This window comes from Schistocerca gregaria, chromosome 4, assembly GCF_023897955.1.
Source record: "Schistocerca gregaria isolate iqSchGreg1 chromosome 4, iqSchGreg1.2, whole genome shotgun sequence".
Lineage (NCBI taxonomy): Eukaryota > Metazoa > Arthropoda > Insecta > Orthoptera > Acrididae > Schistocerca > Schistocerca gregaria.
In genome coordinates, this window is record NC_064923.1 from 518,083,209 (window position 1) to 518,155,297 (window position 72,089).

Here is a 72,089-nt window from a genome sequence, read left to right on the forward strand (position 1 = left end):
ATGCGACCAAACGGAGGAACTACACCATATTGTTTGATTTCAAGATCGACGAATCATGTCCGTCCTCGAACGTGACGTAGGTAAATGATTTAAAAAAAAATCACCGTGCCAACAGCAACCTCCGTTATGAAGTTTGTTATAATGGTCCAGGTATAATTTGAAAATACACGGGCGTCACATTAATGTTATCACTGTCTATGTTAGCCATCAACATACAATAACCACTGACACACGTCAGTTGGTTGTACTAGCAGAGGAGGACACATGCACATCGGGGAGACGCGAGAAACGTGCAGTAGTCGTCGTAATGCGGAAATGGACTGATTTTGCTGATGATCAAAAGAATATGATTATTGGCTGTCGGGCCAGGGATGGAATCATTTCAGAAAGAGCTAACTTCGTAAACTATTCGCGACACAGTGGTTAAAGTACTCAGTGCATGGCAACGTGGCGTTATCCAAATCCAGCGCTGAGACAACTCTGGTGCACCAAGTGCCATAGATGTCAGGGTTGAACGACAGCTGCGAAGATCCGTACTGGAGAACAGACGTGCAACTTCTGAGTAATTGACCTCCCAGATGAACCAATGAGCTACCAGCCCTGTCTCTTTCAACGACCGTTCAGCAACAGGTGCCTGGTTCATGCACACGCGCTGACTGCTGTCAATCGGCGACAAGGGCTGGAATTTGCATGTCAGTATCGCAGCTGGACGTCCATTCAGTAGCGACAGGTGGTCTTTTGAGATGAATTACGTTTCATGCTCCGCCGGACGGATGGCCATCAGCGTGTACGACGTGAAAGTTTGAAATCAAACGCCCAGCAACCACGAGGGAGCGTTACCGTCTTGGAAATGTTTTCGTGGCATACCGTAGGTGATATTGACATTCTGGGAACTGTTTTCGTGGCATTCCATGAGTAATCTCGACTTTCTGGAAGGCAAAGTGGATTAACTTAAGTATACGTCTATCCCTGGGGACATTGTCCGCATCTGTATGCAGTTTTTTTATTCCTCTGCTCGATAGCATGTACCAGTAGCACAATACAAGGTGTTAGACAGATCACACAATAAAAGTGCGGGTTTCGAAGAGCCACAGGATGAGTTTACCATAATCCTCCGGCTACCAGACTCCCCACGTTTAAATCCAATTCCACTGGATCGGGCCGTTCAGCCAGGAATCTAGCGCATCTGACCACGGCACTGCACTCTGCATGGCTCCACATCCCTGTCTGTACGTTTCGAAACCTTACTTTCTTCCTCCACGTCTCGCAGAAGTCACCGCTACAAAAGGGGCTATTCACGCTTTTGACAGGTGGTCACATTAAAGTGACTGAATAGTGTAACAATAGCATTCATAAGTACGACACTTGGCACATAACAGCCTCCCCTATCCACGATGTTACCTTACACTGCCTTAGAAACGAGCAAAGTGCACACCATAAAATATTACAACACCTCGCTTGGAAACTAAGGAAGAAAAACGATTAGGGCTTTAAGTCCCGTCGACAACTAATTAAAAATTAAACAGTTAAATCGCGGCACACACTCGGAATATTTAAAGGCTAGGGAAGGAAATTGGCCATCCCGGCGTTCGCCTGGAGCGATGTAGTATTATAAAACCTAAACCCGGACGTGTGGAACCATCGTTTCCAGTAAGCTAACCAATGCGTCATCTCGCTCGTTTGCAACTAAAGGCGTTACCAGGTGTAGAAAGTTTAGAAAGAAACTATATACACTTTTATTTGTCAATTTTTTCTACTGCATACATGAATAGGTAGTATGTGTTCGGTTGGGCTACAAATTTCATAGCAGATAACAATTTTTAAAGAAATTCAGATATGTTGGGTATTTTCACAATGAAAATGTATCTTACTTTACCTTACTCATAATAGCATGTTACTGCAAACATGATTCATGGAACATTAAAACACCAAACTACGTAAGTTGCTGGAATCAGTAAAAAGCGTCAATGAGTTTCACTCCGAAGTGCCTTTAAAACTGAACAATCGCATATATCTATCCTAGATCGGAGACATCATCTAAGATTTATCAGGATAATCCTAAGGGAGCTACGTTTCTCTACAAATAAGAATGATTGCAAATCCTTCAATCGACAAACTGTTATTGTTCGTCAGTATGGACCTTTTTCAAACTGAACTGAACAAAGATACAAAAGAAGATTCTAAACATTCGCTCTTAGTCGCGGGTTTAAACATTGCAAAAATTGTAATTTGTCTTCTATATTTCGTAACTGAGCTACTAGTAAAGTAGAACCGTTAAATCATGAATCAGGGTAACTGTTCCTTGTATAATCAAGCTCAGGACCCGACTAATCAGTTTGACAATGCTGACTGTATAATTGGAAAAGATAGCCGCATAGCGTAATGAACGACCCCCATAGTATGAATGTTTGAACGTCAATGAAAAATCTGCCAAATCGTCGAGTGTAATAGTGACTACTGTGCTATGGGAGCGAGGCCCCTCTCTGTACTTGAGATAGATATGAAAAGTGAATTACTGCCGGCAGTTCATCTCAGAATCAACTGAATAACGTGTGGTTCAAAAGATCTTGAAAATACGTGACCTATTGAGTAATAATAGGCTCATCGACGGAACATTCTCTGTCATTTTGCTTGTGGAACGTGAACATATACATTTTAAAGTAACAGCCACAGCTTTCTTTCTTTCAGCGACCACCCTTAAGATCTACCTTCAACGCTGGCCTGACATGCTAAAAACGGATTAATTTTGGGTATAAATAGGGGAAACCATATGAGAACTGAAATGCTTCCTGAGCTCTGGCAAACGCCATAATTAGGTAGACAAAAGTGACAACTTTCCACCAGTGAACGGGAATTGGTAGCAGACCAAGTATATCTATAGATGTACGTCAATATCCAATTAATTATCTGGGAAAATAGAAGTGAAAAACAGAATATGCATTTAAATCATATATTTATTACCAGAATCAAGTTTCCAACACTTGCACATGAACTGAAAGTACTACCAATTACAAAGAGTCTAACTATAATCACCACTCTTAAAAAAACATGAACTATGGTAAATTGATGGATCGAATGGCTGAGATGACCGCTTAATGTCTCGGACTGAATGGTAACTGTATGATTTTGTAACGAGCTTCATGATTAACGAATTCACAAAAGCTCGTACATTTTCTAACTCTGCGCTCATAGATACTCGATTGCCTTCGCAACTCACAGCAACTTTAGCACATGAAATTAGTGAAATTTTAACCGTCAAAGGAATCAATTAATAGAAAAATCTTGCCCTTCAGCAGCCACTTTGAAAACGTAAATGAAACGTAAATACTGCAAACAGGCTGCACTGCATCTAATTTCCAGCCATAGCGGGTGTCCTCGACCAAGAAAGTATGCTTCAGAGCAAGCATGTACAACAGATTACCAGTGTTTTGATTAGCTCAATGTGCGAGGAAACCGTCAGAGGTGAACAATTTTTCACCACAACTTCTCAGACAGACAAACCCTGTGAATCTATGCAGTATGTATCGATACTGGTTAAAGAGACATCGGAAAAGATAAGTATGAGAGTTACTGAGAGAATATTATTGATACACTGTAAGTGGCCATTTCCAAGCATCACTTAAATAAGCAGCTAACTTAGGTAGGAAACGCATTAACTTTAAACTTCTGAGACCCTATGCGTCACGAAAATTGTAGCTTCTTGGAACTTATATCTCAAATCATGGTCATATTAGTTTAGAGAATTCCGGTGGTCCAACAATCTTTATCCCGCGCATCACCCTCGAATCGAAGTGCTATAGGGGCAAATAATTCTGGTACACAACTAGTCCCCCACTACGAAATAGTGACTTAAAGAGCACAGATGCACATATGGATACTGTCTGGGAGTCAGTGGTAAAAAGGATGGATGAGCAACGTGTTGAGGGAGTGGAAGAAATTGTTTTAATCGTACGGGTCAGTGGTCGAAAATGTAATATTCGAACGGACATAGGTACGTGGGCCAAGTTTAGGCCCTTGTGCTCTTTAGACTTTTTTATATGAATTTCAGTAAAAATAGTGTACAGGTTTCTGCTTTTCCAGCTTTGGGCTTGTCCCACTGTTTTCAATGGTGACAAATTTCTGTTACCCGCTTCTAAAAACATCATATCACTCATCTGATATCCACTGCTGGATTATATTTTCATGCATTACAGACTGTAGTATAAACAGCACATACACCCATTCTATTAAGTACTCGCTCCAGTTTCTTTCTATGTATTTCAATTCAACACAGAAATTCCTTTATTCTTTTAACACATTCAGCGCACTACGTTTCCCACCCAATTCTATTTCATTTCCGTTCTTTTATCGTTACAACACACCATCCTCTTCAGCCTGTTCCCTGACATTCTTGATTATTTTCCTGTCTCTCCTACTAATTTCCAACAGAGATCTTCCACCGCTGAAGAACCCTCGTTTGTTGACTGCTTTTCGCATTGAAAGTTGGTCATACGGCAAAAGAGATATTATACACGTCTCTCTTTCGGAGTCGTAGGAAATTTAGTCTTGATAATTAGATTTGGTTTGCTAAAAGCACTCTAGGCCATTTCTATAAAGTCCTTACATTATGTATTCGATCTGTGCTTGAACCACTGTTAGAAACAAGAACTAAATAGCCGATTTTATAATTTTAACGATAATTTGCAATTTTAATCTGTACATGTTGGTTGTACGCTACCTTGATTCTAGCTCGAATTTGAATCTTATTTTCCTCATTTTATTGTAGAGTACAAACTGTACTTGGCAGAGACTATAATCTCACCAGCAAAAATATTGTTTTAGGATTAACACATTATTAATTTTCCCTTTCCCCAGAGAAGTAACTCCAAACTTCTTCTACGGACGTGGAGAACAACTTCCCTTACCCAGCGTCTCTTCCAGTTGGCAGTTTCTCACTATCTTGACAACTCTCAATGAAAATTCAGTCACTGGTGTATATACCCTTCTTTGGTATACTAAGATACCCATAGTATTAAAAAGCACAGATGGTAGTCACTATTGATGGTTATCACTAGTAATCTCCATCTCTCTACTAAATTATTTTATTTATTGCAGTAACTATAACACTCTTGACAAGTTTTATGGATTTCTGTTACTCCATTATATTACGCACTTATTGTCATAAGTTCGCTGCAACTTCTTAGTTCAACAAAGGTAGCTAAGTACAAGCAAGGCATATTTCTGATCCGCTCCAAGTACACTTTAACAGCTACTAATAGATATAGTGTTATCGATTTACTATACGTACGCAAGGACCATGTTCGTGAGACTCAAGAGAGTCGCAGACTAAAAATAAGACTTTATATCAATATCAAAAAAGATTCGTAAAGAAGCGTTTTTTCACAGAACAGTCAGTTAGCACTGCCAGTCATATTAGGTGTTTTCATTGGAACGGATACTGGCCGTTCTGCTTTTCACTCTGAACTAATTTCCAGTTACATTGTGTGCCTCAGAGGAGGGATGATGTTACACAATCTTAATTAGCCGTTTCTACTCCTAATTTGGTATTTAGTGTTCGTATTCCTTCTCTTGACTGTCATTTGTAATAATGCAAACGGCAGCAGCCTAAGTATGTTGTAAGTAGGCTGTTTAGGTTCTTATATTGGTAACGCCACCGCCACGTAGCGCTCTGTATGAAACGTCCCCTTAGAAAAATTATAAATGACTATGCTTAAACTGACACCCAATATTATTAGCGCAAACAGCGCGTAGCGTTGCGCAGTTGGAGGTGAGCCGCCAGCAATGGTGGAGGTGGGGAAGTGACATGGCGGATTTTTGAGAGCGGATGATCTGGACGTGTGTCCATCAGAAACAGTACATTTGTAAGAAAGGATGTCATGAACTGTTATATATATATTATAACTTTTGAACTCTACTAAGGTAAATACATTGTTTGTTCTCTATCAAAATCTTTCATTTGCTAACTATGCCTATCAGTAGTTAGCGCCTTCAGTACTTTGAATCTTTTATTTAGCTGGCAGTAGTGGCGCTCGCAGTATTGCAGTGGTTCGAGTAACGAAGATTTTTGTGAGGTAAGTGATTCATGAAAGGTATAGGCTAATGTTACTCAGGGCCATTCTTTTGTAGGGATTTTTGAAAGTCAGATTGCGTTGCGCTAAAAATATTGGGTGTCAGTTTAAGCACAGTCATTTAGAATTTTTCTAAGGGGACGTTTCAATGTTACCCCATCATATTTCTACTAATTTCTTTTTTTTTATTGAAGTGAATTTAGCGTACTTGGGGGAACGGTAGAAATAAGACGTTTCGTAAAAACACAACGTATGAACATAATTGTTATGGTCGGTGACATTTCTGTTCTAGTAATTAGTAGACGTTTTCAATACAGTATATTAAAAAATAAAGTGCAGTAATAAGTAGGTAAATATCTCTCTTTTTTGTCAAACGTCATATATGTCGATGGTATCTGATATGTTGTAAATAACAGTATGCAGGATGAACCAGTATCCTATTCGCAAGAGTTCAGAAATTATTTAGGGACTTTTAAAAAAAGCATTTCTTGTACGAGGGACCCTATTATCCGGTGGGTCGTTACATCGTATTTATATCGCTTTTGCTGCCTTACTCATTTACTTTTAAGTAAATTTACGGCTCTAAAAATATTTATACAACGCGGTGTATGTCAGTGGCATAGGGGTATGTCCTGTTTGTTCTTCTCTCAGGATAATTTTGATGAACACTTCACTCTTCGCCCTCGAGCCTGTATTCAGGCCTGCTTGGTTTTATTGTTCCAGTACTGTTAGTCGTACAGTGATACACAGTAGTACGGATGGGTTAACAGAAGAATATTTGACCAATATGTATCTCATGTATGGGTTCAATGCGTGCAACGTAAGAGCGATGTCTTCGTATAAACTGGCTCCCCACCTGCGACGAATTGTTTAAATGATTTAATGCTGGCTCTCACTATCTTCCTTTATTCATCGTGTGATAATACATTTTCGGCATCGCCTCATTATCAGGCATCAAAAATGGCTCTGAGCACTATGGGACTTAACATCTTAGGTCATCAGTCCCCTAGAACGTACAACTACTTAAACCTAACTAACCTAAGGACATCACACAACACCCAACCATCACGAGGTAGAGAAAATCCCTGACCCCGCCGGGAATCCAACCCGGGAACCCAGGCATTCTCAGGCATCCTGTTAAATGGAAGCAACATACGTTCAGAGTATTACCAATTAATTAAAAATTAAAGATAGTAAGAAAACATATCTTAAAATGCGCTAGGATTAATAAAAAACTTTCTGCACAAAATTCATCGCTGGTACATTATGCCACACAAATCTGCAAATGTGTACATTGGAATGGCGTTCACTGGGATTGTCCTCGTGAATGCAGGGGTTGTAGTTGTAAAATCGATATACCAACACCATCAGCATGTGAACACGTCACATTTTTGCATTTACTTGCATTTCACGTACCATCATGCTCAACATACACGTTACCACCTTATAGTATTTAATTTGGGCAGGGGACTAAGGAAATACTATTACAGCAACCTTATGCTGAGGTACAGACATACGGAGACGAAATACTCAACTTACGTAGATGATGGACATGGGTGTCATGAATATTCGGCACCCTACATGTGAACTCAAGGTTGATAAGATAGCTTAAGTTAAAACGCCAAAGTATGTAGTTTATCAGCAGAGTAAACTGAAATGCAATAAATAGTACTCTTACAGCTCCATAATTAAATAAAACCACCACAATTTGTCTCCGTATTGTGGCCATATACGTTTGTCACCATAGCGACGACTGCGCATCCCTTGAAATTGATAAGCCTCGCTGAAGAATTGTCTAGAATTTTTTTCCATTTCGCAAATTTTTTTGTTCATTTATAACTATCACACTGGTCCCTTGGACGTAAATTTCCGTCTGCGTCATAGTCCAATAGTTTGCCTTACAGCAACATTTCACGAGCGGTACGATGTTCAAGAGAGCACGTGAGTTACGCTGGCAACGTACATGCAGGTTGATGTAATCCCGAACGTTCTTCGGTTTTTCAGTTTTCTCAGACGACTTCAGAGCATGAGACACCAAAACCGTTACGTGTATAACAGTGAGCAGACTTGATTGAAATAACAAGAAGTAGTGCAATAATTTTTCTCCATTTTTTTCAAGTGATGTGCAAAAGTGTTAAGGAAAAAGACACATGGGTATAATTCTGTACAATATTTGTAACACGTTTCTTTTTCAATACATTAGTTTTGGCTGCCACTGGTTTGTCATTGTGTGTCAGTTTATAGTCACCGGTTGCATTTTTTCAATTTGCTATGATTTTTTGCAATATATCCATGTGGAAGCATCATGTTGACTTTAAGTGGAAGAGCAGTAAGCATTATTGGCATTCATTCATTTCCCACGGTGACAACTGAAAATAAAGAGAATCAGGTAAATTTGAAAGATAGACTATTTTTTGCCATTCTTAAAAATATATTGCATAGCTGCCCACAAGTCAGAGGGTTAAACATCAGTTACTGAGGGAACCAGTTAATTATAAACAATAAACAAATGTTTTCTTAATTTGGTTTGTGTTGAGAAGAGCCAATAAATATAGGTAACGTATGCCATCTGACAATGAGTCTAATTTTTGCATTTCGGTTAGGTTACATGCACAAGGTGATAGAAAAGAAATGAAGGCAGAATGGATGCATCAGAATTTTAGCTAGTGTACCATAGTACTTTCGCCTATTTCAGAATCTTTACCTACTTCCTACGTAATCCATATAAAGAAAGTAACACTTAATATTTTTGTTTACAGTGTCTATTTATGGTGTAAGTACTTAGAGTGAAATGTTGTAGATATTGTTATTGAATATTGATAATAAACTATGTGAAGAATTTGGGAACGGCATTTTACTATTCAGAATATTTACAAATTATGTAGCTGGCTGTTACACTATTCTAGCAGCATTTTTAACACTTTTACACCAGTACCAAAATACTATATAAAAAATGAAGCTTTTTCTGTGGGGAAATGCAAAATACGTAGCTTCGTCTGCACAGCTGTCATACAGTACAGAGGAACATATTCATTTGTATTAGCCACGTAGATGGTGGAAATTGGGGTTCTATAATAGGGTCTGTTCTGTTCAAACTGCGTTGTGTGAACTTTCGCTGACCGTTGCCTTGGCATCGGACACTCCTGTTTGTGATGTTAGAATCACACTCCGTAGCGTACTCCTCGTGAATTTTCACAGAAAAATTCCTTTGCTCTTAAATAGTTCAGCGACACGCAATGTGGAACTAAGAGACAAAAGGTAGTAATAAAAACGACAAATGTAACTGTATCGCAGTGCCTCAGTTGTTAAACCATTACCCCTAAAAGTTAAAGTGATAGATACTACAAATTATCTTGTTGTGCCACCCCCTGACCATGGCCTAATTTTGGAATGATAAGGGGGTGTTAAAACCTCCTAGTAACTACAGGATCAGAATATTTCGAATGAGTCGGCGTCGAGGAGGAAATTAGAAACGAAGGCTACAGGTGCCGAGGAATTTTAAAATCAGAAGTAAAATAGTTTTGATCCGAAAGAGTGACAGAATACAAATTACAGAGCATTTAAACATTCAGCAGTAAATTTTAAGTTTTCAATCCGAGGATGTGGAGCAGAACTGGACGAATCTCAAAAAGCATTGTGCAAATATTCCTTAGAGAAATAAGTGCCTGGTAGGTTTGTGTAGGAGAGAGAGACCCACCGCAGTTCACTATCCCTTTTAGAAAGCGTTATGACTTCCCTTGTACACCGTGTGTTTCTTTAAAGGATGCACCAGCGACAGACAGATGCGGTTCCTGAACAGAGAATTCAGCTACTAATTTGTTCTACATCGAATGTCAAATAGTAACAATGCTAATGGGTTCAGTGCATGAATGTTGGAACTCGAGTACACACGCCATTGGGGCTCCGCCGGTAGATGCTTTCGTCTCATTATCAGCGGCGTTTTCGTGGCCAAGCCCTTTCGAGGCGATAGCGGCTGTAGGAAACTCGGCGGCGCGCATATTTGAAAATGGTCGACCGGATGGCGGCCGATACCGCACCCCTTCCCCTTCTCCACCCCCCCCCCTTCCACCCACTCCGCTCGCTGGCAAAATTCGAAGATTCGGTTGTAGGCCTGGTTGCTTGCTGCCCGGAAAACCAGGCGCAGGACGCATCAGAAGGTACGGGTTGGAGCAGGAGGGTGCTTCAGAGGGTGCGGCGACTAGCCGACGATGACAGCGTAGATTTCCATGTGAGAGCCGAGCTGCAGCACTGGTGGCAACGGCGTCATAGGTGGCCAGGCGTAGACTCCCATCGATGAGATGGCCGCGGGTGGAGGCACCCGCTCGATAAGCTGCGTAGGAGGCTGCGTTGCGGCCGACAGATGTGGCTGCGTCACGGCGATCGTGCAGTGAAGAAATCTGAAACAGTTTGATCTGCGCCAGGATCATTGAATTCACGGGGCTTTAGCTGACGGTCACGCTGGTGCGTACATGGGGTGCCGCGAATGGTATGCTGCGCTCTGCCAAATGACCTGAAAGCAATGCCGGGTTCCTGCAAATGTGACTTTTGGTACACTCGATATTGAAATCTGACGTTCGGGTGAAACTTCGTGGTGAAGTCTGAAGCTGCAGCAGAGAGGTGAGGACGAAGCGATTGCACTAAGGCCCTGTGGTATCTCTCATTCAGACGTTCTGCCTACGAAATGTCAGGAGCAAAGTACCGCTTAGCGTACATAAGTCCGGGAACACTTAAAATTATTTATTGCACAAGAATCAAATATTGTACAGATATCACACATGTTTCATTTTGAAGAGAAACCACAGCGTAGTTTGGTAATTTGCCGATAGTCTGCGCTAGTCGCAAGGGAGTTCAGGTGCGGAGCGAGCTTTCTGTGTGTTGGAGTCCGACAAAAACTGGTGTGCTACAGCTGTTCAAAGGAAGCTTAGAACCAAGTACGGTAAGAAGCCTCTAACAAGGCCATTTGCCACTAGCATAACAAACTAGTTACGAAGAGGTTGCTTGTGCCCGGCAAAGAGACGTGGACGTCCTAGTGTGAGTGAAGTGAATGTGGAGCACGTACGAAAGACATTCATAAGGAGTCCAAAGTGATCGGTGCGTCGTGCATCCCGTGAACTCGAAATGGCCCTAATGACGTTTGGAGAGTCCTGTGACAAAAGCTGTTTATGAATCCATTCAAACTGGAGCTAGTGCAGAAGCTCAATGACGACGATGAAGACCATTTTGAGTTTTGTTTGCAGTTGCAACAATTGAATTAGGATGGGGATGGCATTGTTGAGCGCTTAATTTTTAGTTACAAAGCCACTTTTCACACTAATCGGAAAGTGAACAACATAACTGTAGAATCTGGGGTGCAAAGCATCCACACGAATGCACTGAATTTGAGCGTGATTCCCAAAATGTAAATTTTTTTGTGCCTTGTCAAGTCACAAACTGTAAGGGCCATTATCTTCGGCGAGAGCACTGTCACTGGATATTCCTACTTGGACATGTTGCAGCAATGGCTGATGCCTCAAATGCAATAACTCTCTCCACTCATCTTTCATCAGGATGGGGCTCCACCCCAATTCCCAGCGTGAAGTTCGTGGGTACCTGAACACGGAACTGCCGCATCGATAGATCGGCCGTGCTACAGAAGGTGACACCTGTTAGATGAAATGGCCTCCCTGATCACCAGATCTCACTCCGTATGACTTTTTTCTGTGGGAACACACCAAATATCCGGTGTATGGACAGTGGTGTATCAACCGCCTCTACCACGTGATGTAGCAGAGCTCCGGGAGAGAATACAGGAAGCGACTGCCATAGTCGACAATGCCATGCTGGGACGGGTACGGCAAGAATTCGATTATCGTATTGACGTCTGCCGGGTCACTCATGGTTCGCACATCGAATGTTTGTTAAAAAAAAAAAAAAAAAAAAAAAAAAAAAAAAAAAAAAAAACTTTCAGAGTTTCTCTTCTAAATGCAACATGTATGACACCTGTACAGTATTTAGTTTTTATGCAATAAATAATTGAAAGCGTTCCCAGATTTTATGTTACCTTGTATATGAACTCAGAAACATCGATAAGGCATCTTTTCGTGAATGTGAAGCACGATGTTTTGACTTTTGCGTCTCGGATGTTGGAACGAAACGTTCGGCCTTTTTAGCAATCGTTGTGAACGGTAATGCTGCATCGTTTGTGCGATCCGCCATGAATCAGAAGCAAAAGAATTCAGTGCTTGCGAATCAGAATAATCAATATGTAAACAAGAAGTTCCTGATACGTCGAATGCTGCATCTGTACCTACAGGTGAACGACAAAATGTGTCGGCGTTTGTGTGTTGCGACGTCGGGCGATGCAGATATCGTACTGGTATTATGGGAATACTAGCGACCAACGTCGAAGCTTCTCCGTCGTGTTGTCGGGAACTTCTTTCTGTGGAGGAGACACTGCAGTCAAAGGCTTATGGTCCGTGATCAAGAAAACTTTTCTGCCACCGATATGATGATGAAATTTAGTGACATAATATATTATTGTCAGGTCTTCCTTCTCCAGCTGACTATAATTAATCTGAGCATTGTTGAAAGCTTTGCAAGCAAATGCGATAAGGCGTTTCGGTTTTGTCAGTTTTGTGGGATAAAATCGCCCCCATGACATGGGATGACGCACCGACTGCAAGCACAAGTGCTTTGAACGGATCGTAGTACATTGCGCATTAAGAATGAACTTTATGTGCTAAGTCAATTTTCCATGAAGAGCTTGTACCTTAAGTAAATTTTCCGGAGATTGCTCACAAATATTGTATCTACGGACGAGTACCATTGACTTCAGTGATATGTCCTAAGTATTCAATCGTTATGTTGGAAGAAGAACATTTCTGCAAGTTACAACTGACGCCTGCCTCAGTTAAAACCTGAAAAAGATGGTACATAATTTTAAGGTGTTGTTCCGATGTTTATTCGGAGACGATTACTTCGGCAAGATAATTAAAATAGGAAGGTACCTTGGACATCGTTTGTTCGAGAAATTTTTGGAACGACGCAGACGTGCAAGCCCTTCCAAATCAAAAATTTTCTTTGTCACTTCGTCCAATGATAATTGAAGGCAGGCTTCTGTGACACCAGTTTTTGAGAACTGGCCTTCCGCTAGGCGATACAAAATTTCCTCTATGGGTGAGTGTGGGTAGGAATCAATGCCTGTCTGAAATCCACACAAAGAACGAATCTTTCCATTTAGCTTAAGAATGGCGACTAATGGTGATGCCCAACGACTTGTTTAAACAGGTTTTAAGACATCACTAGATTCCAGTCTCTGAACTTCTGTAGCCATGTTGTCACATAATGCATGCGGCACAGGGCGTGAACGGCAAAATTTTGGTTGCACGTTAGCTTTCTACATGTAAGAGCGTAAAAAGGGTTTCCACATTCTAGAGTACCGACAAACAAATGTTGAAATTTTTCACGAGTTGCTGAATTGTGGATTGGGAAACTTTTGTGTCAATGGCATGTACATTTTCCTGTATGCGTAATCCGAAGGAAGCAACCTCACCCATGCCAAAAATATTTGGACTTTGGCTTGAGCTAACTACAGTGAAATGTACTTTCTTAGTGGTGCTTTTGTATTATGCAGGAAAACGGTATATTCCAAGTAAAGAAATGCTGTCTCCACTGTAGGCAGTGAGATGCAGACTTTACGAATGCAAAGATGGTTGGCCAATTTTGTCACATACATCTAGGTCAAGCAACTTGACAGAAGCTCCGGTATGTAATAGAAGAGGTATTGACTGCTTACAAATCTGCAATGTAACCCACAGTTTGCGGTGTGTCCTCTGAATTCAATCGTCCAGTCTATGTTGTGGAATGTGATCTCTCTTTCCATCAGCGCACTAGACCACCTTTTTTGAATTTCGAGATTGGGGGAGCCTTTTTGAAGTGTGTAGTACTCGCATGAAACTCGTGTGCGTTCGTTTTCTGCGTCTTTGCTCGACTGATTTTTGAGCAGGATGAAGGAAGTGCAGAATGAGAACTTGAAATAACGTTGATTTCCATTCGTTCCTGCTTTTCATTATTCCACCGTGAAACATAGGAGGGCTTTCTAGTCTTTTGCAGCCAGACAGGTTTTTTATGTATAGTGCGATGACAAAAATTTCATTCAGCTAGTCTGAAGAAGCACTTCTTCAAATCATCGGTGACATAGCATTTCATATATGACTTCACTTTGCGAGGAGCTCAGGCAGCGCTATTAACTTTGCGCCGTCGGGGCAAACGTTGTATGTAGGGTTTGAGTTACTGTTTACGCTTTGATGACTTGTTAGGGCTGCGGTCGGGCCTGTCTCAAGTGAAGCGATAACTGGCAGACAGAAGTTTTGATCGTCTAACTCTTGAACTTCGCGTGAACCGATAACTTTAGGCAGTTCACTAAGGCTGGGCTATCGGTGCTTTAGACTTTCTGCCCTCAATCCCTATTCTGACAGATTCTGAATAATAGCATCGTGAAGTAATTCATCGTGATAAGCTACGCCACAGACAGGATTGAATTTACAGTCTCTAGCCATGCCCTGCAATTCCGCAATCCATTCCTTGTAGAATGGATCACTACGATGTTGCGTGCAGAAAATTGTATACTGTGAAGCAGCAATGTGTATCTGACTCAGCAAAAATTCACCTAATCTTGCAGTTATGACCTCGTAGGGCTGGGTGTGAGGCTCACTGATGGGAAACAATTTCACTAGGAGGCGGTAGTGTACAGTCCTACACTCGAAAATCAAAATGCACCACGTGATTCCCCTGTAATTTTGTAGGTGTCGAAATGTTGATGCAGCTATGTTATGTATTCTTTCCATATTTCCTTCGTCTCATCGAACTGTTGGAAGAGCGGAGACGGCAGATGGATTCTGTCTGTAGTTTCCAGCGTCTTTTGCCACTGGGCGGCTTGCTCTTGTACAAGGCAAGAAACTGCTGACATAAGTTATCTTATTTGTTGATATGAAGATCAACAGATGTTAGATTTTGCTCAGCACTTAGATGTTACTATCCCTGACTTACCATGATTTCTTAAATACCTCAAATTAAGTATTTCAACTTGTGTATTTCATCTTAATAAACGCACACAAAAAATTTAATAGAAAAATACAAATAGTCCTGATCTGGTGTCCGGAGCACCTTGTTCAACTTTCCTTTTGCTCGTCGCCAGTCTGTTTTGACTTTCTTTGCACGATGTGTGGTTCTTTAGTGAATACAGGAACGACAAACAGATGCAATTCATGAACCGAGAATTCAGCTATTAATTTATTCTACATCGAATATCAAATAGAAAAGATAATACATACACTATGTGATCAAAAGTATGCGGACACCCGTAAACCATAGTTTCTTATATTATGTGCATTGTGCTGCCGCCGGCCGCGGTGGTCTAGCGGTTCTAGGCGCTCAGTCCGGAACCGCGCGACTGCTACGGTCGCAGATTCGAATCCTGCCTCGGGCATGGCCGTGTGTGATGTCCTTAGGTTAGTTAGGTTTAAGTAGTTCTAATTTTTAGGGGACTGATGATCACAGCAGTTGAGTCCCATAGTGGTTAGAGCCATTTGAACGATTGTGCTGCCACCTACTGCCAGGTACTCCACATCAGCGACCTAGGTAGTCACTAGACATCGTGAGAGAGCAGAATGGGGCCCTCCGCGGAACTCACGGACACCCATAAACCATAGTTTCTTATATTGTGTGCATTGTGCTGCCACCTACTGCCAGGTACTCCACATCAGCGACCTCAGTAGTCACTAGACATCGTAAGAGAGCGGAACTCACGGACTTAGAACGTGGTGAGGTGATTCGGTGTCACTTGTGTCATACGTCTGTACGCGAGATTTCCACACTCCTAAACATCCCTAGGTCCACCGTTTTCGATGTGATAGTGGAGTGGAAACGTGAAGGGACACGTACAGCACAAAGCGTACAGGCCGACTTCGTCTGTTGACGGACAGAGACTGCCGACAGTAGAAGAGGTTAGTAATGTGCAGACATCTATCCAGACCGTCAAACAGGAATTCCAAACTGCATCAGGATCCATTGCAAGTACTATGAAAATTAGGCGGGAGTAATAAAACTTGGATTTCATGGTCGAGCTGCTGCTCATAAGCCACACATCACGCCGGTAAATGCCAAACGACACCTCAATTGGTGTATGGAGCGTAAACATTGGACGATTAAACAGCTGGAAAACGTTGTGTGCACTAACAAATCGCGGTACACAATGTGGCGATGCAATGGCAGTGAGTGGGTATGGAGAATGCCCGGAGAAACGTCATCTGCCAGTGTGTGTAGTGCCAACAGTAAAATTCGGAGGCGGTGGTGTTGTGGTGTGGTCGTGTTTCTCATGGAGGGGACTTGGACTCATTGTTTTGCTTATCACTATCACAGCACAGGCCCACATTCATTTTTAAGCACTTTCTTGCTTCCCACTATTGAAGAGCAATTCGGGGATTGCGATTGTATCTTTCAAAACGATCGAGCACCTGTTCGTAATGGACGGCCTGTGCCCGAGTGGTTACACGACAGTAACATCCCTGTAATGGACTGACCTGCACAGAGTGCTGACCTAAATCCTATAGAACACCCCAAAAATCAATTCGACTATTTTGACAACATTTCAGTCATTTTTAAGATACACATTTCCACAACGGTAATTGATCAGAATTCAATACATGTGGTACCCATCTTCCATGTAGCATTCTCTTCGTTACTCCTTCAAGCAAGATGTACTGTACTCACTTTTTTCAACTTCACTATTTTGCCCCAGTCGACGACACGTCAATCCCTAATTTTTATTTCTTTGTGATGTTTCTATGGCATTGGCTATTTCACACACCACTAATGAAACGACTGGCATAATTTTTCGATGCTGCAGCCCGAGGTTGCAGATCTGAAACAGCCTTCTTGGTAATCACGTTCAAGTGAGGTACAGCCACGTTTGAATTCTGTCGTCCATTCCATAACTTTTGAAACGGGCAGATGGGACTCCGTACAAACCGGCGGCGCTTTTCGGCGAATGTTAGTCGTCACAGTATTCCAATTCATATGCAGTGTTTTGTGACGGTGGAATTGTGTCGTCCACGAGGCGCTTTGAACGCCCACCCAACAGCCGCAGCGCGTCCTGCACGAGTTGCTGGAGTAGGGTTGACGTCGGCCGCAAATGGCAAGAGGGCGCTCCGCAGCCCACTTCCGTGGTGCGGCTTTCCGGTACGACTAAACGAATAAGCAAACATGTGATCGACATCTTGCTGAGACCCTTCAAAGGATTTTCCAGCCTGTATATGATCTCGATCGGCGGTCTGTTCTTGTGGCCTTGGATTTTCGGCTGGCCTTTGCGTACCAAACAGGACAAATTTGTGGTCGCTGAATTAACTTGTTTTCCGCAAACTTTATAAGGTCTGATACAAACGCTAACTATCCATTGCCAATTCACAGTCAAATATCTGTGTTAATCTGTGTGGCCCATTGAGTATTCGTTGCTGTGGGCAATTTTGAGAAGAACTGTAATTATTGCTTACGTTTTTCTTACCTCTTGTCTGTTGCATATTTGTGGGGCTCTGTTATCAAAGGTTTCTCTCACGAACTGAAGTTGACTTGTGCATGTATCAGTCTGAATCCCAAATTGCATCTCAGAGTTGTGGATATTGATTTAAAAATTTATATATTTTACAAACCTACGAAAACAATGCTATTGTGGAATGTGGTTGTTGAAAATTAATTTTGATATCCAGTTTCAGAAATACTTCAGCACATTTATAAATTCATGGTTAAGTAGTATCATAGATCGTACAAGTGCATAGTGGCACTTGCTACCACTCAGCTGTAACGGTTCGCAATGGATGCCACAAAATAGTTGTGACAAAAGGCCGGATAAAACTCTTGTTTCAAAGCAAATTAAAGATATCATTTACATACAAAGACACTCAAAAGTTTTCTTAATACTTTCAATTGATTTTATAACATTGAATAGGTTATCCAAGTCGTGGTTTTTATATTGTAATTAGGAGAAAAGGAAAAGAAACTTTATCAAAATCTGATTTTGGCTGCAACAGGATCACAATTACAATCGTTATCTATGCTTGGTTTATTGTGAATTTAAATTTTGTAACGGAAGTGGTGTGTTGTATTTTTTTATTACCGTCTATTGAAGCTGTTCTGAATTGTGGTAATATCATTATAAGGCTAACTGGGGCTGTTTCTTTGATTGCCGTTTGTTTAAAATGCGTACTTTTGTGCTGATAAATAAATTTTTTTAACGAAATATTACATTGTTATCAACACCATTTCCGTTGCAGCCACGCATTTTTCATTTTTTTTTATATGTCGCTACTTACGAGTATTATGATAATATAAACAAAGTCTTCCTGCAATGCAAAGTACTATAAAGGATTTGTGCTCGGAAAAGAGCCAAGCCATCCAGCAAAATCCCTGCATAAGCCTTTATTTGTTCGTCATTGCCGTTTTTCCCATCTACTGCTCCTCCCACATCAAGTAAGCTGTTCCTACATACCACGTATACCTCTCCTGCTCGCATCGTTCTCGACTACTGAAATTACACAATGTTTTACTGAAATTGGAATTTACTAAAGAAGAACGTGTTTGTGGCAGTATATCTAAGATGATTCAAGAGCATCTTTATGGATCGGCGTTAACGACAACTGTTGTTTGCAGTCGTCCCATTGCGTGGATTTCTTTGATGTTGCAACACAACTTTTCAGACGTGATACATCTGATTTCGCCGGCCGCAGTGGCCGAGCGGCTCTAGGCGCTACGGTACGGAACCGAGCAAGCGCTACGGTCGCAGATTCGAATCCTGGCTCGGGCATGGATGTGTGTGATGTCCTTTGGTTGGTTATGTTTAAGTAGTTCTAAGTTCTAGGGGACTGATGACCTCAGAAGTTAAGTCCTATAGTGCTCAGAGTCATTTGAACCATTTGAATACATCTGATTTCAATAACACATCCATGTATTTACAACTTAACGGTTAAGTGGCATTAGAAATTGTATCACCGTATATTAGCACTTGTTTCGACTCTCCTTGCTCAGCTACAACGTTTCGCTTTGGTTGGCACAATACATGACGCATCCCCCGCCCAAACTTGATACAGAGAAAATCGGAGATATTACTTACGTACAAAGATAATCAAATACAAAATGTATCGTAATATTGGACTGTCATAATAATTTGAATTGATTTTATAAAATGAATTATTTACTTAAGTCATACTAATTTTATATTTCAATTAGGAAAAGACTTTACCAACAGCTGATTTTGGATTCAGTAGCATCACATGTATAATCGTCAGCTATGAAGTCTTCAACCCAAGCGCAAATCTATAACAAACTGTTTAAATTTTCATACGAAATTTATAAACTGAACCTATCGAGTTGGTGTCGCAGCATAAAAAGAAAGGACTGATACCCAATGAAACGAACTATGATAGCTTCAATGGATATTACGCCTCGCAGTTATTCCACTGACCTGTCTCTTCGTTTGATTAGGATCTTCTTCACACTTACCTTCAGCTTTTCTGTTTAGTAATGATTTCGTATTTCATCTGTATATTTAATATTAAACTTACTTGAAAGCATCATATTTGTAATGATTCCAATTTCTTCTTCTTCGATTTGAAATCTTCCAGGTTTCACTCAATCCTGTACTCTAGACATAGGCTTTCAAATACTCCTTTCGCATTTTTATTTCAATATCTTATACTAGTAGGAATGAAGAATATTGTTGATATTGTTCAGGTTATAATGTATGATATTTTTAAAATAATTACAATTGGAAGAATTAGTGCAATTTCTATATCGAAGATTATAAATATTTCAGCGATTAGAAAGAGCTACTCTATTGCAGGAAGTTTTGATCGTCTCTATTTTCTTGCTTCAGCCGATCAGTACAATCTTACTTCCGACAGCGTAAGTGCTATCAGTGGGAGACAACTTTTGTCTCCTCCCTTTCCTCGTAATCTAGTGCCGGCAACTACATTGCCCGTGCGTCTTTAGATGCACCATTATGCACATGAGAAGTTTGGGTGGATTTATGTTCTGTGGTAAAATGAGACACAGACTTCAAGCAGCAGATGGCACTGTCTCAATTCAATTGAATTACAGCAATGTAACAAGGATGTGCGTTTATAAAAGCGACAGTATTCCTCTAAAGAGATTTTCTACACCAGAACCGGTATAGCATCCAGGCATCGAACATAGTTTTGGAAAACCCGAAGTATATGCTTCACAAGATCTCACCCTACCATAGAATTGAAAAGTGAATATCCAGCCGCGCGACAAAGGGGAAGGGTTCTACAGCAAATAATATCTGACCGTAGTGCGTGAGAAGGAGTCTTAAGTTTCTCCGCAGAATGAACGGAGAGAGGAACGTATGGAAGACGCTGACAAGGAAAAGGATGACAGAAAATGTGTTAAAGCATCAAGAGTAGCTTCATTAGTACTTAAGGGAAGTGTAGCCGAAGGCAGAGACTGGAATACAAACTAAATATAATTAAAGACTATGGGTTCAATTACTACACTGCGATGAACGAATCCATGGTGGGCTGCATCAAAGAATTCACAAGACTCACAATCTGGGAAAGAAAAAAAAATTAAAAAATAAAGTCACGGCCATACAGATCAGTATCCTACTATGAACGTAAGTGTCGAGCAGTAAAGTCAGTCAACGACTTTTAGTTATCCGACACCTGGAGGTCAAAGAACTGAAATAGTCTTCTTCGTCACAGCTAAAGATACGAATCGATTAAGCCACATACACGTATCACAAAATATGGTAAACAAAATATATAGGGCAATCTTCCTGCCTTTCCTAACATTCCTTGTCAGACACGTTGTCACAGATGTTAGCGCAGCCTAATGATGACTGATAACTTCTCCTAAGCTAACTGATTCGATAAGTTCAGGTCTGTTGGTTGCCAGGAGATCTAAGACGTTAACCTCGTCAGTTGGTCTATGTGCTTTTCGGACAAGACATTCAGAACACTGTAACAAGAATCCTTGTCTCTTGAACCAGTTTTTACAGAATGGCAATCCTAACCTATGCCTGCCAAATTGAAGTCACCCTCTATTACAACGGCAAGATCAGGAAAACGACTCACTATGTTATACAAGTTGGGTCTGAAGTGGTCTATCAATAGAGCTCCTGACCCACGTGATCTATGAAAGCGTCTCTTTACTTTTATGACCAATTCTGATGTCTAACTAACTTCACCCAGAATAATTCACAATCGGAATCAGTGATAACATCGCTACATTTGATCGAATTCTTTACTGAAATAAACACGATGCCACCATTAGCGATTAACCCATCCTTACTATAAATATTCCAATCTGAACTTGGAATTTCGTTGTCATTAAGATCTAGATTCCACGAACTTTTTGTTGCTAACGCCATGTGCGTTGTAATATTATAGCCTTGAGTAAGCAGTACTATAACGGAAATTTTTTTTGGATGCTCCTCCAATTTACTAAAATCATATTAACCATTCCCTCTCTAACCTGCGACGAAGAACGTCTGTGAGGACATTGTGGTTAATTTATCAGGCAAATCGTCTTCGATCCCAAGGGAGGTTTTTTTCTGGTGATCAGTCTCCTGACTCGTTTGATGCGACCCGCCACAAATTCCTCTCCTGTGCTAACCTCTTCATCTCAGAGTAGCACTTGCAACCTACGTCGTCAGCTATTTGCTGGATGTATTTCAATATCTGTCTTTCTTTAGAGGTTTTGCCCTCTGCAGCTCCCTCTAGCACCATGTAAGTCATTTTCTCATATCTTAACAGATGTCCTATCATCCACTCCCTTCTACTTATGAGTGTTTTCCATATCTTCCTATCCTCTCCGATTCTGCGCAAAACCTCCTCATTCCTTATCTTATCAGCACACCTAATTTTCAACATTCGTCTGTAGCGCTATATCTCAAATACTTCGATTCTCTTCCGTTCCGATTTTCCCACAGTCCTTTTTTCACTACCATACAATGCTGTACTCCAGACGTACACTCTCAGAAATTTCTTCCTCAAGTCAAGGCCGATATTTGATATTAGGCCAGGAGTGCCGTTTTTGCCACTGATAGTCTGCTTTTGATGTACTCCTAGCTCCGTCCGTCATTGGTTATTTTGCTGCCTAGGTAGCAGAATTCCCTAGCTTAATCTACTTCGCGACCATGAACCGAGATGTTAAGTTTCTCGCTGTTCTCATTTCTACTACTTCTCATTACCTTCGTCTTTCTTGAATTTACTCTCAATCCGTACTCTTCTTAATTCCGTTCAGCAGATCATGTAACTCTTCTTCCCTTTCGCTCAGGATTGCAATGTCATCAGCTAATCGCACCATTGATACTCTTTCACGTTGAATTGTAATTCCACTCCTGAACCTTTCTTTTATTTCCATCATTGCTTCCTCGATGTACAGATGTAACAGTAGGGGCGAAAGGCTACATCCTTGTCTTACACCCTTTTTAATACGAGCACTTCGTTCTTGGTCGTTCACTCTTATTATTCCCTCTTGGCTCTTGTACATATTGTATACGACCCGTCTCTCCCTATAGCTTACCACTTTTTTCAGAATTTCGAAAATCTTGCAGCATTTTACATTCTTTAACGCTTTTTCGACGTCGACAAATCCTATGAACGTGTCTTGATTTTTCTTTAAACTTGCTTCTATTATTAACCGCAATGTCAGAATTGCTTCTCTCGTGCCTTTACTTTTCCTAAAGCCAAACTGTTCGTCATTAGCCCACCCTCAATTTTGTTGTCCATTCTTCTGCATACTTTTCTTGTAAGCAACTTGGATGCCTGAGCTGTTAAGCTGCTTTTTCCTTAATTCTCGCACTTGTCATCTCTTACAGTCTTCGGAGTTGTGTAGATGATATTTTTCCGAAAGTCAAATGGTATGTCGCCAGATTCATACATTCTACACACCAATGTGAATAGTCGTTTTGTTGCCACTTCCCTCAATGATTTTAGAAATTCTGATTGAATGTTATTCATCCCTTCTGCCTTATTTGATCTTAAGTCCTCCCAAGCTCTTTTATATTCTGATTCTAATACTGGATCCCCTATCTCTTCTAAATCGAATCCTGTTTCTTCTTCTGTCACATCAAATAAATCTTCCCCCTCATAGAGGCTTGCAATGTATTGTTTACACCTATCCGCTCTCTCCTTTGCATTTAACAGTGGAATTCCCGTTCCACTCTTAATGTCATCACTCTTGCTTTTAATGTCACCGAAGGTTGTTTTGACTTTCCTGTATGCTGAGTACGTCCTTCCGACAGTCATTTCCTTTTCGATGTCTTCACATATTTCCTGCAGCCATTTCGTCGTAGCTTCCTAGCACTTCCTATTTATTTCATTCCTCAGCGACTTGTATTTCTGTATTCCTGAGTTTCCCGCAACACTTTTGTACTTCTTCCTTTTATCGATCAATTCAAGTACTTCAACCATATTCATCATTCCTTAGTTCTTCCGCATCCCACTTCTTTGCGTATTGATTCTTCGTGACTTATGTCTTACACTTCAGACTACTCTTCATTACTACTATATTGTGATCTCAGTCTACATCTGACCCTTGGTAAGCCTTACAATCCAGTATCTGATTTCGAAATCTCTGTCTGACCATGATGTAATCAAACTGTAATCTTCCCATACCACCCGGCCTTTTCCAAGTATATCTCCTCCTATTGTATTTTCTGAACAGACTATTCGCTATTACTAGCTGAAATTTGTTACAGAACACAGTTAGTCTTTCTCCTCTCTCATTCCTTGTCTCAAAACATTATCCTCCTATAATCTTTTCTTCTATTTCTTCCCCTACAACTGCATTCCCGTCTCTCATGACTATTAGATTTTTATGTCCCTTTGCATACTATATTATCCTTTCAATATCCTCATACTTCCTAATCATAAAGAATTCTAAAAAAAAAAAAAATGTGGACCCCATTCCGCTACCCTTGTGGCCACTTTCTGCGTGTAGTGCATGCCTGACCTTCTAAGGGGAACTGTACTATTATCTATCCGATAGCGGACGTCGAGAAATTTGCATTCGATAACGTCGCAGAGTCATCTGAGCCTCTGGTTTAGGCCTTATGCTCTGTTCCAAAGAAAAGGATCGCGATCAACCCTGGGTACGACGCTACAAATAGGCAGCTATGCTTGTTACCTTCATCAAGTTGCCTATCCGCCGAAAGGAGTCGAGGATGCCCTTAGTACCGCCGCGGCAGGCGTCATTCTTGCCGACAAGTGCCGCTTTATGCAGCCGGGTGCACCCAGTGCGCTAGATACCCGCCCACAGGGCCTCTTGCACATCACGGACGCGACCCCACGGCGAACATACCGAGTGCACATTGGCATTCTTTCCCACCTTGCTAGCTATTTCTTTGAGGGGCTCCAACATCCGGCTAACATTGGAGATCCCAATGATATTCATATACACCCTCTGCACTCGTCTGGACTGGCCAGGAAAACCGGCCGCTGGCCTAAGAGGAGGGGCATCCCGAGCGGGCCTAGAGTTACCATCAACACTACGTAGCATCTCGTACCTGTTACTAAGGCAAAGGGAACCAGCCACGCGACCAGCTTCCTCTTTCGACCTCCATCCAATGACACGCAAACCCAATGCTGTTTGCCACACACTGTGCAGTGAGGACGGTGAGATGCTGCCTATCAGATGATACAGCTATACCCGTCTCACCGGGGGATTACAACGGCACCAAAGGTGTCGCATGTCTGGTCCTCAGCGCCCCAATGGCGCCGTAAATCTGAGTGTTACCCAGAAGCATGTCGACGGTAGCCAACGCCACTTCCTGCTGTTTACGGACATCAGCCAATTCTCCTTGTGTCTGCTCACAGCAAGCACAGTTCCTAGCCATATCACATTGTGTAAAATCAGTTATACGATCTGAAATGGCACAACTGAATTTGGAATATACCCAAAATATAACGAGAAGAATAAAGAAACATTAAAATCTCCTCTGCAGATTTCTCACTTTACCCTGAGGTGGCAACCTCTTAAACAAAAATTTCAGCACCGAAGTGGATATATCTAAAGTTCCCTGTTACTATAACCTCTGCCTAACCGAAAGCTACTGGACAAGATAAGTACGTCAACTATAATGCACTGATCTAAACTGTAAGCTGTATATCAGCAGTAGATTTATATTTAATGACGTCACGCGGAGCTTCTGGTAGTGGGAAAATTACACTAGGAAGCCGTCTTGCACAAGGATAAGCACCAAGATTTTGTCACGAACAAAAACTTACAGTAATTTGCTAATCACTAGTTTACACAGTAAAATTTACAGGTATAGTTCACTTCTTTCAAGAAGCACGCGAAGAAAACGGTACTAAACTACCGTGTATCACCCTCCTGCCGCTCTGTTTCTGCTGCTGGTGCGTCTGCTCGGCTCGGCGTCTGCCGGTGCACTAACATGAGCTACCACACCAAGCACATCCGCCGTGAATCCATGATTGTTTCTGAAGTGTGTACTCTCTAAGACAAAGAAATAATGTACCACGAACAATGAACAGAATGGTACGGATATCAGTATATACGATGTACATGCACAGACAAATGATTACAATTTCAGAAAAAATGTATGATTTATTCAAAAGAAAGAGATTCACACAAATTGAGCAAGTCATTAACGTTGTTAACCTCAGAGTAACCTCAGTTATACACAGGGTGTATTCCAATTTCGGTCTTACCCTGCAGTCTTTACAGTCTACTTCAATTGCCTCTAGTACTATGGAGGTTAATACCTGATGCCTTAACATATGACTTCTCATCCTGTCCCTTCGTCAGTGTTTTGCGTATCTTCTTTGTTCAGCGATTCTGTGGAGAACCTCCTCATTCTTTATCTAACCAGTCCACCGAATTTTCAACGTTCTTCTGTAGCACCACATATGTAATGTTTCGATGGTTTTCTGTTCAGGGTCTCCAACATTCCATGTTTTACTACCATAAAACGGCGTACTCCAAAGTACTTTCTTAGAAAATTCTTCCTCAAATTAAGGCCTACGTTTGATAGTACTAGACTCCTTATGGGCAGCAGGTATTCCCTTCTTTCCTGTGTTACTCTGCTTGTTATGTTCTCCTTGCTGCGTGCGTCATGGGTTATAACGCTGACGAGGTAGCAGAAAACCTCAAGTTCATCTACTTCGTGATCACCAGTCCGGATACTTAGTTTCTTGTTGTTCTCATTTCTGCCAGAGCTCATTACTTTAAGCTTTCTTCGATTTACTCTCAGTTCATATTCTGTGCTCATTAGACTGTTCATTCCATTCAACAGATCCTGTATTTCTTCACTTTCAACTAACATAGCAATGTCATCAGTCAAAATTATCATTGATATTGCTTCCCCTTTCATTTTATGTCATCTTTTGACCATTTTTTTATTTCTCTCATTGCTTCTTTGATGTATTGTTTGAACAAAAGGGGTGAGAGGCTACATCCCTGTCTTACACCTTTTTTAATCCGTGTATTTCGTTCTTGGTCGACAAATCCTATGAATGTGTCTTGATTATTCTTTATTCTTGCTTGTATTATCAACCGCAACGTTTGAAATCCAGAAGCCAAATTGATCGTAATCTTTAATATTCGTTTCAATTCTTCTGTAAAGTATCTTGCTTTCAGAATAATGTGAATGATGTTTTTCAGAAAGTCTAATAACATACAGCCTATCTGATATATTATCCACACCAGTGTGAATAGCGGTTTTGTTGCCAGGTCCTCGAACGATTTTAGAAATTCTGATAGAAAATAATGTATCCCCCGCTGCTTCATCTTCAGTGCTCCCAGGTTCTTCTAAGTTTTGACTAGGACTCGATCACCTATCTCTTTTGCATGACTCCTGTTTCCGCTTCATTGACGTCATCAGGCCTTAAGTGTACTCTTCCCTCCTATACGTTCTCCTTATTTAACAGTGGAATTCCCATTGATCTCTTGCGTTTAGTTTCACTGAAGATTGTTTAGACTTTTCTATATGTTGTGTCAGTCTTTTCGACTACTTTTCACTTTTTCAAAAATGGTTAAGATGGCTCTGAGCACTATGCGACTTAACTTCTTAGGTCATCAGTCGCCTAGAACTTAGAACTAATTAAACGTAACTAACCTAAGGACATCACACACATCCACGCCAGAGGCTTTTCACTTTTTCCTCCAGCCATTTCACCTTGGCTTCCTTCCACTCCCTATTTGTTTCATTCTTATGTGACTTGTGTTTCTGTAGTCCTGATTTCCCTTAACATTTTTGTACTTCCTTCTTTCACAGTTTAATTGAAGTATTTCTTCTGTTACCCACGATTTATCTGCAGTTACTTTCTTTATATCTATGTTTTCCTTTCCATCTTCTGAGATTGCCCATTTTAGAGATTTACACACCATTTTAATCCTAGCACTTCATTCTTGTAGTACCCTGCTGTTGTATCTTGAACATATTGTATATTACAAGTCGTACCTTATAGCTTATTCCTATTTTTCTGAAAATTTCGAACGTCTTGCATCATTTCACGTTTTCAAGCGCTTCTTCTAGATCGAAATATCCTGTGGATGTGTCTTGAGTCTTGCTTTCGTTATCAAGCGCCCCGTCACAGCTGCCTCTTTGGTGTCTTTACCTTTCGGAGCAATGCGCGCACAGTTTTCTGTTGCTCACATCGAATATCGATAGCTATGACCCCGTTCTGTATGTCTTTACCGTTACCTAAGGCTTGTGATATAAAGAGACTTGATAATGTCGCTAGTAAACAAAACGTTCTCGGGCCCGAACTTGTTGTTGTTGTTGTTGTTATCTTCAGTCCTGAAACTGGTTTGATGCAGCTCTCCATGCTACTCTATCCTGTGCAAGCTTCTTCATCTCCCAGTACCTACTGCAACATACATCCTTCTGAATCTGCTTAGTGTATTCATCTTTTGGTCTCCCTCTACGATTTTTACCTTCCACGCTGCCCTCCAATACTAAATTGGTGATCCCTTGATGCCTCAGAACATGTCCTACCAACCGATCCCTTCTTCTGGTCAACTTGTGCCACAAATTTCTCTTCTATCCAATACCTCCTCATTAGTTATGTGATCTACGCATCTAATCTTCAGGATTCTTCTGTAGCTCCACATTTCGAAAGCTTCTATTCTCTTCTTGTCCAAACTATTTATCGTCCATGTTTCACTTCCGTACATGGCTACACTCCATACAAATACTTTCAGAAATGACTTACTGACACTTAAATCTATACTCGATGTTAACAAATTTCTCTTCTTCAGAAACGCTTTCCTTGCCATTGCCAGTCTACATTTTATATCCTCTCTACTTCGACCATCGTCAGTTATTTTGCTCCCCAAATAGCAAAACACCTTTCCTACTTTAAGTGTCTTATTTCCTAATCTAATTCCCTCAGTATCATACTTTTGTTGATGTTCATCTTACATCCTCCTTTCAAGACACTGTCCATTCCGTTCAACTGCTCTTCCAAGTCCTTTGCTGTCTCTGACAGAATTACAATGTCATCGGCGAACCTCAAAGTTTTTATTTCTTCTCCATGGATTTTAATACCTACTCTGAATTTTTCTTTTGTTTCCTTTACTGCTTGCTCAATATACACCGGGGAGAGCTGCAGCCCTGTCTTACTCCCTTCCCAACCACTGCTTGCCTTTCATGTCCCTCGACTCTTATAACTGCCATCTGGTTTCTGTACAAATTGTTAATAGCCTTTCACTCCCTGTATTTTACCCCTGCCACCTTTAGAATTTGAAAGAGAGTATTCCAGTCAACATTGTCAAAAGCTTTCTGTAAGTCTACAAATGCTAGAAACGTAGGTTTGCCTTTCCTTAATTTTTCTTCTTAGATAAGTCGTAAGGTCAGTATTGCTTCACGTGTTCCAGTATTTCTACGGAATCCAAACTGATCTTCCCCGAGGTCGGCTTCTACTAGTTTTTCCATTCGTCTGTAAAGAATTCGTGTTAGTATTTTGCAGCTGTGACTTATTAAACTGGTAGTTCGGTAATTTTCCCATCTGTCAACACCTGCTTTCTTTGGGATTGGAATTATTATATTCTTCTTTAAGTCTGAGGGTATTTCGCCTGTTTCATACGTCTTGCTCACCAGATGGTACAGTTTTGTCAGGACTGGCTCTCCCAAGGCCGTCAGTATTTCCAATGGAATGTTGTCTACTTCGGGGGCCTTTTTTCGACTCAGGTCTTTCAGTGCTGAGTCTTCACGCAGTATCGTATCTCCCATTTCATCTTCATCTACATCCTCTTCCATTTCCATAATATTGTCCTCAAGTACATCGCCCTTGTATAGACCCTCTATATACTCCTTCCACCTTTCTGCTTTCCCTTCTTTGCTTAGAACTGAGTTTCCATCTGAGCTCTTGATATTCATACAAGTGGTTCTCTTTTCTCCAAAGGTCTCTTTAATTTTCCTGTAGGCAGTATCTATCTTACCCCAAGTGAGATAAGCCTCTACATCCTTACATTTGTCCTCTAGCCATCCCTGATTAGCCATTTTGCAGTTCCTGTCGATCTCATTTTTGAGACGTTTGTATTCCTTTTCGCCTGCTTCAGTTATTGCATTTTTATATTTTTTACTTTCATCAATTAAATTCAATATTTCTTCTGTTATCCAAGGATTTCTACTAGCCCTCATCTTTTTACCTACTTGATCCTCTGCTGCCTTCACTACTTCATCCCTCAAAGCTACCCATTCAAATTCTACTGTATTTCTTTCCCCTATTCCTGTCAATTGTTCCCTTATTCTCTCCCTGAAACTCTGTACAACCTCTGGTTCTTTCAGTTTATCCAGGTCCCATCTCCTTAAATTCCCACCTGTTTTGCAGTTTCTTCAGTTTTATTCTTCAGTTCATAATCAATAGATTGTGGTCAGAGTCCACATCTGCCCCTGGAAATGTCTTACAATTTAAAACCTGGTTCCTAAATCTCTGTTTTACCATTATATAATCTATCTGATACCTTTTAGTATCTCCAGGGTTCTTCCATGTATACAACCTCCCTTCATGATTCTGAAACCAAGTGTTAGCTCTGATTAAGTTGTGCTCTGTGCAAAATTCTACCAGGCGGCTTCCTCTTTCATTTCTTAGTCCCAATCCATATTCACCTACTACGTTTCCTTCTATCCCTTTTCATACACTCAAATTCCAGTCACCTATGACTATTAAATTTTCGTCTCCCTTCACTATCTGAATAATTTCTTGTATTTCATCATACATTTCTTCAATTTCTTCGTCATCTGCAGATATAGTTGCCATATAAACTTGTACTACTGTAGTAGGTGTGAGCTTCATATCTATCTTGGCCACAATAATGCGTTCACTATGCTGTTTGTAGTAGCTTACCCGCATTCCTATTTTCCTATTCATTATTAAACCTACTCCTGCATTACTCCTATTTGATTTTGTGTTTATAACCCTGTAGTCACCTGACCAGAAGTCTTTTTCCTCCTGCCACCGAACTTCACTAATTCCCACTAGATCTAACTTTAACCTATCCATTTCTCTTTTTAAATTTTCTAACCTACCTGCCCGATTAAGGGATCTGACATTCCACGCTTCGATCCGTAGAACGCCAGTTTTCGTTCTCCTGATAACGGCATCCTCTTGAGTAGTCCCCGCCTGGAGATCCGAATGGGGGACTATTTTACTTCCGGAATATTTTACCCAAGAGGACGCCATCATCATTTAATCATACAGTAAAGCTGCATGCCCTCGAGAAAAATTACGGCTGTAGTTTCCCCTTGCTTTCAGCCGTTCGCAGTATCAGCACAGCAAGGCCGTTTTGGTTACTGTTACAAGGCCAGATCAGTCAATCATCCATACTGTTGCCCTTACAACTACTGAAAAGGCTGCTGCCCCTCTTCAGGAACCACATGTTTGTCTGGCCTCTCAACAGATACCCCTCCGTTGTGGTTGTACCTACGGTACGGCTATCTGTATCGCTGAGGCACGCAAGCCTCCCCACCAACGACAAGGTCCATGGTTTATGGAGGGGACCCAAACTTACCCCTGCTTAAATTTTTAATAAAATAAACAACAATGACGGATAAACACTTTCCGCACGAGACGTCATTTTCGTTCTGCTAACAGCCTGGACGAAAAGGTGGAGGAATGGACAAATGTTCGGGACACTCTTCCACTTACCACGGGAAACTGACCCTAAAAGGCGGAAGAATCAGCAATGAGCAACTGCATGAGGATGCAGACGGTAATGGAAACCACTGGATTGAAGAAGTACCCACGGGATATGTGGCATGTAATTGGAAAAGTGTAGTGACGATGGTTTTATTCGGATCTCTGGGAGGGGACTGCAGAGTGGGAGGTGACATGAGAACAAGATGGAATAGAAAACGAAACAGTGACACACCATGAGTCGGGGCGTGAAAAGTCAGATGATTCATCGAACATGAGAACAAACAAATAGTAATACATAAACATAAATCACTTAGGTATGAAGTAAGTAACAAGTGCCAGGATGCCAAGGCGGAATTACTGCAGGTAAAGCATGAATAAATCGATAAATAAATGATCGTCGGAAGGGCTGATTCGGTATACAGAAATGCAAAAGTAATGTTCGGTGAAATGTCAAACAAGGGTGGCAATATAAGAGGTAGCAATATAATAATATATGAGAATTCCACTGTTAATCAGGGGGAAAGAGCAGATGGGTTGAGTGCGAATATGAGAAGAAGACTTGTCTGATAACGTGATTTCTTAAATCACGGGGAAAGTGGCAACCAAATGTCTATTCAAGTTGACGTGTAGAATTCATGAGACAGGTGACATACGATCAAACTTTCGGAAGATTATCATCCACACAGTACTGAAGATTACAAGAGCAGGTATGTGCGAGAAATATAGCACTACCAGCTTAACAGTTCATGCATCTAAGTTGCTGATATAATTTACATAAAAAAGACAAAGAAAATGGAGTATCTATTAGATGATGATCAGTTTGGATTTAGGAAAGGAGAAGGCAGGGTGACAGAGAATATGAACAATTTTGAACAAAGAAACTTCATTACGACACGATGCAATATGTGGTAGGAAATACTACTGCAGTACAGGTAACGAGTAAGACATATTACAGGTCATTAGTTCAACCCGTAATTACTTATAGCGAAGTACGAAGAAGAAAATATGTTAGCATTCTTTTAACCTCTGAATATCTGCTGGAGTGACAATTCAGAAAATGTCAGTGCAGTTCGAGAAACTTAACCTACACATGACTCATTTAAACAAGAGAGATAGAGCATCCAATATTTAAGTACTATTTGTGAAAGCTGACAAAAGTTATTACAGTTTTTCTAATTTGCAGTTTTCATTTTAACTGTATAGTGCATGGCACAAGAAATAACGTGCAAGACCCGGTTAAAATGTAAAGCTTCGCATGTAGATTAGTTTAATGTACATGTTACCCCATAGTTCCTCAGGTTACACATTTCCATAATGAACAATTTAATCAGCATTAGGAAAATCGGTCAAAGTTATCTCAATTAACCTGATGAAGTCCTAATACAAAAGCCTTACATCAATAGAGGTCAATCTAAATGCAAAATTGAAGTGATAGAATGCAGTGCCAAAAAAAGCAGTGAATAATAAAATTCGAGAAACATTGATAACAGAATTAGGAATACTGAAGGTGAAATACTTCATAAGAATTTAATAAAAGAAGAGTTACATGCTCCTCATCCACAAGAGCTTCTAGTCAATCAGAAAGTAAAACCTGAAAGCCCAAGATTTAACGGCGGGCAAATTTAGAATATTACTAACGGAAACACCTAAGACCTTACACCAAAAACAAAAAGAACAGAAAAACATAATGAATCTACAGCACAAGTACCAACTTTATCCCAAAGCATAAAGCAAAGAAAAGAAAAAAAACATACTCATCAATTTATAATATGCCATTCCATTTTACTCATCTACATAGCTACACAAATGAAAGAACAAATATATCTAATGACCCAGGATCTTCAAGCACATCAAAATGGTTTTTTGAACATTTATAGGACTAACTGGGCACAGACCGGATACGATATCATACATCTTCAATCAACTCACGATCATGATTGTACGTGCTGTCTGAAACACAATAAACTTCATTAATACACTTGACACGCACATAAACTTGCGAATCACGTAACTTTAAAGAGCCTATGAATAGGTGAAAACGGGATGAAGCAGATTTTACTAATGAAACTGATAAATAAGCACCAGCGAAAGACGTACCCGCCACAAGTTGTAACAACTGCTGTATAGAAGCACTAAACGCAGTAGGAGAATTTACACGCAAAGCGGGAAGGGGAAAGCTACGCCCTACGCGAGAACGCTCAAGTACCAGCTTGGGGACCGCCTATTAGGAAATAACCGCAAAACTAGGCACGACTAATGGAATTGCCGCCTCACTTGTCCTACACTCAAACAGCGGAAGTACCAAGTTGGCGGGGCCCCTAGAGTAGGAAATGACAGACACGCAGTTGGGTACTACCAAACACATTACAGCTTAAACGCGTCCTCCGTGCAGATAGCACAAGTACCAACTTGACGGTGGCCCAAAAGTAGGAACAGCCGGACACCAGTGTACAACTGACGGACATAGAGAACAACACACTAAGAGAAAGGAAGAGAGAAAGACACGTGCTCCATACTAAACGACAGACCTACCACAGTGTATAACGATCGAGAGCTTGGTGCACTTTACAGGAGATATAAACATTGAAATTAGATACAAGTTGCTTCCCGGTCGACACATCACACAAATAAACATCGAAAAACATTGACTATTGTATAAACCACGATAGCTGAGCATTCGGTGCTTTTAACATGGCATTTAAATTCTTGCACTACCACACGAAGACTCAGTGTGCGTGGCTCCAACAGGTACGTAACAAAAACATTTAATAACCCAAGCGGACACGCAATATGGTTAGGCAGCACAAAGTACACGTAAACCAGAACCCAAATAAACTACTGGCCATTGAAAATGCTACAACAAGAAGAAATGCAGATTACAAATGGGAATTTATTGGACTAATATATTATACTAGAACTGATATGTGATTACATTTTCGCGCAATTTGGGTGCATAGATCCTAAGAAATCAGTACCCACAACAACCACCTCTGGCAGTAATAACAGCCTTGATACGCCTGGGCATTGAGTCAAACAGAGCTTGGATGACGTGTACAGGTGCAGCTGCCAATGCAGCTTCAACACGATACCCCTATTCATCAAGTGTAGTGACTGGCATATTGTGACGAGCCAGTTGCTCGGCCACCTTTGACCAGACGTTTTCAGTTGGGGAGAGATCTGGAGAATATTCTGGCCGGGGCAGTAGTCGCACGTTTTCTGTAGTCAGAAAGGCCCGTACAGAACGTACAAGATGCGGTCGAACATTACCCTGCTGAAATGTAGGGCTTCAAATGGTTCAAATGGCTCTGAGCACTATGGTACTTAACTTCTGAGGTCATCAGTCCCCTAGAACTTAGAACTACTTAAACCTAACTAACCTAAGGACATCGCATACATCCATGCCTGAAGCAGGATTCGAACCTGCGACCGTAGCGGTCGCGCAGTTCCAGACTAAAGCGCCTAGAACCGCTCGACCACAAAGGCCCGCTAAGGTTTCGCAGGCATCGAATTAACGATAGTGCCACGGGTCATAACACATCTTAAATGCAACGTCGATGTTCAAAGTGCAGTCAATGCAAACAAGAGGTGACCGAGACGTGTAACCAATGGCACCCCATACCACCACGTGATACGCCAGTATGGCGATGACGAATACACGCTTCCAATGTGCGTTCACTGCGACATCGCCAATCACGGATGCGACCATCACGATGCTGTAAACAGAACCTGGATTCATCAGAAAAGTGACGTTTAGCCATTCGTGCACCCAGGTTCCTCGATGAGTACACCATCGCAGGCGCTCCTGTCTGTGATGCAGCGTCAAGGGAACCGCAGCCATGGTTTCAGAGCTAATAGTCCATGCTGCTGCAAACAGTCTGGTTCACTGATAGGACCTGATTTATTGTAGACAAGTTAAACAACTGAAATAAATCGAAACCAAACAAGTTCACAGCAGAAGAAGAACGAAGAACGTAAAATGGCACAAGTTTTGTGTGTCCTTTGTATGTTGCAAGAAGGGTGCACTGTCCTAACACAGGGATCTTTTAACCTGAATAGCTAGTTAACGTAACATTTGCGGCACGCAACGGAGGTGTGCCCCCTGTTCGTGAGTGTCTTGATTGATCAGTGAAACTGCAGCTCCGGTATTGAGCTGGAATAGTATTACTTTGCCGTTAATTTTCAAGTCTACAAAATTATTATTTTCCTGCTGACGACAAGAGCGACTTCCATGTGCAACATGAACTGACACTGGTACAAAATCACTTTCGACTTGGGAATTCCAGCGATGTCGACGCACACAATTTGTGAGACGAACACAGTCACTGTTACAGAGAATAGCACTGGGTGGGTGGAATGAACGACATGAATTTCCATGGGCGAAGTTTCGCGAGCCTGAGTATCCTTGGTTCGATTCCGATTCCGGCGCGAAGCAAAGGACCTGGAATGGTTTGGAGTTTCTCATCTGAGCTTTTTCTGGCAAACACTCTGAACATGTCCTTTTTTATTACAGTAAAAGAAAATAGCTTGGCGTGACGCGCAATTCTCACGCGAATGTTTAGCAGCGCACCGCGAGCATGATTTAAGCACTTAATTTGCTTGCCGGCGCGGCACACGTAGCTGCGAGCCTGGCGCAAGCGGCGCGGCCAGGCGCGAGAGCTGTTTACTGTTCCGGGCAGCTCGCGCTGCGGGCCGGTTAACCTGACACACGGCTGGCGAAGTATCAAATGATTCCTGACCAGAGTCAAGTGTGTCCTGCCGATCCAATATGTCCATCACTTGTTGAAGGAAGGGATTGACTAGTCTCAAAATCTGTTCCTTTATACGAATATCAGAAACGTTCTGCGTAATTGCATCACGTCCACAATGACACTCAAAAGCACAATCCCTAGTAAGGCCTTGCAAGGTTGTAACCCACTCCCGATTAGTCTGACCTGCCGTACGTTTTGTACGAAAGAAGGTATACTGTTTCGCAACTACACTGACTGATTGTTTGAAATATGCATCTAATGCAGATAAAATTTCTTCGTACTACAGAGTTGCTACGTCGCGTCGGGGAAATTATTTGACTATCACACGGTAGGTTTGCACACTCACGGACGAGAAAAGAAAAGGCTGCCGCTCGTTACCTTGAATTCTGTAGGCGGCGAGATGGAATCCAAATTGGTGTGACCATTCCGTCTTGCTTTCCAGTGCAGCATCAAAAGGTCTGAAGGTCGGTGCAACTGCGTGTTGTGGCTGCGTTAGCGGTGGAGCGGCGTCTGCCATATCGTTTTCCATTGCACGTTAACACTGGACGAGCTGTCCAAGGGCATCCAGCAATGTCTGCGTCTGCTGATCCTGTAAGCGATAAAATTTGGACAGTACGTCTGGAGATTGTGGCGAAGCCATTACACAATTAAATCAGGGCAGTCTCATCGACATATGTCAGTATAGGTAACATTGGTATTACTCCTCGTCGCCAATTTTGTGTTAGCAGCAGAGCCTACACCGTGTTACAAGTGGAGACCAAATTGCACGCGATTTAGCTCACACAGGCTGGCGTGAGGACGGAAGAACTATACTGACGTGACATCTGGAACATGACAAGGAATGAGAATTCAGAAAGCGGACGTAATTAGTTTGATACCTAACTTTAATCCATTAATGATGATTGTCGCTCTTGACGGTACATGAGTCACAATATTATCTGTTCAGACTACATTCTTGAAGATATTACTTATAGTAATTGAATATGGCGCCTTGCTAGGTCGTAGCAAATGACGTAGCTGAAGGCTATGCTAAACTGTCGTCTCTGCAAATGAGAGCGTAGGTAGACAGTGAACGATCGCTAGCAAAGTCGGCTGTACAACTGGGGTGAGTGCTAGGGAGTCTCTCTAGACTAGACCTGCCGTGTGGCAGCGCTCGGTCTGCAATCACTGATGGCTACACACGGGTCCGACATAAACTAACGGACTGCGGCCGATTTATAGGCTACCACCTAGCAAGTGTGGTGTCTGGCGGTGACACCACAGGCGAGATTGTGAAGATAGGACAACACCGGAGATTTCAAAATAAAAATCGACTGCAGCATGCGAGTCGTACCGGCACAACCTTCCACCCCCTCCTCCCCCTCCCCAAACAGGACCGTGGAGAGGAGAGACAGTAGGTTTAACAGTCTGTACGGCGCACTGCCATCCTTGACCTGGATGACGTGCATCCTAAGCCTTGCACCCGAGGCTTCATCCCGCACCCGCAGCGTAATTGGGGAGGGCACCTCAATGCCACATCTTGGTCTCACAAATTATGGGTAAACTTATTTTAAATCTATAAGTAAGAATAACAACATTTGTACATAAGTAACTATTAGATATTACAAGCAATTCAAATCTCCTTAGAACAAGTGAACTGAAACAACCGTACAGCCCAATGACTGAAACGAATTTCTGATCAGAGGTCGACTAAAGTTAGGCTACCCTATAATATAAAACGTTCCCCTTAAGAAGGATAGAGACCACGAATTGATAATCGATAACAACTTGGAAATCAAACCTAACAAAAATACTTGGCATTAACACTGAGAGGTTGGGCCAGTGCCGGATAATCAATTATCACTGCCGAAGCCGGCCCTGAGCAGCAATACAATACCAGCGAGCCCTTATGACCAGAAACACTCTGCCAATATCCCGAATTGTAGCTCTACGCTCCCAGCTGATAACAGCAGAAGACCACTAGGGGTTGAGTCAGCAATCCCCGCCAAGTCAAGGAGAACCGCCCGTGCTCCAGCATAACGCTGCCAACGAACGCCACACAGTTGCAGCTCGGTCCGGAAAGCCAGCCAGCTCGCACGGGCGGCACCCATCGGCGGCCAGCTCGGTGCGCTCTTTACACGGTGGCTGCCACAAACACACCCACTGCCCACCGCCCAAGCGCTCGCTGCCCACCCCTCCATTGGCGATTTCAAAATCAAAACAGCCCAAGGGACAAGACTCTGAAGATAGAACAACACCTAAGGTATCAAAAAAAGGATCGACCGCAACATGAGAGCCACACCGGCTCAAATTGTTTCGGCGTTGAATCTTCAGTGCAGTTTGGGGGTTCACATTTCAAAACAAGTTGACTTCGCCCACGTAGGAGAGGTGGTTAGGAGGTGAGGACCAGTTGACAAACTGATATCCCCTTTAATAATATTAAATTTTCACTTACAACTTTTTTTTCGTAAAATGCATAGTTTTCGAGACATTGAACTATATCAGTTTGAAATAAACGCCCTGTTTCATTGGCCCATTACAAGATGAAAAGGAGAAATATAAGAGAAGGAAGCGAGATGCTCTGTACAAGAGAGCGTGACTCACAATTGTCTCTTTGCAGGTAGAACAGTACGCATCATAAGGCCTCTCACCAACGTCTCCTGTCTGGTTGTCCAGAACATGTTAAACTAAGCTGCGTCTTGTTATTAAAAATTATTACCGGGATTTTGTCCATCAATTCAGCTCTCATCAGCAGTGCGAGTAGCTGGCTATAATAATTTTAATACAGTAAAAAATCAAAATATTACGTTGGTGCTTAAGTGCAAGCGTTCTTGTATTGCACGTTGGTATTCCGGTTGGTATGGTTTTATTTATCGCTTGCAATTTCTTATTAGGTAGTTCACTGTTGCTATCTGCGTTCAAATTTTGTCACTGGAGACAGTGAGTAGAGGAGAGAAGAAATGGAGCGCCATGTGGAGAAAGCGGAACATGTCCGACATACTCTGTTGTTTCAGATCAGAAGAGGTGTGACAGCAGCACAGGCTGCCAGAATCATTAGCACCGTATATCGGGAAAATACCATTGGACAGAGCACGACAAGAAAATAGTTTTCTCGTGTTGAGGAGGATCGTTCTGACATTATTGACCGTCCATCGTGTGATATTTGCGTGCAATGGGGAAGGTTCCAAAATCGGGTGTATGTGTACGGCATGTTGTAAGATAAAATCACATATGTGCATCTGTGCTTGCTCGTCATCAATTGGCTCCTGAACAACACCGACGATTCCTATCCAGTATCGTTACCGGAGACGAGAAGTAGTGCCTTTATGCTATCATAAGGAAAATAGAAGAATGTTTGAGGTCAAACAAAGCAGCAGCTCCACACCGAAAGAGCTGTTCACATGCACAGAAGATAATTTTATGCATCTGGTGAACAGCCACGGTGTAGTGCACCACGAATTCCTTCAATGTTCAAAATGTTCAAATGTGTGTGAATTCCTAAGGGAACAAACTGCAGAGGTCATCGGTCCCTACACCGGCAAATTACTTAAACTAACTTATGCAAGGAACAACACGCACATCCATACCCGAAGGAGGACTCGAACCTTCGACGGGAAGAGCCGCGCTACCCGCGACATGGCGCCCTAAACCGCGCGGCCACGCCTTGCCCAAGCTGTGTCGACAACTGAGACGACTTGTAGACGCAGTCCAAGAACAACGACCAGGAGGAGTGTGTGAAGTGACGCTACCCCACGTTAACGCCAGCCCGCATTCTGTTAGCCTGACAGAAAGCGCTGTGCAGGGGTTTGTTTGGGAAATCATTCTGCACCCATCTTATTTACCCAATTTTACGCCCTCAGATTTTCACGTTTTCCGCTGTTTATCGAACGTTCTTCAAGGAACATCCTTTCCGGAGGAAGATGCACTTCAGACATGGCCCGATGGCTTCTTTGCCTCAAAACCATGCGATTTCTACAGTCTCGGAATCGAAAATTTACCCCACCGTTGGCACTCTGTGGTAAACGACTAACGTCTCTGTTTCGTTTATCAGACTTATGGACAAAAAACGTTACAAACTTATGCACCAACCCAGAAACAGTAATCATTTATTAGGTTTAACGTTGCGAATAGCTGTTGTGGTCGTGCAAGAGCTACAGTGTCTGCCATCTCGTAAACGATTGTCCAGTGCGAAGTGAGGTCGGAGGCGCTGGACCAGTGACAGGGGCAGCGGCGGTCCCAGGCGAGGCAGTGGCAGGCGGCGGCGGTGGTGGCGAGGGCGGTGCAGCCGCACCTCTGGTCCGGGCGTCAGTAATTGCCGGCCCTCCGCTGCTCGCTAATGAGACTAATAAGCGGGGGCGGGGCCAGCATGCAGATGAGCTCCGCGGCAGCTCAGCCCGCGCTCCCAGTCATGGAGTGCGCTCACCTGCTCACCTGCCGGGGCGCTCACTGCACTGACCGCTGCCGGGGTCGACCGACGCTGGCAGCAAATTGCCGGATAGCTACTGGGTCTGAACCAAGCTGCGAGGGGGAAGTAAAGGTCCTACATTGTCTATCATGCGCAGAAGAATCGATTGGAATGTTATTCGTTAAATGACCGTCAGTTTGGCTTTAGAGAGGGCAACGACAGCAGAAAGGCACTTAAATGAGACTTAAGAAAAATTAAGACACATCCGTAGGACCTGCTGATACAAAAAAAGTGTTCGACGATGTAGAATGTTATCAAATTTTAGATATACTGAAAAGAAGGGACTTAGTCACTGAAGTGGAAGGAAGCATGGAGCGGTGTGTAGTAAGGTACAGAGCCAAAGTAAAGAATATTAACAACATTTATTTGCTTCAGCGACATCTTAACCCTATTTAAATCTCTATATACACGGCTATTCAGCTACATATAACTATGGCTTCTACGCAACTAGCAACTGCCTCAAATGACATGTGGATATTTTTCATATTCTCTCACTCGCAACATGCATACACTCAATACTACAGAGAAAGAGAACAGGATCTTTCTCTATAAAATTTAATGTAGCCAAATTGTCTACTGGTATACGTTTCCACTAAAGGCAATAGTTCTCGAATTATTCAAACACCTTGTCTCCTTAATAACCCAGAAATTGTAGCCTCCAATGAAACTGTATCCCAGTTCAAAATGTAACAATATCAAATTTCCCAAAAAATTGTTCTGTTCCTTTTCTCTGTAGGATGAACAGTTTGCAAGCAGCAAATAAGAGAATATGAAAATCTCACTTGTAGTTTTTGAATGTTTTGCGGGTTGCGTGAAATCCACGTGTCGGGTTAGCTGAATTACCATGTATAAAAATTCAGTTTGCATATGTGTATGTTGGAAAAACTCGAAAAGTAGTGCGTCAACTACGTTTAAATTTTGACAAAATGTTGCTTTCGCTATCTCGCGTATTTATAGACATCTGCTTTATAATACAAAATAAACATGCAATATACAAAGTGGAAACGTCGTTACCAAAATTACCGAAAAGTTTCTTGATCGGTTTACTTCAAATTTTTACACATTACCCTAGCAAACACTTGAACAGGGACAAAGAAAATTCGCGCAATTTTACTTCGCAGAGGGATTCCTCACACACTATCAATGCAAAAATGTCTCTCACAAAATTTCGTCCTTCTGTCGGCAGACACAACTAGTTGTGTGCAGTTGGTGCAGTGGATAGCGTTTTTGGTTAGCTTCCGGGGGTTAAGGGTTCGATTCTGCGTCGAAGAGCATTTCTTTTAATTTGCTATATGTAGTCTCTATGTTACGGTATCTATGCCTTAATCGATATAACGTGATTACATTGGGTCTTCTATAAAAGATATACACTTACACACTACGCACACAGAAATGGAAGTACAATTGTTTTCACTGTTCAGCTTTTAAAGACTTTTTTTCACGTCGTGGACGCCAATTGTTCCGCACCACTGTATCTACTACATTTCAAACTTGTTTTCTCTGTTCTCTCTTCCAGTGATCGAACTACTATTCTTGCCACATTCAGTTCCACTACATTTCGTTATGGCCTTACGTCACCAGTAGTTATTATACAGTGGAATGTAATTGGTCAATAAAAAAACAAATACGCCTCGACTCAAAATCGAACCCTTGATCTTCTGTATGGTAACCCAAAACGCTACCTCCTGCACCAATTGCTCAGCAGCCCTGCTGTATGCTGATAGTTACCGTTGATGTTATTACAGTATTTCCAGACTGCAAAGCATTAACGTCCATTTACTGCGGAAAACAGAGCAAAAAGAAACTTTGTGAGAGATATTTTTGTATTGCTAGTATGTTATGAATAGCATTGTGAAGTCCGAGTGTGCGAAATTTTCATTAGAGCGAAACATTAACAGCAAAAATATCGAAACTTATTGACAAATTTACCTCAAATTTTAAACATTATTCTATCACTCTTGTAGTTCAGGCTAACTGGATTATGATTGAAAAACTGCTACACAATGTGAATATGCAATAATAATTAACTAGACTCAAGATGATTGGTGGGGGACGAGGAGAGGGACGGGGATGGGAGTTAATGGACATACAGAGCAAAGAGGAGGAGATGGCAGAGATGGGGGACAGGAGGAGATAGACAGAGTCATGAGGTCAAAGATGGACTGAGAGAGGGAGCAGGAGAAGATGGGCAGAGAAAGGGGGAAGAAGAGATGGACAGTGACAGAGGAGACAAGGAGATTATTCATACATGAGATAGGCAAAATCATGTGAATACCTGTAATTACTTGGTGATGGTTTATTAATAAGGGGTTGGACCCCCATTTGCCCATAATACAGCCGTGATTCTACTTAGAGTACAGACATATAATGATTGTATAGTCTCCAGTAGAATTTTATGCCTCCTGTAGTAACAGGGGACACGGAAAACTGCTCCAGCATTTGCTCTCCAATGCCGGTTGTGTGAATGGGTGCATTATCGTTCTGAAATATGGCATCATTGTTGGGAACAACATTTGAATCATGAGGTGCCCCTAAGCACCTAAAATGTTCACATGTCTCCCGCAAAGTATGAGGATCTGTTGAGAGACTTCGCCTGAAGCTATGAAACCAACATAACATAAATGTCATGATGTCTTTCTTCAAGACAGTTTTCAGTCGCATTCTGCAGGGGCAATTATGGCACTTGTACAGCGTTTTCGATGGAAAGTGTTTGATCACCCAGCACTTAATTGGCTTCCTCTGATGTTCTGTGACGAGGGTACTGGGAAGTTTGTACAACGCCACGAGAAATGTCTAAGTTGGAGCGGCGATTAGTTACAGAGGTAGCTGAAAGGTGTGACTAACTTTTTCCCATAAAAATTTTTTGATTTTCACAGTGGTTTTTATTCCGCGACCGATCGGACCTTACTTTCCGAACAGCCCTCGTACAATCTGGCAATTTTAAATTCAGTAGCGTATTTTGTGAACTGCTATAATGGCTTGCAGCGTTTCCCATTTCGTTCGGAACAGAACGAATCATTGCGCCATACATTTGGGAGAAGCGGGGGAATCAAGTCGGTAGAGCATTATCCTGCGAAAAACAAAGTTCAAGTCTCGGTTCGACACACAGTCTTCATCTTCCAGGAAATTTTAAAAACGTAGTTCTTTTTGCTTTGGAATAACGAAAGTCGTGAGCATTGAGCATTCAACTCCTTTCACGTGAGCTTAGTCAGATGTGAAGTTTCTTTATATTCAACAATTTCGATCTTTGGAATTTATTTGTCTCTGCAACGTCATCAACTAAAACCGAAACGTCGTACTGCTCCATCCGACATGCCCACCAAAACAGCAAGTTCCTCTTTGTTTCGCAGTTTGGATTTAAGAATTTCGCTTTCAGTGTATTCAAAAACTTATTAGTGTGATCAGCATTGCATGCCGTAGCAGCTGGACATGGGGCCGCGTATACTGGCTACCGGCGGTATAGTGAGTCTCTTCTCAAGAGCACCGCCACCGGAAAACAAGGCATTCCAAAGGGAGGCCGTGAGGCAACACTGGCTGGACTGTCTCCTGAATGCGCTATCGACCATGGATACTTTTAATTATTTGATATTATGGCTTTAAGAAATGTGAACGTAATGTAAGCTGACACATTTGTATGCTATTAATAACATGCCTATGCACAGACATCACTAGTTCCTTACGGTAATCTACTGATAGTCTTATAAGGTTCTTGACTATTTGAGTAAAATTTAAGTAGCTGATTTTTTCGATATCTTATTCTATGCTCGTTGATTCGCAAAGTGTATTCTGTTAGTAATTTCGAAATGCTTACGCTTATTGGATGTTTAGACCGCCAAGCGTACATATTAATAGGCGCATCGCCTCAGGAGTTGTTTTTCTGGTATCCATGATCTCCATTCCCCCTCAATCAGTCTTATATTTTAAATGACGGGTTTAACTGACATGACAAGCCCTTCATGCTAGGAGGCTTAATTTATACATTTGGAAATACAGACCGTTGCTGATACATGTCATGTGGAGAAAGCTTTTACTGGAGGACTTGCTAATTTGAAGTACTCATGCACTATGTTGGTATATAAAACGTTGTTTGTGGTATTCCTAAAGCTGTTGTAGAGAGTAGTTTCTGTTAGACACGAGATGTTGGTCCATGAAGTTTTCATTTAAGTTATGTTATCGCATTGAATGAAGGTTTGTCCTTTTGAAGAAAACGGGTTTAAATCCGACAAAACCATGGAAAAGGTTATTTGAAAAACGCCATTTATTCCAACTGGGTGGCTTTCTTTTATACCTACAGAAAAGCAACTAGCGGAGGAAAGGCAACAGGACGAGAAGAGATACCGATAAGGTTATGCAAAAAACTTTCTCCCTTTCTACCAGCAGTTTTTCCCAGCTCGCTGGAGTAACGATGTGTACCTATCGACTGGAAGACGCTCAGGTCATTACATTTCCAACAAAAGTCCTAGGATAGACGCACATAATTATAAGTCTACATTGTTGAGGTCAATCTGTTGTAGAATTACGAAACTTGTTCTACGATGAAGAACTGTAATGCTTTTGGAGACCGAAAATCTCCTGTACAAAAATCAACATGGGTTCTTCAAAAAGAGATCTTGAGAAACTCTGCTCTCTCTGTTTCTCTCTGCGATTCACAGCCCTGAAGTCGACAGCTCAGAGGTTGGTTTCATGTTCCTTGACGTCTGGAAGGCATATGACAACGTCCCGGCCTGCCATCTAGTGAAAAAAGACCTGACCATACTGAGTATCAGACGAGATTTGTGACTGGATTCAGGACATCTCTGCAGACAGATCTCAACACTTCGCTCTTAAAGAAAGAAAATCGTCAGATGAAAACGTAATTCTGGGTATTCTCCAAGGAAGTGTGATAGGACCGTTACTCGTCACAATATACATAAATGATCTAGTAGAAGGCGTAGGATGCTCTTTGAGGCTGTTCGCAGATGGTTTGGTTGTCTGAAGGAGCAACTGCAGAAGATAGTAAGGATTTGCAGAAAGACGTCCAGATAACTGATGAATGATGCAGGCTCTGACAGTTGACGACGAAAGTAAATGGATGTAACATATTGCGCATACATACGAAAAGTGATCAATTTCTCCTCTACTGTACAGCTACGCTGTTGGTGAGAAACGCTGGAAACAGTATCTACCATGAAGTATCTAGGAGTAACTATCCACCGCGATCTTAAGTGGAACGACCACATAAAACAATAGTAACAGCAGCGCCGGACGGATATTCGTAGGACGAATATTAGAGAAATGTAACTCATCAAGAAAGAAGTGGTTTACAAGGGGCTTGTTCGACTGATTCTTTAGTATTGTTCATCAATCTGGGATTTTTACCAGTTGGTATTGATACGATTTAGAGAATCGCTTACACAGCACGAGAGTGTTGCAGAGATGCTTAACAAACTCCATTGGCTACAAGATAGGTGTTTTGCATCATGAAGAGGTTTACTACTGAAATTTCGAGCGAGTACTTTCCGGGTAGATTCGCACAACATCTTTCTTCCTCCCACATAAATCTAGCAAAATGACCAAAACAAAAAAATTTAAGAAGTTAGAACTGATACCGAAACGCATCGAGAATCATTCATCCTAGGCTCCATTTGAGAATGGAACAGGGAAGGGGTTTCGGTAAGTGGCACCAGGAGTACCCTCCGTCACACACTATTAGGCGGCTTGCAGATTACTAATGCAGATCTAAATGTTAAGAGACAACAATGGGTTTCCTTGCAGAGTTGACGAACTTCTCGAATATTTTTCTGAGATCTAACTGCCAGTTTAGGTCATTTATGCTTCACAATGGTTATAGACTGTTTTATCGAGCCTGATATAGTCATTCCTTTCTTTCTGAAACACGAAAACAACGGTATGCTGGTATCCTACATTTATTTTGACGACAATCTGATGATGCCCCAAAAGGTGCGAAATGCTTCATTTCCTGTAAATAAACATTTCTGCAACTGAGTCTGTTTCAATTTCAAGATTTCATTTCTGTTTTAGTTCGTACGTTATCAGAATATTCATGAGAACTATTGAGGAGTAATTGTTAGAATCGAAGGCTACGTGAAGTTTAAACAGGGAAATACGAAGGGAGCCAAATGAAAACCTTAAATATATTTATTGTTCAGAAGTGGTACGAAGCTGTATTACTTTTCAACATAATCTCCCCACGCTCCATACAAGTCGTCCAGCCCTTACAAAGTGCATAAATTCCTTTAGAAAAAAATTCTTTTGGTAGTCCGCGCAAGCACTCATGCACCGCGTGGAGTACCTCTTCATAAGAACGGAACTTATTTCCTCCCATTGCGACTTCGAGTGATCCAAACTCATGGAAATCACTTGGGGAAGGTCTGGTGAGTATTGTGGATGAGGATAGTCAAAATGCAGGTCTGTGATTGTTGCAACTAGTGTACGAGCAGTGTGGAGCCTTGCATTGTCATGTTGCAAAAGGACACCTGCTGACAGCAATCCACGTCGCTTTGATTTGATTGCAGGCCGCAGATGATGTTTTAGGAGTCTGTGTATGATACGCTGGTGACAGTGGTCCCTCTAGGCATGTAATGCTCCAAAATGACGCCTTTTTCGTCCCAAAATAGAGTCAGCATAACCTTCCCTGCTGATGGTTCTGTTCGAAACTTCTTTGGTTTTGGTGATGAGGAATGGTACCGTTCCTTGCTCGCTCTCTTCGTTTCCGGTTGGTGTAAGTGAACCCAGGTTTCGTCCCCAGTAACGATTGTTGCAAGGAAGCCATCACCTTCTCGTTCAAACCGCCGAAGAAATTCTTCACAAGCATCAACACGTCGTTCTCTCATTTCAAGAGTCATCTGCCGTGGCATCCATCTTGCAGACACTTTGTGAAACTGGAGCACATCATGCATAGTGTGGTGTGCTGACCCATGACTAATCTGTAAACATGCTGCAATGTCATTCAGTGTCACTCGGCCGTTTTCCTTCTCTATGGCTTCAACTGCAGCAATGTTCTGTGGAGTCACAACTCATTCTGCCTTACCTGGACGAGGAACATCTTCCACTGAAGTCACACCATTTGCGAACTTCCTACTTCATTCGTAGACTTGGTGCTGTGATAAACATGTATCACTGTACGGAACCTTTATTCGTCGATGAATTTCAATAGGTTTGTCACCTTCACTACACAAAAACCGAATAACAGAATGCTGTTCTTCCCTGGTGCAAGTCGCAAGTGGGGAGGCCATCTTTATACTGATACTGCGACGTATGTGTGCATCTGCACTATTCTGCCACGTACAGGCCATTCTGCACGCTATTTGTAGCATGCTTACCAACTTACAGGATAACGCCGCGAGGTTTCGATTTGTTATTACAAATTTAAAGTTTTCATTTGCCTCACCCTCGTAATGAGAGTTCTTTCTAATGAAGCGCTCAATGACAAGAAGGTCTTAAATAAAAAGAAATTAAATAAGTTGCCGGGAGCGTCGTTTACAGCAAGTGCCCCATCTGAACATACGAATGCGCCGTTGTAAAGGGTGTCAGATTGTGTACAGACTATCCAGAAGATGTAGTTGTGTTAAAATACCAGTGCTCATTAACAGTGTTCGTTGTCATTTAGATTACTATTCAAGAGCCCTCAACAATGAGTGTAAACGGTATCGGAACACCACATTCTCATGTTATAGTAGTTAACATTGACCACGCCCTTTTTCACTACTTTATTCGCTAGCTAATGATAACGGTCAGCTTACTGTTAAAACTTCTTTGCTTACGCGCTTGGGACGTAGCCATAATGTCATTTAAAAGGACTCCATACACAGTTTTTGCTTTGATGACGGCAGTAGCCGAAACGAGATGATGAATAAAGATATATTCTAGGTATATTCAATAGTGAAAGAGGAAAACTGGTGTAGAAATATAAAAGTTTGCAGGAGCTTTTTATTCTTATCACCTTCGGTCTTCATCACTGGGATTAACTTGGAACTGCTGACGGCAAAAAATTGTTTTGTTTATAGCTCAGTATTGCATGTAACGATGGCGTGGGCGCCCTAACTTTCCACTTCAGTTGAAAAACGAGCAGCGATCCGTTACTTTGATTTATGAAGGTGAAAAAATGCCTAGAATCTTTTCCAGAATGCTTTTATATTGTGATGAAAGTTGTACGAACGACAAAAATATTGTATCTGGGCAGAACAGTTCACGAAAGGTCGAACCTCAGTGACTGGCAAGCAACGTCCTGGCCGGTCAGAGCAGGTGTCAACTCCCTTGCTTGAAACCCGCATTTACGATATGCGTGAAGACCGACGTGTTACAGTCGAACATATGGCAAAAACATTTCCAGTAGGTGTTGGCATAGACCATAACGTTATGAGTAACAATCTCAAATGTAGCGATCGAAGTGCAAGGTGAGGCCAGAAAGAGTTAATGCAACAACACAAGAAATCAAGATTCAAAGTGTACAGACTTAAAAGAACTCTATGGTAGGAAATGCGACCCTTTTATAAATACGATTTTAGCAATTGATGAAACTTCTGCTCACCATTTTGGGCTGGAATCCAAAAGACAAAACTTTGAACAATGACTTGTGGGAAAACGGCTCAGGCAACAAAAAATACTTCTTTGTATCAGGTATAAAAAAAGCTACTTCATTGTTGGGAGAGATATGTTAATATTGATGGGGAATATGTTAAGAAGCAGTAACATTCTCGTTTTGTAAAAATACACACTTTCTTTCTACATCAGTAAGTCTCTCTAATTATTGAATGTCCCACGTATTAAACAATGTAGACGGTTTTAGTCATAAACCATATGTTCGTGTCGCGTCTTTTCAACTTCAACTCAGCACCATTGTTAAGATTGAAATCATGTGGCATGGCACTATGTGTTAAGCGACAATCTGATGGTGGACTACGTCCGAAACGCATGAACAAATAAATTTTTGACAAGTAGACTGTCGATGCTAGCGACCGAATAATGTGCTGAGAAGCTAATTTTCAGCATATACTCGTACATGTGTTGCAGGGTTCGTGCTCGACTTGTTAATCACAGCAGTATACCATATGCTTACACCTCTCTGTAAACCATTTCATATCTTCCACAGCAGATTTGTGGAGTTGATAAGATTAACAGGTTATTACATTACCGTGCGCCCCAACTACTCCCCTCCGCAGTTCGACTGTGGTTTTCTCTCAAATTATTATCCTGAACACAAGTAATAAACATGTAACAGAACTACTGTAATACTTATTTACAATGAACACAATACTGCACTGAAATTGTGTATTTACACACACACACACACACACACACACACACACACACACACACACACAAACGCAAGCATGCACGCAGGCACGCACATAGTTGTTTCTACTGAGAAATTCATCAGTGGAGTAGAAGGAGTTGGCCATCAATAATCTGTATTTCACTGGTTGTTAACCCTTTATGGCTGCTGACAAGTTATTGAAAATATGTATTCCTGAATAATGCACGCCTTTTTGCACAAAAGAAAGTGACTTTAAATCATTGTGAAGATTATTCTTATTTCTAGTATTGATTTTATGAATTGAGCTGTTGGTTTGAAAAAATGATATATTTTAATGACAAATTTCAGTAAGGAATAAATATATTGGGAAGCAGTAGTTAGCATACCTACTTCCTAAACAGGCTTCTGCAGGATGTTCCTGAGTTCACACCACATATAACTCTTACTGCACGTTTTTGTGCAAGGAATACTTTCGCTTGGCTTGATGAATTACCCAAAAAAATAATCCCATATGACATTATGGTGGACACAAAACTGCTTGATCTCAACCACTGAAGTGTTAGACATGTCCAAAATCAGCTAAAAGTCTGGAAATATTATTAATCCGCTCATTCGTAACTAAAAAAATTGGTGTCGCAAAATAGAGCAAACCAGAACAATAAATAGACATGCCAACTAATGTCCTCAATGCCGCCTAGTCTCTTCTGGACAGTTTGGAAGCTCGAGGTCGCTGTCGCGGGCGTTGACGAAGTACAGAAGGTCTACAACTTTTTTACGCGTAGGTACAGTTCAGAGTCGGCTCCGTTCGTAGCTCGTAGATAATGGAATGGTAGTTCACTTCTCACCATATATCCATAAGATTGACAGGTGTTATGGCCCCTACTTCAGCGTAGTTCCTTTGTTTCAGGTCTACCAGATCTCGAACCATTGTTCTGTAAACAATGTCCTTGATAAGTCCTCATATACTGAAATCCGGTAGAGTCAGACTGGACGGCCGAGGGGTCCAGACAATGGAACACCCCCTCCCCACCCACTGCTCAGGAAACGTCACAAGGAGTAAAGTTGTAGCATCCTCATCATAGTAGGCGGGGCGGAGGCGACCATGCCGTCGGAAAATGACGTCAGGAGGCATCTGTGCAGCTGCTTAGCTCGCAACATGTTGAGATGTGGCTGCTTTTTTTTCTGTCACTGGCGCGCATTCGCAATGCGACTCAGCGGAGTTCGTGAAATGGTAAGGACGACTTCTTGGAGAGTGTCTCTGTCGGTTTCCCAACAACATAAAACGTCCGTTCGTTATAAGGACTTATTCGTGTAAACCTTGTCCCGTATAACCCGGTCGCTGATGCTAACACCTGCCGTCTGTGAGTGGTTACCGCAAGCCGACGTTGAACATGGACGATGGTGACGTTAATGAGACTTGACGGTGTATAATAATATCATATGAAGTGAGACAATCATGAACAGCACAAAATAAAGGGTGTCTAATCCTACCGTAGATCGACGCATGTGAGCAATCCATAGCGGCTTACCTTTTATGTACTTAGTTTAACAAATTTAGTGACTAAAAACTTTGTCGCTTGATTTTTAGTTTAATAAGTGACATAGAAGTATTGTATCCTTTTTATACTACTGTCTAGTACTTACACTTAAAAATAAAAAAGTTTATCTTTCCTGTAGTTTTGTAATTGTCTTATAGTCCAATTTGGGAGTTTTATTTCTGATGAAGGCACTCATAGCAGTGCTGAAACATGGGTCAAAAAACTCCTTCTTTATGACTAAGGGTTGCTATTGCTATTAATTTTAAATACAGGGTACTCTAAAATTCATCATAACAGCTTCTAGGGCTTGCGGAATGGACTGAGTAAAGAATACTTTGCATTGAACCCCATATCCTAAAATCTAACGTTTCCTTGTTACAACCATCTCAAAACATGTTGGTAATGCGGCCACAGTTACAAGTAATTTATTAGGACTTCTCCAGTACTGTAGGCGCTGCGGTGGTCCCGGTCGCCTACAGTGGACTGGACGCCGAGCGGTGACCTCTCCAGTTGTCAGGATGCTAAGAAATTACTGTGGACGCGTCATAAACGCCAAAGAAACATTATTAATTCATAACATCTTCATTCCTGCTGAGGCCCGCGTAACACAGGCTGGCTGAGCTTGGTGATATCAACGAGCTTCCCCGAGTCCTCGCTGACTCGTAGCGATGACACCAGCTCCGGGCCACACCAGCCTTGCTAGCGCAGCGCCGCGTGCTGTGACAGCCCTTACTTCGGTCGCGCGTGGCTGGCTGCGCTCGGCTGGCCGGCCGGCTCTGCGGCGGACAGCAGGCCGTTGCACGTAGGAGCCTCCGGGTTGGACTCCTGGCGATGTCGGCCCGAGAAGCGTCCTCGTAGTGCAGAGTGTACTCTATCCCACCCTGTCTTCTTCCCTGCTCCTCCTGGTGGATCGTCCGCAGTGGACGGGTGGAACGGGCTGCAGTCCCCCAGTGTCGTCGGCTCACCCGGTTGTGACGGCGGATGCACAGGGCCTAGGCCCCGCACGATCTCGAAGACGGCTCGCTGATGTGGTCAGCATTGGCGCCGAGCGAGTGTGCCGCGATGTCTGCTAATCCTGGGTTGATGATTGACAGTGGCAGCAAAGACGGCCAGACGTGGTACTGTCCCCTCACGTCTGCTGCTGGATGTGCCGCCCTTACTGCAACATCTCCTTAATAATGTTTAACATGTCGATCACCGAGATGAGCGCTACGCAGCATCCCAGTACACATCTAACTGCAAGTATAACTGCGAGTGCCTTGTTGCTATCAACGCTGGCGTATTTAAAGGACGCACGAGGGACGTCCTGACGTCATGCTCGTTTGTAATGAACGCATTCGTTCCACTTATACTGCTGATTTACTCGTATATGTCGTACTCGCCCCTTAGGTATTCTTGTGACAGAGTTACGCGTTGTTAAGGCAGACTTACGCGAAGTTATCAAATGCAGTGCAGCTGACGCTATACCTCTCTCTTACACACTACGAAAGTATCTAACACAAACCCGCGTGCTAAGCAATTCTCTCTCGCCTCTTGTGTGTAACCAAGCCATTGCCCCTGCGAGGCGACACATTCCTATAGATATGCAATGCTTCTACCTCTTGGCTAACCTACTGCCTCTGGATCTCTGCATAGGCAACGAAACTTTGACAATATTCCACGTTTCCTACTCTTTACTATTCCGCGACACTACAGTACATCACTTCTCTTACCCTCCCATTGATTAATAGCCAAAGAAGCAAACAGGAACTTAATCAGTTTTCACGAACAGTGTTGTTTACATTCAAACCGTTTTAGTGCTTTCCAAAGAAGGATTCTGAGCGATGTGGCAACCACCAATTTCGACGCACACATTCTACCTACCAATGACATGGTAAACACGCTCAAGAATTCCAGGTGTCTATGAAATGTGTAATGTCACGACCAAAACTCGTGACACGATATCTTCTGCCTGTACAGGGGTATTACAAAAACAGGCTCTTTATTCGAGCATTCGAGCACATTAATGAGGCCCGAACCAGGTCGTAGAGGTAGGACAGATGGAATTAGACAATCCGACGTAAGCATCCTAAACCATGGCTACCCTGTTGCATACCTATCTAAAAAAACGTATCCTGTTGTAGCGCGAATTGAAGAGCACCCTGTATGTCCGCAGACTCTTTTATAGACTTCCCTTTCAGCTGCTGCACAAAATGAAAGTGAAACGAACTGAATGCGGACATCGGAGGTATGGAGGACACGCGCTGTTTACTGCGGGCCACAAGTTCGCACGTAGCTCGCGCAACAGCGGTCAGCAGGCCCGTTACGTCCACCCTCGGCGCGGTCCCTTTGTGGGGCGACAAATCTCCGCAGCGTCGTCCCTGATTAAATACTGATTATGACCGAAATTACTACGCATTTGCCGAGATTGCTTTTAACGTGATTGTCGGGCGCGGACGCTGCGAGAGCCCGGGGCTTCGGCGGCGGCGCCCGCGGGCAGGCGGCGTCGATTTACGCGTTTTATCTGCGACGAGAATCGTAATTGCTCCGGCGGCTGAGTTATGGCGGGCTGTCTGCGAGCGCGCGCCTCGCTTATCGACAGCGGCGTCCCTGTGAGAGCCGGCGCTGCCGCTGCCCGCCGCCCGCGCCGCCCCAGGCGCCGCCCCCGCCCGAGCCCCCGCCGCCCACCACAGCCCCCTCCCACGCACCGCGTGCGCCTCGTGTCACGTGCGGCCGCCTCGCGTGTGGCGATCCCGCTGCCGCCGCGGCACGTTCCGGCCTCTCACGGTCCCCCCCCCCCCCCCCCCCCCCGTATGAGGCTGCTGTCGATTCTGCACTAATGTGGTACCCGCTCCAGACAGCATCTGTGGAAGGACTTTGAAAGCTGTCCATTACATTCCACATTCAATAAAACCTGGATGGATACCAGAATTTTTTTCACATTTGTGTGAGAAAATGAAAAATTCTTAACAAGCATAAAAGTGACACAAATGTGAAAAACTAATGGCACTTTGTCTCACTCCTTTACACCCTCGATGATAGTTCATATACACAGACGACACGCACGCTGCATGGCCTCATGGTCATCAGTCTTCTGAGTGTTTCATGCAGGATCCCGTCATGAATTCTCTTCTGTGCCAACATTGCATTGTATAAATATTCAACGATTAAAACTGTGTGCCGGACCTAGACTCGAACTCGGGACCTTTGCCTTTCGCGGGCGAGTGCTCTACCATTTTTTTTACTCATTTTGTTCTTTATTGTTCGTTGACTTTGTTCGTGGCGGACGTCCGACGACCTCATTCAGATTGTCCGTTGATACGTTCACTCAGTTTTTTATTACAGAGAGTAGCTAAACCCCCTGACCGAACACGCTGAGCTACCGTGCCGGCAAACCAACTGAGCTACCCAAGCTCGATTCACGCCCCGTCCTCACAGCTGTACTTCTGCCAGTACCTTGTATCCTACCTTCCAAACATCCCCCAGACTGTGGATAAGCCATGTCTCCGCAATATCCTTTCTTTCAGGAGTGCTAGGTCTGCAAGGTTCGCAGGAGAGCTCCTGTAAAGTTTGGAAGGTAGGAGACGAGGTACTGGCAGAAGTAAAGCTGCGAGGACGAGGCGTGAGTCGTGCTTGGGTAGCTCAGTTGGTAGAGCACTTGCCCGCGAAATGCAAGCGTCCCGAGTACGAGTCTCGGTCTGGCACACAGTTTTAATCTGCCAGGAACTTTCATATCAGCGCACATTCGGCTGCAGAGTAAAAATGTCAATTTCGATTCAACGACTTCACTGTGAGTAAACTATGCAAACTGCTTCAATAAACGACACATAAAAATGATGACAACTAGGTTTTCTCTCCTTCTTGAGTCATTGGTCTGATGCGACCCACCACGAATTCCTTTCCTCAGCCAACCTTTTCATCTCAGAGTTCTACTTGCAACCTTCGTCCTAAAATACTTGCTGGATGTATACCAGTCTCTGTCTTCCTCTACAGTTTTTTCAATATCTCTCATTCACTACATTTTTACCCTCTCCCTCTTTCTCTAAGCCATAGAAGTCATTCTTATCTCTTATGTCTTAACACCGAGAAACCTGACATCAGGGTTGATGACGATGAAAATATACGAAGCAGGGAGGACACCAAAATAACCAAAAATAGATGGGGCAAAGAAAGCGTAAAAAGCAGACTAGCACTCACGTTGTCAAGTAAGTGTGCGGTTGACAAGGGAAGCAAGAAAGACTAAATAAAAATCAAGATTTGTAGAGCTGCAATAAGCGTTCGACAGTGTAATGGCGCAAGAAGTTCGAAGTTCTGAGAATATTAGGGGCAAGCTCTTGGGAATGACGGGTGATATACAATATCTCCAAGGACCAAGAGGGAACTTAACATGGGAAGACTAAGAACAAAGTGTTTCAATTAGAAAGGGTACAACCCTGCTTCAACCCTGCTGTTCAGTCACTGAAAAAGCAATGAAGGCAATAAAAGAAAGGTTCAAGTGTGGGATTAAAATACATGGTGAAAGGATACCAATGATATGATTCGCTGATGACACTGCTATCCTCAGTGGAAGTGGAGAAGAACTTTAGGATGTGTTGGACGGAATGAACAACCTAATAAATACAGAATATGAATTGAGAGTAAATCTAAGATAGACGAAAGTAATGAGAAGTGCTACAATTATGTCCTCACGAAGGTCCTTGTACAATTTCTACATATCCGCTGTTTCCTCTGCATTTAACAGTGAAATTCCCGTTACACGCTTGATTTCACCACTCTAGCCTTTAATTTCATCCAATGCTGTTCCGACGTTTCTATATGCTGAGACAGTCCTTCCAGCAATCAGTCATAATTTATTCACCTTTTCAGGTAACCATTTTGCCTTAACTTCCCTGTACTTTCTGTTTATTTCAGTCCTGAGTGGCTTGTATTTCTGTATTCCTAAATTTCTCGGAACATTTCTGTATTTCTTTCGTCGATCAACTGAGATATTTCTTCTTTTACCCATCGTTTCTTCGTGGATACATTCCTTGTACCTAAATTTCTCTCACCAAATTTTTAGAGATGTGCCTTCCACTTTAATTGAACTGTCTGTTGAGCTATTCCTTATCACATTATCTATGGCTTCAGAGAGCTTGAAGCGCATATCTCCATTTAGTTTTATTTCATTTAGTGCTTTCGTATCTCACGTCTTTGTTCTTTGGTTGTTCCTGAATAGTCTCTCAAACTTCTGCCTTCTATTTACTATTACTAAATTGTGATCTGGGTCTATATCTGCCCCTGGATACGCCTTATAATTCATTATCTGATCTCAGATCTTTGCCTGTCCATGATGTAATCTAACTGGAATTCCTGTACCTTCCTATCTTTTCCAGATATACTACCTCATCTTGTGATTCTTGAATAGAGTATTCGTTATTGCCATCTGAAATTTATTGTAGAACATAGTCTTACTCTTCCCTCATTCCAACAACGAAGTCCGCATTCTGTCCTAATCCTTTCTTCTACTCCTTGTCCTACAATAGCATTCCAATAACCCATGACTATTTGATTCCTGTCTCCCTTTACATACTGAATTACCCGCCCCGTATCTTCATACTTTCTGCATCTCTTTATCTTGTGTTTGCGACGTCTTCATGTATGCCTGACCAATTTTTGTTGTTATTGATTTGCTCAAAATGGCTCTGAGCACTATGGGACTTAACATCTGATCATCAGTCCCCTAGAGCTTAGAACTACTTAAAACTAACTAACCTGAGGACATCACACACATACATGCTCGAGGCAGGATTCGAACCTGTGACCGTAGCGGTCGCGAAGTTCCAGACTGAAGCGTCTAGAACCGCTCGGTCACACAGGCCGGCTGTTGGTTTGCTGTCGATGCTACTGAGAACAGTCATATAACTGAAATATTCGCAGTAACTGACTCTCTACCCTGCCTTCTTGTTCACAACAAATCGTAATCCCATTATACTATTTCCTGCTGGTGTTGGTATTCCCCTTCAATCATCTGACCATAACTCTTTGTCCTACTTTCATTTCACTTCTCTGAGCCGCATTGTATGTCGAGTGGGGTTCAGCATTTCTCGTTTCATATTTTATTGCGTCCCTACCACCTGATATTCCACTCCCCGACTAGTAGAATGTTATCTCTTTTTAGTTTATTCCATCTTTTTTTTCGTGGTCATCGCCCCCTTCGCAGTTCCGTCACGAAATTCCTAATGGGGGACTAGTTCGGAATCTTTTGCCAATGGAGAATCATCATGACACTTTATGAATTACAGGCCACATGTCCTGTGGTGACATGTGTCTTCATTGTAGCTGTTTCCATTGCCTTCTGTACACTCATGCCGTTGAACAGTGCTGATTATTTCACCTTTTAGGGCCTTTTCAATTTTCCGTCATCTTTGACAAGAGCGTTGGTATTACAAGGTGACTTCTGACGTTGGAAGTCTTCGGTCGCCATAGCTGATAATTTTTATTCAAAAATTCTTGCAGTGGCAGGTTCCGAATCCGTGACGGAGGACGTTTCGACGTTGGTTTAGAAACGCGACTCCTAGACCACGGGTACATACACAAACAGACAGTTATATGAACGCCCAGTCGAACGTCTACCCATCATAAAAGAACTCATTTATCCGTTCTCTGATTACATGTGCACAGGGCCTAAGTGATTCTCAAAACATAATACACGAGCTCAAAAGGTCGCGCACAACAATAGTGGTCAATGGCTGCAGCCATCTATTGATCCGAACAGCCATGGCAACAAACAAAACACATAGGCAATAAGTCGACAAATGCAGCCAGCAGCGGGCTAACCACAGTGAAAAATGTCATTAATCGGAATGGCAAACTCCTTCGTCGAGTTGCTGTCCAGCCTGTTTGCCGTACCCGTCGCAAGATCCAGGATATGCTACGCTCCACCAAGATCAATATAGATGCTTTACGCCCTGAAGGTGTGTGCAAGGTAAAATGTCAGTGTGGGGAAGTAAACATCAGTGAGATAGGCAGGTCGAGAACAACGAGCGTACTGGACACGAGTGCTACATTCGTCTAGGGCAAAACAGCAAGCCTGCAGTAGCCGACAGTGGCAAGACTGCAGCAAAGGCAACAAATTTATCGAAACCTATGTACTGGCCAAACAGCTGGGTTCGACAAAGCGCCTGATCAGAGTAGCAATAGAAATAATAAAACACCCTGACACGAACAGAGAGGATGGATTCAGGTTTGTCTCATCCTGGCTGCCAGCCCTCAAGGGTACAACAGGCCGCAGCAACAACATTTGACCCGAGTGCTACTGGCGAGTAACTGACGCCGAGCGGCCTGTGTCCAGAAACGATGCCAGCAGATCTCCACTCCTTCCTCCGTAACAACCTGTTGTAATAAAGCTCCAGCTCCTTCCACCTCAAGTGACTATTCTAAACAGCGATCTTTTAAAGTTGTGACGTGACGTCGTGCTCATTGAGCATTGATGACATAAGGTAATCAGCTAAAGCACACCAATAGACCCATAAGAAGACCACCGTGCCCTAGGTAGGAAGGTTGCTTTCTCCAGTACAGCTTTTTCACGTTATGATGCGGTGTGATACTCGGGAAACTTGTATTTCAAGTTACAGGTCGCGGAAGCCTATGCAGTTATGTGAGCAAAATATTACCGCTCAAGGTAGTCCTTACTGTAGACAACACAGAACTTTCTTTTACCTCGAAATATTACTAGGCTTCACCTCTAATGGACCAAGGAATGCTGTTGTGTTTGTAAAAAATGTATCGGCGTAAGCTGTTGCAAACACTTCCGCACTCTAGAGAAAACGAGCCTCAATCAATAGAAGCTTCCCTGAAGAAAATTAATTTGAAGAATATTAGGTCGCGGAAACCTATGCAGTTATGTGAGCAAAATATTACCACTCAACGTAGTCCTTACTGTAGACAACACAGAACTTTCTTTTACCTCGAAATATTACTAGGCTTCACCTCTAATGGACCAAGGAATGCTGTTGTGTTTGTAAAAAAAATGTATCGGCGTAAGCTGTTGCAAACACTTCCGCACTCTAGAGAAAACGAGCCTCAGCCAATAGAAGCTTCCCTGAAAAAAATTAATTTGAAGAATATTAGGTCGCGGAAGCCTATGCAGTTATGTGAGCAAAATATTACCACTCAACGTAGTCCTTACTGTAGACAACACAGAACTTTCTTTTACCTCGAAATATTACTAGGCTTCACCTCTAATGGACCAAGGAATGCTGTTGTGTTTGTAAAAAAAATGTATCGGCGTAAGCTGTTGCAAACACTTCCGCACTCTAGAGAAAACGAGCCTCAGCCAATAGAAGCTTCCCTGAAAAAAATTAATTTGAAGAATATTAGGTCGCGGAAGCCTATGCAGTTATGTGAGCAAAATATTACCACTCAACGTAGTCCTTACTGTAGACAACACAGAACTTTCTTTTACCTCGAAATATTACTAGGCTTGACCTCTAATGGACCAAGGAATGCTGTTGTGTTTGTAAAAAAAATGTATCGGCGTAAGCTGTTGCAAACACTTCCGCACTCTAGAGAAAACGAGCCTCAGCCAATAGAAGCTTCCCTGAAAAAAATTAATTTGAAGAATATTAGGTCGTGGAAGCCTATGCAGTTATGTGAGCAAAATATTACCACTCAACGTAGTCCTTACTGTAGACAACACAGAAGTTTCTTTTACCTCGAAATGTTACTAGGCTTGACCTCTAATGGACCAAGGAATGCTGTTGTGTTTGTAAAAAAATGTATCGGCGTAAGCTGTTGCAAACACTTCCGCACTCTAGAGAAAACGAGCCTCAGTCAAGAGAAGCTTCCCAGAAAAAAAATAATTTGAAGGATATTAGGGAAGAAGACGATGTTGGTAGCAACGAAGTGAGTCGTAGAAATAGAACGGCGGCATTAGAATTAGAATTGTGCTACGTGGAATAACAGAATGTGGCGACATCCGCTGACGGGCTTCTACGTAGATGGCGGGACTACGCTGCTAACAACATGCGTTTTTCACTTTTTTTTATTTTTATACAAAACCGGTTGGACTGGCACCTGTAATTTTTTGAATTGTTTGGCAAGCTTGCCAATTAACAAAATCGTTTATTTCTCACCTCCAGACGCATTGCTGCAAGCTATGACCGTTACTCTATTTTTTGAGTTCGTGTAACCTGCAGTGGATGCTGCGTTTATTTCTCACCTCCAGACGCATTGCTGCAAGCTATGACCGTTACTCTATTTTTTGAGTTCGTGTAACCTGCAGTGGATGCTGCGTTTCTAGCTACTAGCGTTTTAGACGAAAGCTTCTACAATTGAATCCCGTCTGTCCACACTCACTCCCTGCGTATTTCAGATTCTATCTGAATAATTTATTTGCCAGAAGCTCAGAATGCCGATTGCCCGGACTCGAATTACAGAGCTTTAACTGTATCATATTTTTCTTACGTAGCTGCATCTCGCCAGAAATCTACACTGTTACTTGTATCTGTGGTACAATCCGCGGTGGTCCCGCGGTTCTAGGCGCGCAGTCCGGAACCGTGCTACTGCTACGGTCGCAGGTTCGAATCCTGCCTCGGGCATGGATGTGTGTGATGTCATTAGGTTAGTTAGGTTTAAGTAGTGCTAAGTTCTGGGGGACTGATGACCACAGATGTTAAGTCCCATAGTGCTCAGAGCCATTTGGTACAATGATCGATTATCGCACATTCACGGCTGCTCCGGCTACACGACTAGATGTGCCAGTAGTTTTCCAGCGAGAGTTTCTTCGGGCGTGGTGCCCATTTCTATCATTCACGAGCATAACAGACCTTCACTCCAGATCATCCGAAATGGAATAGACCTTAAAAGCACAAACGCATAACAGATCTTCACTCCAGATCATCCGAAATGGAATAGACCTTGAAAGCACAAAGGCTAATTTTGCCTTTGTGCTTTTAAGGTCTATTCCATTTCGGATGATCTGGAGTGAAGGTCTGTTACGCTCGTGAATGATACAATTCGCTTTTGATGATTCTTTTATATGACTTGACATGGTGAAGAGCATGGAAAGCTGATCTTAATTTTCACTGTAACCGTTACTTACATAGGTCGCTAGTTTACGAGTGATAGGACCGGTTTCGATTGTGCCATCATCATCCTGGGATCGTAAAATATCGTTACTTCACTTTTAATGCGTCAGTACTCGATTGCTCATCATATTACGTGTTACACGCTGCAACGATATTTTATGATGTCAAAAGGACTGCTAGCATAATTGGAACCGGTCATATCATGTATACCTCGTGATATGACAAATGAAGGTTTTACTTCTGGTTCAGACTACATTGCATTACACTGAGAAAGACGGAGAGCAGGTTTTGGTTCGTAATCATTCATCGCAACTTAGAATTTTTCTTCTTTTCCTTGTGCCTCTGTACCACGTTGACTGATGGTCGGTGTGGTTAACTGAGGCGGCGGCAGGAAGCCTTTTCTGTCGACACCTAGTTAGTCCCACTCTGTGGAACAGAATACTCGCACCCCAACTGCCTGTGTGCAGTGTTATTCATGTGAAAGTGAACGAAGAGTTTCTGAAATCTTAGCGAATCGGGTCCGCTACCACCGACAATTTGACATAATATTTTCCATACATTGATTCCAGAACACGAGGTAAACAACTTGGTGAGTTGTATTGGAACAGTGTGTTCGGTAAGTTAATGTTGCTGAATGAGTAGCAGCGTTACACTTTCGACTACTATCACTGTCTGGCAGTTTCCGTTCTGCTTATGTGTTCCGATTAGTGGCCGGGATTAGCAAGCCGGTATTTCACCCACCAAATACAGGGTGTTTAAAAAATGACCGGTATATTTGAAACGGCATTAAAAACTAAACGAGCAGCGATAGAAATACACCGTTTGTTGCAATATGCTTGGGACAACAGTACATTTTCAGGCGGACAAACTCTCGAAATTACAGTACTTACAATTTTCAGCAACAGATGGCGCTGCAAGTGATGTGAAAGATCTAGAAGACAACGCAGTCTGTGGCTGCGCCATTCTGTACGTCGTCCTTCTGCTGTAAGCGTGTGCTGTTCACAACCTGCAAGTGTGCTGTGGACAACATGGTTTATTCCTTAGAACAGAGGATTTTTCTGGTGTTGGAATCCCACCGCCTAGAACACAGTGTTGTTGCAACAAGACGAAGTTTTCAATGGAGGTCTAATGTAACCAAAGGACCGAAAAGCGATACAATAAAGGATCAGTTTGAAAAATTTCAACAGACTGGGAACGTGACGGATGAACGTGCTGGTAAGGTAGGGCGACCGCGTACGGCAACCACAGAGGGCAACGCGCAGCTAGTGCAGCAAGTGATCCAACAGCGGCCTCGGGTTTCTGTTCGCCGTGTTTCAGCTGCGGTCCAAATGACGCCAACGTCCACGTATCGTCTCATGCGCCAGAGTTTACACCTCTATCCATACAAAATTCAAACGCGGCAACCCCTCAGCGCCGCTACCATTGCTGCACGAGAGACATTCGCTAACGATATAGTGCACAGGATTGATGACGGCGATATGCATGTGGGCAGCATTTGGTTTACTGACGAAGCTTATTTTTACCTGTACGGCTTCGTCAATAAACAGAACTGGCGCATATGGGGAACCGAAAAGCCCCATGTTGCAGTCCCATCGCCCCTGCATCCTCAAAAAGTACCGGTCTGGGCCGGCATTTCTTCAAAAGGAATCATTGGGCCATTTTTCAGATCCGAAACGATTACTGCATCACGCTATCTGGACATTCTTCGTGAATTTGTGGCGGTACAAACTGCCTTAGACAACACTGCGAACACCTCGTGGTTTATGCAAGATGGTGCCCGGCCACATCGCATGGCCGACGTCTTTAATTTCCTGAATGAATATTTCGATGATCGTGTGATTGCTTTGGGCTATCTGAAACATACAGGAGGCGGCGTGGATTGGCCTCCCTATTTGCCAGACATGAACCCCTGTGACTTCTTTCTGTGGGGACCCTTGAAAGACCAGGTGTACTGCCAGAATCCAGAAACAATTGAACAGCTAAAGCAGTACAACTCATCTGCATGTGAAGACATTCCGCCAGACACGTTGTCAAAGGTTTCGGGTAATTTCATTCAGAGACTACGCCATATTATTGCTACGCATGGTGGATATGTGGAAAATATCGTACTATAGAGTTTCCCAGACCGCAGCGCCATCTGTTGTTGACAATTGTAGCTACTGTAATTTCGAAAGTTTGTCTGCCTGAAAATGTACTGTTGTCCCAAGCATATTGCAACAAACGGTGTATTTCTATGGCTGCTCGTTTAGTTTGTATTGCCGTTTCAAATACACCGGTCAATTTGAAACACCCTGTATATTGTGTATGTTACATCATTGTCGAATGTACGCTGAGGAAATCATCTTTGTATTGGTGTGCTAAGGACTACACATGTTTCATTTAACTTTTATCACTGTGTTCTATGCAAACTTTTGTATGCTTCAAGCACAATAATAGTCCAGAGTTAACAGAACCTACCTCTGTTTCGAATCAAAACTGTATATTAAGTTAATTAAATACCGTTTTGTCAGAAAATAGATGTGAGCAACACTAAGACATTGCCTGTATGCCTATGGGAAAGTAACACTACAATTGCCATAACCTGATTTGCCAGAAATGTCGGTAAGTGGAAGAAGAGTGGAAATAAACGAACACGGATCTCGGCGTATGCTTAGATACTCGTTGGTTTGTGAGAAAACGACGGTAAAAGTTCTCAATATAATTTAGATGCCTTTTAGTGAGCGATAATCTCAGCCGAGACAGTGGCACTCTGGATTGGGTAGCGATTACCCATTTTTGGTCCCCGACTTCGAAACCTGATTATTGTCTTTCTTCATTTTATGTTCAGTTATCTTCCCCCATCCGTAGAAGATTACTAAGCGAATGTTTCTTATCAGGTTCTGAGATATTAATTGTTAAATTACAAATATGTTTCACAGAGCGTGTCACACGTTTATAACATATGTATGCGTGATTTTTTCAGGAGTCACACTCTTTTTAAAATCCCATTCTTATATTTCATTCTTCTATCAATTCTAATGTTAATTCTTATATTTCCTAGTCATTTTTATTGTTCAGGAAGATTTAATGCATTCCAATGACCTGTACTGATTCTAGAAACATTCGAAACATATAAGTTAAGGACACTGCGAGAATCGCGCGAAGGCAGGTTTGCCGTAGTGATTTTCTTCGTATGTTTCACAGTCGGAAAAGAAACGTCGTTAACATTGCTGAAGATTTCAAGCATCGGCCATAATTTTGCGCCAAAGAGCGCATAATACATCACTTTACCGAAAACTGGTGCTTGCAACTCTTCATGAATCAAGCAAGATGTAATATAGGAATTTTACCGAAAACAATTTCAAATTATTTTCTAATTCAGTTATTTACTTTTAATTTACTCACCACACATACAATTAGTAGACGAATAAAGACAACGTTATTTCAATATATACTGGAAGACATTGGTGTAGTGATCTTCCAGGGACATTGGTAGATAAATGAGAAACTGGTTGATGGTATTGACAGCGGCCTTAGACTGTTAGCCGATGATGCTGCAGTCTACAGGCAAGTAGTATCACACGAAAGTTGTCAACAAATAAATGAGGATTTGCAGAAAATAAATGCGTGGTGTAATGACTGGCATTATCTCTCAATATTAGTAAGTGTAAGCTACTGCGTATAACAAGGCGAAAATCCCCATTAATGTGTAAGTACAAAATAAATGAACAGTCTTTGGAAGCGGTAACGTCAGTCAAGTATCTGGGTGTGACTAGTCGAAATGGTCTCACATGGAACTTTCAGATTATACAAGTGTAAGGCGAGCTCTAGATTGCTGTTTATTGGTAGAATCCTGAAGCGATGCAGTCTTTCAAAAGAGGAAGTATCTTACGTTAATTCGTCCAGTATCAGAGTATTGTTCGTCAGTATGGGACCCTTACCAGTTGGGTCTGATTCAAGAGATTGAGAAGGTCCAAAGAAGAGCGGCAAGATTCGTGACTGGTACATTTAGCCATAGCGAGAGTGTTATAAATCTCACAGAAAGATTGAAGTGGGACACACTTGCAGATAGACGACGTGCTAAACAGAAGGGGCTGCTCACTAAATCCCGAAATCCAATCTTCACCGAGGATGTAGAGCATTTATTATTACTACCAACTTTCAAATAGCGTAATGATCATCATTCAAAGATAAGGGAAATAAGAGCTCGTACTGAGACGTTCAGACAGTAGCTTTTCCCTTGCGCGATCCGCGAGTGGAACAGAAGGGGGGGGGCGGGGGGGGGGGGGGGGGAGCGGGGAGGGTTAAATTACTTTGCGCGAACTGTGTCCTCCGCCACACACCGCTTGGTGGCTAGCGTAGTGTGTATGTAGATGTAGTAGATAAAATAAAAAACAGAAATCGGGTTTAGAAGACGAGAAGCAAAATTGTAAAGTCGCCACGTTAGTCACTGTGCCAGTGTACTCGCTAAACGTCATATAAAGTATCTCGAAATCTGTGACTAGCTTTTTCTCGGAATCAGTTGCACATCTACAGATAAGACGAAACACGTGTTACATTAATTTGACCCCTCATCCACTCAACGTAGTCTCTGGGCAGTCGTGTTGCGACACTTGATGCTCTCTCTTCGTAAGTTAAATTTTTCAATGGATAATTCAATAACAGTTTCACATAGCATCATTTTTGTTCATAACGAAACTCTGAAATAAGGCACTCTTTACGTTAGTAAATTATTTTCAGATCACAGATCTGCGTCGAGAGTTCCAGGGCGATAGCTGTTTCGTTGTCTCATTATAATGTTCTGTGACAACGTTACATTACTAGGTCACTATAAACAGTATATCGTTTTAGAAGCCAAGAGAATTTCCGTTGCGTTACCTATGCGTTCCAGTGATGACTATTTCCTGAGGGTAGTAAGATCGAATAATAATATTATTTTCTCCTTTTCATTATCATCTCCTTCCAATAATTAGGTACTGTAATCATCTGTTCCGATCTGTACTATCCGCCATCCATCCATCCGTCCATCGATCCATCCCCTACCTAGTTCTCTTTTTCTATTAGGCCAGTACCTCATTATCGTTTCAGCCAGTCTATTTTCTGTTTTTCTATCAACATTGTCCTTCCATTACATTCTATTCACTGCTATCTTGTCATTAGCTGAAAAGATTTTTCAATCTTATGTTATTGTTTCAATTCTTATTTCCTACATTTTATTACACCCTCTTACGTATCTCATGAACTTCATCTCTGCTGCTAGTATACCTGAGACTTATTTTTTTGTTATTTTCCATACACAAGAGTATTTACAGCCATTGCTTCATAGAATTTCAATTGTGGTTCTTGTGTTTTCTTCCCAAAGTTCTTCCAATTGTTCTGCAGATAGCGTGATATTTATTAACCCTCTTCCCGACGTCTATGTCATAGTTGACACCAGCATTAGATACTAGATAGCTGAAATGGGATACTTGTTCTAAAATTCTCATTTAATATTATTTTCGATCTAACTGGCGTCTCCCCTTTGAAAGACATGGTCTTTGTCTTATTTCAAGATGTAGTTAAGTTGTACCATATTGTGTTTAGACTCAGTTTGTAGTGCTCTTAGTAAATTGTCATTTGTTTACTGTATAACTATCTGATCATCAGCATATAACAGAATATTTAATGGTACGCTAGATCCAATTCAGTTCCTAAGAGTCTTTCATCTTTCAACATCATTAATTCGGCAATATATAAATTAAATAAAGTCAGTGATAGACTGCGTCTTTGTCAAACACCTTGGTTTACTAAAATTTCATCTGACATTTTGTAACTTGAAGTTTTATTATTTTTATTTACATATAGACTATTTATGGTGTTAATAAGATAATTAGGGAAACATTTTATTTCCAACATTTTCTACAAAAAGCGTCTTTGTACTGAATCAAAGGATTCTTCAAAATTAATAAATGCTGAATGCCTTTCTAAGCCAAATTCCCGACGCTTATCAACAATCTGTCTCATTATAAATATATTACTAGACGAATCCCCCTTTCTGAAGCCTGATTGTTGTTCTGAAATTAATGCATGAGCGGTAGTTTGTATCCTTAGATTAATAATTTTCCCCTAAATTTATATTCTGTATTTACTAAACTTGTTCCTCTATAATTCCCTGTGCCTTTCCGATTGCCTTTTTAAATATAGATATAACTTCGGCCGTGTTCCATTCTTCAGGCACAGAACAGTTCTTTCAATACAGTTTTTAGAAACGGGTGGAAGCAAAATTCCAGAAAGGTTCTTTCGTATTTGATTGTTTCAACATTATTGCTTTGTAATGTAGTAGCTTTCCTGCTTTTTGTAACATTTAATGCTGTTTTTAACTCTTTTCATGCCTGATTGGAATTTATTGACTTGTAAATAAGAAATCTTTAATCAGGGAATTTAATGTCCACTTCCATTAGTAAAGTCAAATCCAATTTAACAAATACCATACAGGCTGCAACATTTCTGGTTCTTGTATCCACGACTGCTTTTCTTGCATTGATCGCTCCCTCTGCGTATAGGGCATTCTTTTTTTTCCTGTTTTGGTCCTGTGTCAGCACGTACTGTTCCATTTGCAATCGATTTTTCGTAGTGATGTCTCCTCCTAACTTCATTCATTGTCATTTTTCTCTGGAAGGCGGACTTGGTGGTCTAGTGGTAAAGCGCCAGCTTGGGGGCTGTTAGGTCGTGAGATTGAATCCCGGAAAGACACTGGAATTTTCAGTCGGCCATTGAGGCAGACTTCACCTCTCAGTGAAGTGTAGATACGCCAGGAAAGACGTGTGGTTCAGATTCCACATCAAACTGTAGGTCCGTTTACCTGACAAGTTTACTGATATAGGTTAAGGACGAGTAAGTCGCAGAACTGGCGGCCGAATGAAAGACCTTTGCAAACAGGTGACTGAATATCCCTTTTGAAGGTCTCCCAGACGATCATGGCAAGCAAATTAACTCATTTTGCTTGAAGATGCTCTAGGAGTGGTCTTGATTAGTGATAGTACACTGCAGCAGCAGGTGAGGCCATCGACTCCAATACGTTTGGTGCACCAGTGTATACATGTCATTGGTGATAGTCTCGTTCTTAGAAGGTAAAGGCGGGACCTCGAACTTTCAGAACTGCACGAAAGTGTGCCCAGTATATAAATCACAGTCAACAATTATGTGAGCCTTTCGTCTGCAAAACTGCGTGCCATATCTCGAGAGAGACACAAGATTCAAGAGGAACTTTTGTAACGCGAAGACTTAAAAATGTCAATATAATGTCGACGTGGCCAAAAACACATATTTCAATGCTGCTATACTGCTATATTTCCCTCTGCCTAAAATAATTACTCTATACGAACAACAAAATTTTCTGCTGACCTGACAATGTTGTCCAGCTGTTCAATCTTCAATGCTCAGCAGTCTGCCTACAGGTGTCCAGTATCAAAACCCAAACTAGTTACACGTTCAAACCATGACATCGGTATGTAAATGGTTTGTAGCACACAGTGAAGTCTGATGATTAAATATACTTGTTGTAAGCAACAAGTCACAACATCTTCTCTAACATTTTGACAACATTCAGGGAACCCAGGATGAATTTTTCATTTTGCAGTGGTGTGTGCACTGATATAAAAATCCCTGGCAGATTGAAGCTGTGTGCCGGATGTGTCGGATCGAGACTCGAACCCAGGACCTTTGTGATCCGTGGCTAAGTGCTCTACCGACTGAGTAACCCACGCAAGACTGAAAGCCCCGTATCATAGCTGTATTTCGGCTGGTACCTCACGTCTACTCACACATCATTTTGAGTATACGACATTGTGATAATGGTATTGTAATGACAACAAATGCCAATGTCATGAATTAAATAAATGGAATCCGTTGTGAAATTTCTTCTATGTCATTTGATACTCTACCTAAGCGTGAATATACAGGTAACATCTAATAGCAATTACCAGAGGCCTTGCCGCAATAGTAGCATCGATGCCCGACAGATCACCGAAGTTAAGACTCTGGATGGGTGAATGTCCTGGTCCGAACAGTGCTGTTGGCGAACAGGATGCACCCAGACCTTGTGAGGTCTATCGAGGAGTTACTTTATGGAGAGGTGGCGTCTCCGATCACGAAAGCTGACAACAGCCAGCAAAGCTTTGTGCTCACCGCATGACCCTCCACAGCCGCAACCAGTTACGCTATCGGCTGAGGACGACACGGCGGTCGGTCGGTACCGTTGGGCCTTCCGAGCCCTGCTCGAAGAGAACTGTAACAGAGATCCATTGCAGCCAACAGTACCTAATAAAATTCGACGTAGTTCCTATCACTGAATCGGGATAAACTACTTAGTGTGGAGAAGGCAGGTCAGTACAGTTTACAGAACTTTGTGATTTTTCTGCTATTTTAAGATCTTTCTGTGCCCTCTAAACAGACTGCAGGCACAGTACAAATGAGTTAAGTACCGTGGGCACAGTAAAATTTACGGAGCGGCGGTTCGTAAATAAACAAAATCAACAAACAGTGCTGTTGAAGAGTGTGGGACACTGTTAGCGATGGACTTGTTCTAATTAATGTTTCGTCGGAAACCAACTCATAACTAACGACGTGTGAAGTAAGCTCACTGTTCAACATACTAGTGATCATCTTAAAACAGTACACTGGTCACTTTGGAGCACTGTAGATAGTGTATCACGGGTACCAGGTGGTTAGGTGACTCTCCACCGCTGAATACGTCATGGCAATGTCAGCATACCTGTATATATGTGTTAGCAATTTGTATGAAATCTCAGAAGTAAAATGTGTTGACATGGAGATGGGAGACAACGGCAGAGAGGAGCTATCTGATTTGGATATGCCAATGAATAACTGTAAACCGAGTAGCCAGACTTCTTGGTATATGTGACTACAACCAGCGGTGTACCACACGAAGCCATGTAACACAAAGTATATAGGCCTAGTATCTGGCACCACGATAAGGAGTGTCGTAACACCATAAGGCCATGGCATTTGCAATATATCTCTTCAATTATTTGGTGAATGTATTCCAGTCTTCGTCATTCTCTACAGTTTTTACCCTCTAAACCTCGCTCCAGTAATGTGTAAATTATTTTCTGATGTCTTAACATATGTACTATCGTTTTGTCCCTTTTTCTTGTCAGTGTTTTCCGTATTTTCTTCTTCTAACCGATTCTACGGAGAAACTTCTCATTCCTTACCTTATGAGCCCACTTAATTTTCACTATTCTTTTGTAGAAGCTCGTCTCCAAGGCTTCGATTCTCTTCTGTTCCGGTTTTTCCCCAGTCCACGTTTCACTACCTTATAACGCTGTGCTCCCAACGTACATTTTCAGAAATATCGTAGATTAAGGCCTACGTTTGATACCAGCAGACTTCTCTTAGTCACGAAAGCCATTTTGCCGGTGCTAGGCTGGTTTTTTAAGAGGTCCTCCTTGCTCCGTCTGTTATGGGTTATTTTGCTGCCAAGGTGGCAGATTTCGTCAACTTCTTCTACTTTGTGATCTCAAATTTTATGTTAAGATTCTCACGTATCTCATTTATGCTATTTCTCATTACTTTCGTCTTTCTTCGATTTACTCTCAGTCATGTTCTGCGCTCTATAAACTGTTCATTCGATTCAACAGATCCTGTAATTCTTCTTCACTTTCACTGATGATAGCAGTTTCATCAGCGACTCGTATGATATATCCTTTCACCTTGACTTTTAATTCCACTGTTGAACCTTTCATTCATCTCCGTCATTGCTTCTTCTATAATAGGTTGAACTGAAGGAACGAAAGACAACATCCCTCTCTGGGACCCATTGCAATCCGGACACAACATTCTTGGTCTTCCAGTCTTATTGTACCCTTGTCTTCCAGTCTTATTGTTTGTTTTAAGTATTGTGTATCATCCGTCTTTCTCTGTAGCGTATCCGTATTTTTTTCTCCGAATTTTGCAGATCTTGCATCATTTTAAACTGTCAAACGCTTTTTGCAGGTCGAGATATCCTATAAATATTTCATGAATCCTCTTCAGTCTTATTTCCGTTATCAACTACAACACGATAATTGCCATTCTCTGTATTATTTTTGTCCGCATCGTGGATACATGAGCTATTATGCTGACTGTGGGACAATCTTCGCAACTGTCGGTTCTTCCTATCTTCAGAAATGTGGGCGATGTTTTTCTGAAAGTTTGATGGTTCACAGACAGTCTCACACATTTTATACATCAACATGAATAATCATTTACTTCCCACATCTCCTAATGATTTAAGATATTCCGATAGTATGCTGTCTATCCATTATGCCTAATTTGATCTTCAGTCATCAGTCCTTCCGACACTCATTTCTTTTTCGATATCTTCTTATATTTATGCAGCCATTTCACCCTAGCTTCTCTGAAATTCCTATTTATTTCATTCCTAAGTGACTTGAATATCTGTATTCCCGAATTTCTCTGAATATTTTTGCACATCGTCTTTCATCGATCAACTGAAGTATTACTTCTGTTACCCATGGTTTCGTCGCTGCTACCTTCTTTATATATTTGTTTTTAATATAACTGCTTTTGGAAATACTAAGTTGTTTTCTTCTGTATGTTTCATTTGTGACAGAACGATACAGTAGGAGGTACCTGGTCTCTGTTTAAGCAGGTAAGGTGGATACTAACCTTTACCTGGACCAGGAATGGTGCAACTGTTTTCAGCGAAGTCAACCGGAAAAACGGACAACAACCAGTTTCCTTACGCGTCATACAAGGCGAAGGCTACTCTACATCCCTGGACAGATGGTAAAGCAATGTGTGAATGAAAACGTACCCAAGAGAGTCATTAACTTTGTCATATGTTATCA